The sequence below is a fragment of the Acipenser ruthenus genome, chromosome 38 (genome assembly GCF_902713425.1).
Source record: "Acipenser ruthenus chromosome 38, fAciRut3.2 maternal haplotype, whole genome shotgun sequence".
NCBI lineage: Eukaryota > Metazoa > Chordata > Actinopteri > Acipenseriformes > Acipenseridae > Acipenser > Acipenser ruthenus.
In genome coordinates, this window is record NC_081226.1 from 6,104,364 (window position 1) to 6,176,452 (window position 72,089).

Consider the following 72,089-nt stretch of genomic DNA (forward strand, 5'->3'; position numbering starts at 1 on the left):
GTTTTGCATCATCCTATAAAATTAACTCATTTTGCTTCAGAAAGTCGAATGAAACCTGCTGAATAATGTTATGTTGACATATTGAATTACACACCGCTTTGTTGTTTTCAATATACTCAAGTCTCAGTTCTAAAATTCTAGGTGATGCAAAACCTTTGACCATAGCTGTACATTCACTGAGCAAGTTTCACCGATACCTCTTTCCCTGACAGAACATTTTATGAGACAACCTCTCTTGTTGAACACTTTATTACTGGAGCTCTGGCATAACTGGCTGAGCCGCTGAATTACCAACTGAAGAATCGAGGGCGCAGCTTTAAAGATACAAACTTGAGTATTCACTGGCCCTTCCTATGTTAAACACACTACAGGCTAAATATGTTCTTAGGTATGGTGACACGTCATAACCGTCCATCCACAAACTACAAACTGAATTACATAAGCCTGCAGAACACAAGGACGCAATGCAGTTTCTGACAAGCCTTACTGGACATCAAAGCATAGAAAAAACACTCTACGTTGGCAACCAAAATCTAAACTCAAGGAACCATCTGTTTATTTTATTTTATATGCTATATTCCTAGGAAAACGCATGCATTAAATGATGTATTTTATAAACACAGCAGTTGAGTTTTTCATATTTTTAAGACACAAAATAACTTAAATTACCTTGACAAAGCAGACATGAAAACATGTTTTTCTTTTCTTTTGAGTATAGTTTGACACACGTGGACATATAAAGGTGAGTTTTATGAAAATCGAAAGCCTTACATATAGATGGAATACACACCTTTACTATAGACGAGCTCTTAGGTATATTTTAGGAAATGTAAACGTTACAGCAGCCATTGTACAAGTCAGCTATTAGAAAGAGATAGCAAGGCTGCCTTGGTGTCCAGATTAGTAATGATAAACACAGAGTGGTTAAGTGCTTGCACACACATGAAGCCTAACACGACAGTCGCCGCATGACATATTAATAAATTAATATCCATCACCGTGTAGCCATTACATTAGCATTAATTATATGCAAACTTTCTTCTTGAAGTGGCATTTTGGATCCCTGGAACTAAAATATTTCTTTTCAAGAAAAAAAAAAACGACTTCAGAGAAACAAGATTTCAAATCAGGTTTTAATGCTAATGTGAAAAAACACAACATCGCTGCCCGATTGAAGGATGTCATCTCGCACGGCCGAGGCCAAGAGCATTGCAAGTAACAACAATGCCACCTTTGCAGTTACAATGTTCTTGCTAGCGCTCAGTCCACAGGCGTTTGTGTCCCTGTGAAAGTGCTTCGTTGGGCTGCTTTTATTCTCTGTGATGCTACCTTTCCTCAAGGCAAACTGCCCTCTTAATAAGCAGGTATACTTCATAAAGGCTCTAGATGAACTAAATGGAGTTTTATGAAGGTGGTCCTAGATCTACAGCTATGGCCGAAAGTTTAGCATCACCCTATAGAATTAACCCATTTTGATTCATAACGCCGAATGAAACCTGCTGAATAATGTTACGGTAACATATTGAATGACAGAGCGTGTTGTAGTTTTCCATATACTTATTGAAAAAAATGACAAATTGAAAAATGTGACATTTTGAAATCTAACAGTACTACTATTTTTCCGGTAGACTTTATTTGCGATATCATTTTGTTGTTTCTTTGATTACATGATGTTAAATAAAATATCGAAATGATGTTCATAAAGTTGTATTTTTTTATTTTGAATTGTGTCTCAACCCCCGAATTTGAGATGATGCAACACTTTGGGCTGTAGCTGTAGGCGTGTTGTGCCGCTCTGGAGCTGCATACAAAGGGTGGTTATACAATGTAACACTTGCAAGGGTGGTGGGTGAAGCCAAAACAAAAAAAAAACACAGAGCAATGAAAATTGGACAACCAACGGTGGATCATAAGAGTGATTAGCGGCTGTCGAACATTTTCTAGCAAACTCTCTTTGAGGTACTTGGGTCTCCCGTCACACTGTAAGTGCAAAAAGCAAATTACTAATCATATCATTAAAAATACACCAAGATCTTTAATTTTACTCTTCTGTAAATTTCCACAGTAGTGCTAAGTTTATGAAGCCATTGTAATACCCAATTCTGTATCCCTACTTCTCTATGCCCTGTCCGTCACACAGCAGAGCCTTGTCTGTACATGGCCGGGGCGGGATCAAAAGCTGTATTGCATTTGCAGACATGCCTGTCCTGTAGGATGCTTTCAACATACACACCAGGTTATATAGGCCAAACGTAAAACCAATCAAATTAGTTTTTTCTTTCTTAAAGGGCCAGTGGCCTAACCCTGTGAATTCTAATAAAACTGTCCCACTGGCATTTCCGCCCTACAATACACACTTCGGACTCCATTGTTTACCAGCACTGTAGATGATCCTGAAAGTGCCATGTACTGCACCTGCCAGCAGGGGGGGTGCTACATCACAATTCCATACAAACAAGCTCACAGGTCAATTAATTCAAAGGCATTCTTGTAAGAAGTGTTAGCGTGCTGCTGTGCTATTTCTTTGACTGAAATATTTTGGGGTTTTGAATTCCAATGGTGTTGCTGGAAAACACAATAAATAAAATAGGAGTTACATACCCCCTTTTCTGCCATGTATGGGCAGGATAAGGTTACTATAAGGTCAGTTGAATCAAACAGCTTTAAAGTAATTCTAAAGTCAAATATGAGCCTAGTTATTATGCTCATAAAGCTAAGGGGAACCCTCACATTGGTTTCTTTGACCCACTCCTATTGGATGAGTACCTCTTTGATAATGCACATTTTAAACATTTTGGAGAAAAGGTGATTTTATAAATGTCCCCTCCCTGCTGACATTAAGATGGCCTGAGCAGTAGGTCTGAGCTGTGGAGAGCCCATTCCCTTTGTAAAATGGGGGGGAGCAGTGGTAGCCAGAAAGGCATCCTCCCTTAGTGGAGCGCAGTTGGCTGCAGAACTCCAGGCGACTGTCCCTGTTGGTGTAAATGGGGGGTGAGGCTGGGGTCAGGACTGGTGGTAAGTATAGAGGCAGGTATGCTGTTTGGAGGAAAAAATGAAGGTACAAGCCCCTTTCACACTAACGCTCCTACCCGGGTCCCAACCTGGGTTCTGGCTACCCGGGTCACAATACCACGAACCCTGGGTCGGCAGCGACCCACCTCAGGATTTGGGTCGACACACTTTGACCCGGGTTGAGCGAGACAAAATGCATGATGGCTGTTCGTAAGCTGACGAAGGAACAGACAGCCAAGCCTGCGTGAAGGTTTCACTTCCGCAAGCAACATTTCTGTTTATTCTGTTGAGCAATATTTTTGTTGATTGAGACACCCCATGAGCCAGATTGCAGCAGGGATGAACATTTGGGACGATGAGTCAATCCAGAGAAGCTTGGATGGAAGCTGCTTCTTGGGCATTGCGTGCGTGCCTTTACTTGCTTCTGTCACCCAGGTCGACCCTGCTTCTTCAAAAACCAGTGTGAAATCACGTAGCCCACCCGCGTGACACCAGGTCACAACCTGGACATAGCATGCCAGTGTGAAAGAGGCTTTAATGTACTAGGGGAACAGCGAGTGCAGACATCAATTTAACATACAACTGTGTATAAAACATGAAAGTAAGCATGTTTTTCTTTAAAAAAAAAAAAATGTTAATAAGCAAATAACTTTAAATAGCACCAGCCAACACAGCAGAATTTTATACTTCGCCGTTCAATTCTGAGGTTCTGTAAGTCCCCTCTGCTTAGATCTTATCACTACAGATTGGGAGCTTACAGCTCTCATCTTCACAAGCAGCTATGTGACGTGAAGCTGTGGTCGTCTGTGTGCTGAAGCTGCTGATAACTGCTGCACAGAGTAACAGCACAGGGAGACAGTGTGATGAGAGTATTAGTGCTTGACAAGATGCAGAGAGCTGAGAATGGGATCTTTTAGTTCTCATGAAGGTACAGCGCTGGGTGATGTATATGGAGTGCTTTAATGCTCATTAAGATCCTGTAGAGCCTTATACAAATATTATAATAGCAATCATTAAACTATGAATGAAAAGTAAAAGGGAACTGTATTTTCAATGGTAAAAAGATACACCTCAATTTCCCAATGGGACATTTACCATGTATAATATTAACTATCAGACATACAGTAATGTTCCAAAAACCAATGCATTTACCAGTGGTATACTGTACCATTATAACATTGCTTTGGAAAACCAAGCTCTCTGATTGGCTGAAAGGCCTGTACAACTCTCCTAACAATGCAGAGCTGAGGAGGCAGGTCCGAAGGGGCGCTTAACCTATAAGAAGATCAAAGTGAATCTGTTAACAACTGTGAAAAGTGTAGAACCGCCATGTGGCTTTCTCACTGCTGGTATTGTAGGCTTTAATAGTATTAGTTATACTGCCTCAGTTCTATACGAATTCCTAATCCGTACATAACACAGAATACCTACTGAGTACAGGATCTGTAAATGCTGCCAAAACCACACTGTGTGTCAGAATAGGGCTCTAACCACAGCCAACTGTTCAGAAGTCATCGACTTGAAACAGAAACAGTGGCATGTAGCTATCGATAGTTTATTCATTTCATGTGGATTCTCATTACACTGTGCACTTGTAGTGGAGCATTTGCTATATAGGGGAGTTAAGTTTCAGTCTTTAAATGTATTATTTGCATATGTGGCCCATTGCTGACAAGACTGAAGAAAGAAACGGCTGCAGCTGAGAGCACTTGCCAGAGGAAGCAGGAAAAACCTTCTTTACGTACGTTTATTTTATATTTGTAAAAAAAAAAAAAAAGTCAGAAAAATGAGGGAAACTTTCTTTTCAACATGCATTTTTGTTTTTTCACAATGATTAATTAGGCTTTAATAAAAATACATCTAGATTTGAAATGTTACATAATAAAAATAAGGGTGATGTTAATCTAGTTTAAGAAGATATTTATAAAAATATGAAAATGCGATTTTTTTTGTTAAACAGATTAATATCAGCCCCTGTGGTATCACACCTGCCCTGCTTTCCTTCACTTTCTCTGTCTCTCACTCCTGATATATTGAGATGTTGTGGTACTTTGCTTTGCAAAGCTTTTGATGTCAAAATTCTTGCATGCTTGCAACCCTAACCTCGTTCACATCTAGGTTATTTTAGACGAGACCCACCACGGTGATGAGTTTAGAGATTGTTTGTGGAATAAATACTTCATTTGCACATTATTTTTGTATCATTTTGCAAAATGAACCCTTGACATCCTTCACTCATTTCTGGATGTTTGCATTGTTTAGACTTTGCAATATTCTTAAAGGACTCGGATGTACCGGTAAGGTCTTAAAGGAATTGGCTGTGAGGAAACTAAACAAACAAAATATGAAAAGTTAGAAGAAAGGAAAAAAAAGATAAAGCTGCAGAATTTTTAAAAAGTATTGATTTGCAGCGGAACATGTTCAGTAAAGCAAAAACTGAAAGTGATGCTTCAGTAAAGGCAAGTTATGTTGTATTGGAGTTTATTGCGGAATCGTCAAAGCCTTTTTCGGAGGGTGCTTTTGTAAAAGACAGCGGGCCCAATATTGATCAAAGGGCAAGGCACTAAAATTAAGGCACAGGTTGTTACAGACCACCCAGGTGACCCGCATTTCCCGGGTCAGAACCGCAGACCCAGACCTGTGACAGTCATTCACACTTCTGTGAAAGATCACTGTTTGGGCAAGGCAAAAAAATGAAGTTTGTCATTATCAACACGTGATAGTATATACATTTTATTCATTAATGGGTTCTTAATTTGCCCAAGGGGTGATAAGTGGTTGCAAACAGGCACAATCAGACTTGTGTAATGTGATTCATGGGAGCCTGCAGAGTCTGGTGAATCTGTAGTAGCTGCGGCCTCCAGACTCGGGGGTTTCAATGTCAGCATTTTTACCTGATTTCTTTTTTCATCTTTCCTTTCCATTTATTACAATGGAAATACCGTCTCAAGAAATGGACTGTCAGTCAGTAATCTGGAACGCGGGAATACCTGTCCATGCCTGAATTCCGAGATCACTTTTTCCTTCAAAAGGCTTCACTGGACTTGCCTGACCTCTGCACCATGTTACTGGATCCTCAGCTGATGCACTATCCTTGCACTATTGCACTACAGTTAGGTCATTGTAGATACAAATGGTCTTCATCCTAAATTGTTTCTTCTTATCTCATAGTGCATTCTAGTTGTATTTGCACTTACTGTAAGCTACACTGAATTTAAATATTGTATTAGCACTGTAACCTTGCATTGCCAAATAAACTAATACTAATAATAATAATAATAATAATAATAATAATAATAATAATAATAATAATAATAATAATACCTCTGGTACTTTATGTATTTTCTATTTACTGCTTTGTAATCAGTGACTTTTTTAATTTTTTTTATTTCTCTATACAGGCAAAAATATAAACGCATTAGAGCCCTTCCAAGCACCACGTGATGTGGATGTGACAGACGCCTCTGTGAGAGATGCCATTTTAGAGGAGGAAGGCTGATAATTCTACCAATAGTAAACTGAATAGATTCTGCAGTGAAAAGGCTTTTACTGCTTGAGCCACTAGGGGACATGCTGCTCCTCATTAAAAAGTTTGTTTCGTTCCATGCGGGCTTCTGAATAGCAGGCTGTGGTTAGAGCCCTATTCTGACACACAGTGTGGTTTGGGCAGCATTTACAGATCCTGCACTCAGTAGGTATTCTGTGTTATGTACGGATTAGGAATTCGTATAGAAGTGGGGCAGTATAACTAATACTATTAAAGCCTACAATACCAGCAGTGAGAAAACCAGAGGGCCCCGCTACACTTTTCACAGTTGTTAACAGACTCACTTTGAAATTCTTATAGGTTAAACGCCCCTTCGGACCCGCCTCCTCAGCTCTGCATTGTTAGGAGAATTGTACAGGCCTTTCAGCCAATCAGAGAGCTTGGCTTGCCAAAGCAATGTTATAATGGCACAGTATACCACTGGTAAATGCATTGTTTTTTTTGGAACATTACAGTATGTATGATAGTTAATATTATACATAGTACATGTCCCATTGGGAAATTGAGGTGTATCTTTTTACCATTGAAAATACAGTTCCCCATTGCTTTTCATTCATTGTTTAATGATTCCTATTATAATATTTGTATAAGGCTCTACAGGATTTTAATGAGCATTAAAGCACTCCATATACATCACCCAGCGCTGTACCTTCATGAGAACTAAAAGATCCCATTCTCAGCTCTCTGCATCTTGTCAAGCACTAATACTCTCATTACACTGTCTCCCTGTGCTGTTACCCTGTGCAGCAGTTATCAGCAGCTTCAGCACACAGACGACCACAGCTTCACGTCACACAGCTGCTTGTGAAGATGAGAGCTGTAAGCTCCCAATCTGTAGTGACAAGATCTAAGGAGAGGGGACTAGCAGAACCTCAGAATTACCTGCCTCTATACTTCACACCTGTTCTTACCCAAGATTTACCCCCATTTCTGCCAAATAGGAGCAGTCACCATGGCGTAGACCAGATCAGATAAGTAATTTTTTCACAATTATTGCAATGTTAGCCTTGTTGCCAAAGAAGTAACAGAAACTACTGCCTATATAACCTGGTGTGTATCTTACATGTTGAAAGCATCCTACAGGACAGGCATGTCTGCAAATGCAATACAGCTTTTGATCCCGCCCCGGCCCTGTACAGACAAGGCTCTGCTGTGTGACGGACAGGGCATAGAGAAGTAGGGATACAGAATTGGGTATTACAACGGCTTCATAAACTTAGCACTGCTCTGGAAATCCTAGCTTTCAATCACACAAAAACAGAAGACAGAAGAAATCCAGGCCTTTAGGCAGAGTGAAGCCTGGCTGGGGTCCGAACCCAGAGCTCAGAGATAACTACTAAGTTCCTTGCTCTCTGCACACAGCTTTCTCCAGCTTTTCATAAACACAAATTTACAAAAATATGTTTTTTTTTTCTTTTTCTATCTTTCAGAGCTCTCCCCCTTTCCTCCATATCGTGTGTTTCATCAATGCTGGGCGGTCTGGGAGGAAACAGTGATGTATTAGTGATATATATGGATAGAACTGAAAAGAGCCCTCTGATTTGTCAACACACCTGTTTGAAATCTTCCTGTTTTCTGTCTCAAAAAGGACATGCTGAGTGTGATTGGTGGGGTGGGGGGGCTGTGTTTCTGCTGGTGTTATGGGGCGTTGAGCACCCTCTCAGTTGCTGTGTTGGCTCAAGGGGGTGAGCACAGGTCTTGACTTCGCTCAGAGGAGGGTTCATCTGTCCTGATAACAATGGAGAGCTGCATGCCCATCTTCTGTCTCACTGTCCTGCTTCTGCACTCACCAGCCAGTAAGTTCCACGCTGTTATTTCTTTATAGTTTTTTAATGAAGTCGGTTATTTATTCTGAGACAGGGAGTCCGGTTCAGTGGTCCAGGGACTGAGTGACTTGGTGGGTAGAACTGCCCATTAGGATGCAGTGTAATCTTGTGTGCTTGTATATCAGTGATCTCAGTGCTGCTGGTTTTATTCACCCAGGTGCAGATGTTGGGTTTATTTCTAGCAGAGAGCTGTGGCAGGGTTCTTAATCATCAATGTAATATTGGAAATGTACAGGAAATATTTAAATGATTTAACAAAAAGTTATTTAAACATTATACTGTCTTCGAAAAACACAGCCTTGGAGCTGATGGGTCTATCAGATCTATATGTCATTTTTTAACATGATACTTTATTTATCAAATAACCACGTCCATGGGTAAATGTATAAAGTAATCAGAAAATGTATAAAGTTACCGGCTGATGGACCCGTTTATAAAATGACAGAGGAAATGTTGGTTAATAGAGTGTAAATATATAAAGATAAAACGTCAGGTAGGCGAGGTTGTGTAAAGAGATATTTCTGCTCGTATTAAAGTTTTGATTTCTCTCAAATCAGCAATACGAGGGAAGATGAAATAATCTTTACTTCATTGATTCTATTTTCTTTTTTTAAGTCACATTATAGTATTTTTAAAATGTCTCCAAATATCAATATGAATATTTCCCAATACACTTTTATTTTTCCAGCCATAGTTTTGTTTTTAGCATTTAAAATATGGTAAGAATCTAATGTTACTGCTGATAACTTTCTGCATCGTTGTTTGTTTCTACACACAGCAGCTCCTTTCTACCTGAACAATATGCTTAGTATAAGGTACTGTTTAATCGAAACTAATAATAATAATAATAATAATAATAATAATAATAATAATAATAATAATAATAATAATAATAATAGCAGATACATCTATAATAATCTCTGTTGACTTCACAAATACATAACTTCACATAATTAATAATAATAATAATAATAATAATAATAATAATAATAATAATAATAATAATAATAATAATAATAGCAGATAAATCTATATATATAATCTACATAATACATAACTTCACACAATTAAAATGAAAATAAATTAATTAATTAAAAAAAAGAAAAGAAAAGCCCTAGTTGAAAATCGCTTGCACGTCCAGGTGTCTTTGTTAAACGAGCTCGGAGAATGCATTCTATTTTAATCGTAACTGCACGATTTTGTATTTATAATATGTGAAGTCAACCTTATTCAATCATTTATAGATGAAATCTGTTTTGCATCTGTAAAACGTGCATTTATATTATGAGAGCCGGAGATTATTATACAGGTATATTCATCTGCTATTATTATTATTATTATTATTATTATTATTATTATTATTATTATTATTATTATTAGTTGTGATTAAGCAGTACTTATACTAAACAGTTCCCTGATTATTATACAGGTATATTTATTTGCTATTATTATTATTATTATTATTATTATTATTATTATTATTATTATTATTATTATTATTATTATTATTATTATTTAACATTTGTACATATAATATATACAGATATAAAAACAGCAAACAGAATCTTTGCTTTTGCTTCAGGTACATTTCTTATACTGGTATATCTACATTAAAACATTGTGTGAAATGCTACCCAGGTACAGCTGAATTTAGGCTTTACGACTGACTTGAAGAAATTGTGATTGGCTAATCTGACTCGGTGATAGAAATACAATTTAGCAAGAGTTTCAACTGACTTTTACAACTTAAAAAAATAATAACAGCAATACACATATGAATGTATTATGAATTATTATAATTATTTTTTTAATTGTGTCAGCATAGTTACTGGCAAAGTCAAACCAGACATAACCTTATAGGTCTACTGTAAGTTTTAATGTTTTTATTTTTTTTCTTAATTCATTCTATTATTATTATTATTATTATTATTATTATTATTATTATTATTATTATTTCATGTTATGCTACATTGTGTTTCCTTGCTGACCCTGGGTGTGTCAGGGTATTACAGTGCAAATGCATTTAGGGGCAATAGGAAAAGTAAAATAGCGCAGTTTATTTTGAATGTTTATTTTCATAAGAAAAGCAAAACAGTGAAAAAAGCTTTTTTTGCTGCCCTTCATTCAAACAATGTCTGAAGAAGAAAATAAATCCTACAGTTGGAATATTCCAGTATTGAAATAAAATAAAGAACTATACTATATCTATGAACACTAACAATTTATATTTCAGCTAAATATCTTTATATGAAATGTGTTTCATACAACAAGCAGTCAGTCAGCAATGGAGCATTTGTAAAACATATTACAGAGATCCATCCACAGCTATTAAACACTCAATAGTGCTGAATTAAGAAATACAATAAATAAATAAATAAATAAATGAGGATCCTTTCTATTAGAACTCTTTGTTTGGACTGAAGACATTGATAAAGACTTCTAGTCGAAACGTTTCTTATTGAATTCTAGTTTCTTTCAGTATTGCTTTGTTACAGAATGCGTCGCATCATATAGTGCAGGGGCTCTCAAACCCGCTCCTCGGGACCTCAGTGTCTTCTGGTCTTCCTTCCGAGCTCTCAGTTACTTAACTAAACCCTTAATTGAACTAATAATTCACTTAATGAGGCCTTTTTAATTGAATTAAGCGTTTGTAGTTAAGTAATTGAGAGCTCAGTTGGAATGAAAACCAGAAGACACATGGGGTCCAGAGGACCGGGTTTGAGAAGCCCTGCAAGAGTGTCTAGAGAAACCTGTCTAACCCGGCATCGCATAGGACCAGAAAAGTGTGCTGCCCAATATAGTGTGCTGCTTGATAGAGGGAGCTGCTGTGAAATGTAGTAATGTACCTGAAAAAGGTATAAATGACAAACTAAGTTAACAATTTGAAACTCTGTAGGAGTTCTGTTGACGTAGGACTATACCCTGAAATTCTAAATTTACAAAATTACTTTTATATCATGCAGTAGTTGGTAAACCAGGTAAACTTCTTTTTCTGGGACCCTAAAAAATGATGCCGATACAGAATGCTGGTGTGTAGAGGGGCAGCATTAGACAGGGTTTACTGTGTATTTGGTTATTGACTCCTAAATAATTAAAATGCAATAAAAAATTTAAAAAAAATAATCAATGTATTTTGTTCCCCTTGTATAGTGTTCTGGTTGTGTTCCGTTCCACTTGTATAGTGTTCTGGTTGTGTTCCGTTCCACTTGTATAGTGTTCTGGTTGTGTTTCGTTCCACTTGTATAGTGTTCTGGTTGTGTTTCGTTCCACTTGTATAGTGTCTGGTTGTGTTCCGTTCCACTTGATAGTGTTCTGGTTGTGTTCCGTTCCACTTGTATAGTGTTCTGGTTGTGTTCCGTTCCACTTGTATAGTGTTCTGGTTGTGTTCCGTTCCACTTGTATAGTGTTCTGGTTGTGTTCCGTTCCACTTGTATAGTGTTCTGGTTGTGTTCCGTTCCCCTTGTATAGTGTTCTGGTTGTGTTTCGTTCCACTTGTATAGTGTTCTGGTTGTGTTCCGTTCCACTTGTATAGTGTCTGGTTGTGTTCCGTTCCACTTGTGTAGTGTTCTGGTTGTGTTCCGTTCCACTTGTATAGTGTTCTGGTTGTGTTCCGTTCCACTTGTATAGTGTTCTGGTTGTGTTCCGTTCCCCTTGTATAGTGTTCTGGTTGTGTTCCGTTCCACTTGTATAGTGTTCTGGTTGTGTTCCGTTCCACTTGTATAGTGTTCTGGTTGTGTTCCGTTCCACTTGTACAGTGCTCTGGTTGTGTTCCGTTCCACTTGTATAGTGTTCTGGTTGTGTTCCGTTCCCCTTGTATAGTGTTCTGGTTGTGTTTCGTTCCACTTGTATAGTGTTCTGGTTGTGTTCCGTTCCACTTGTATAGTGTCTGGTTGTGTTCCGTTCCACTTGTGTAGTGTTCTGGTTGTGTTCCGTTCCACTTGTATAGTGTTCTGGTTGTGTTCCGTTCCACTTGTATAGTGTTCTGGTTGTGTTCCGTTCCCCTTGTATAGTGTTCTGGTTGTGTTCCGTTCCACTTGTATAGTGTTCTGGTTGTGTTCCGTTCCACTTGTATAGTGTTCTGGTTGTGTTCCGTTCCACTTGTACAGTGCTCTGGTTGTGTTCCGTTCCACTTGTATAGTGTTCTGGTTGTGTTCCGTTCCACTTGTATAGTGTTCTGGTTGTGTTTCGTTCCACTTGTATAGTGTCTGGTTGTGTTCCGTTCCACTTGTATAGTGTTCTGGTTGTGTTCCGTTCCACTTGTATAGTGTTCTGGTTGTGTTCCGTTCCCCTTGTATAGTGTTCTGGTTGTGTTCCGTTCCACTTGTATAGTGTTCTGGTTGTGTTCCGTTCCACTTGTATAGTGTTCTGGTTGTGTTCCGTTCCACTTGTATAGTGTTCTGGTTGTGTTCCGTTCCACTTGTACAGTGCTCTGGTTGGATTCCGTTCCACTTGTATAATGTTCTGGTTGTGTTCCGTTCCCCTTGTATAGTGTTGTGGTTGGGTTCTGTTCCACTTGTGTAGTGTTCTGGTTAGGTTCCATTCCACTTGTATAGTGTTCTGGTTGGGTTCTGTTCCACTTGTATAGTGTTCTGGTTGTGTTCCGTTCCACTTGTATAGTGTTGTGGTTGGGTTCCGTTCCACTTGTGTAGTGTTCTGGTTAGGTTCCGTTCCACTTGTATAGTGTTCTGGTTGTGTTCCGTGTTGTTTGGTGCTGTTCCTAATAACTGCACACTTGGGTGGGCTGTGAGGCACGAAGAGTGGCTTATTGCTGTTATAACATGACTCTCGTGTTTATTCTATAAAAAGAAAACTAAAAGAAACTCTTGATTTGAAACTTGAAATCTAAATGTGTTCCATGTATCCTTAACATTGTCGGGAAGAACTTGATACTCCTGCATTGTGAATATATGTGTGGAGAAGATCATTCATGTGTTTATTATAGTGTCATTTGAATGTATTAAGAAATGAATAAATAAAGCTGCTGACTTGCATGTTGTACACAGATGGGTATGGAAAGTTGATGTCTGGTATTTCTGTTTCCATTACTCAGTAATTGCGCTCTGCACTTTACATTGTGTAGCATTCAAAAGCAATGCCGTGGGATGTTACTCATTCTACACAATACTGCTCACTGCATTTTGTAATGCACACTGCTGTGTAATTCTAATTACATGATGCTTAATAAATAGTTTTGAAAAAATCCCATACATTTGATAAAAATTAGAAATACGTTGATGTAATAACATCGCTGTTTTGGGCATTGTAGAGCTTCTTGAACCATTGCTGCCTTTTATTCTGTCATTCACTTTGCTTCTTTGGACCAAGAGTAACACCTCTGTGCCATTAAGCACTACAGTGTCCTCAGAAACAGCCCTTATTGCTGTATTATTGATGCTAAACTCCTGGGCGGAACATTAACTAGGTATCTACAAAGAGCCTCCCAAATATTTTGAACAAGCTTCTAAATATACAAATATAACTACTAGAACAAACAGAACCATAATTATGAGTTCCAAATATGAAGCATCAAATACATGTCAGTTACATTTCCTACAATAGTAAGCTTGTATTTGAACAATTATATATGATCTATGCATGCTTATCAGGGTTGTGCTACGTTTCTGGAAAAATTTAATATTTCTCAGGTACTTTACCTGCTGTAGTGATATCTCAGAGACTTGGTGGAAACCCTTCTTAGCACACGCCTTATGCAGCGTGTGAACATCATGAAAACATTTCTATACATGAAATATATATAGAGGAGTTACTGCTGATGTTTACTTGGGAAGCTCTGTGATATGGGGAATAATCCAACTCCATGCAGTGTAAACAGTGTGTGATTATAAACTCGTGTTCTCTTGTGGCAGGGCCTGTGCAGACTCCCTTCTCTGATTCCCTTTTCTCTTTTTAAAGGCAGTGATGATCTGAGGCTGGTGAATGGAAGCAGTCCCTGTGCTGGGAGAGTGGAGATTCTTCATGAGGGACAGTGGGGGACAGTTTGTAGTTTTGGCTGGGATATAGAGGATGCAGGAGTTGTGTGTAAACAGCTGGGCTGTGGATCTGCTGTATCAACACAAAATGCTCACTTCGGAGCCGGTTCTGGAACCATCTGGCTGGCGCTTGTTTCCTGCAGCGGCTCTGAATCTGCCCTGCGGGACTGTGGGTCATTGGGGTGGGGTAAGACCTCTAGCTGCACACACGCCTTGGACGCTGGAGTGATCTGTTCAGGTAAGAGACACACATTCCATCACAGAAACACTTACTCAATATACAGGGGTCAGACAAACAGGACCACCTGCCCTCTGTAGCACTCCTCCAATGTGCAGCTCATCACACTGATTTATGTGTCATGCAAATGAGATCCCAGACACATATTCAATAATACACATAAAAGCATCTTCATGGGCAAGACATTAAATATGACAGACTAGAGACATGCTCGGTTGGCAGGTGCTTCTGTAATTAAAACAATCAACACAGATTACTGTTATTTCTGCCATTGTCTTCATCTCGGACACTGCGTATTTAAGATTAATTTCTTTCCAATTTTTTTTATTTTTTTTTGGAAAAAATTGTGATCCAGTTTACAAATGTGTTGCACTTTGTGTGGATGTATTACAGGTTTTGAGATACATTTGTAATCTATCAATTTAGAAATCATTGGATTGTAGCTATACTTAAAGGGTAAGTATCTTCAGGTTAAGTTTCTAGTCTTCCTTTGATTGACAGCCCCCTTCCCTTTGTATGATGCTTGCAATCATTCCGAGTCGTTCTCATTGCAATCAGGAAACTCAAATACTACGATTATACAGTATAAATATGTGTGTAAACACCAGACTCTTTTCACTTTTCATCAGAATGATTATTTTCATCAGTAATTCTGTGACACTGTGAAGTGTCCCCTGTTTCACAATATTAATGTAAACTATGAATGTATGTGTTGCGTGTTTGTGGTGATGGGCTGGCAGGGATTGGGTTACCTTTTCCTATCCTTGCATGGAAATTGTCTCCCTAGTCAGGGCTGGATTAATGCGTAGGCAAAGTAGAACTTTACTCCCTGACACTGGCACTGTTTCAACACAGTCATTTCTTTTCTTGTCAGTGTAGGCAGGGCAGTCTCACTTGTGTTGCGTGCAAAATCACCACCTCGCTTGATTTTGATGACGTTATAGATGATTTTGTGTCTTAAAAAGCAGAAAAGAAGCCACTTTAAAGTGTATTTGGTGCTGCGGTGCCGATGCGGGGACCAGAATAGTCCTGAACTGGAGTTATAAAACACATCTAGCAAGCCAGGCCATGTAAACAAAGCAACCACTTCCACAGTAAAGCACGCATCAGCAGTGCAGTGTTCGTATGCTGTTGTGTTTTTACATTAGTATTCACTTGTTTTAGTAATTGTGTTCCCAAGTCTCTATGTTTGTGGGTGTGGTCTGTTTCCTGTCAGAATCTGCGTTTGCCTGGGAGAGGCGGGGGCTCAGGATATCAAATTTGCTTTCAGTATGTTTAATCGAAACCAAACTTTGTTGTGGACCTGTGTTTCAGTTTTGGAACTTGTACATGTTAAAAAATAGAAGTGTCACATTTTTAATGGGACGACAACGTGGATTAAAGCTGTCTACGGTCCCTGGTTCACATTCGACCTGGTGTCTCTTTTTGTTCAATACATTGGGAAACGTGGTTATCAAGCTCCTCTACAGGATTAGAAGTAAGCTTCAGGGTTTATTTTTAAATGTATTTAGCACACTTCACTGGGACTGTTTCTGTCAGGTTCACTCAGTCGTTCAGTTTAGAACATTGCGTGAAAGTTTCTTCAAAATGAATTCATCATAATGCAGCATAATTCACAGATTCGGATCAAAACCATGAATGCTATCCTAAACCCTTGTGAGAAGAAAAGTTTGCTCTGCAAATTAAAAAAAATTGTAAAATAATACTTGGTAAACCAGCCGTGCGTTCAATAGCAGAGTGCTCTCACGTGGCTCCCTGTAACCTATGTTAGCAGTTATTGGACGGTCTGTTAGGAGCGAGCCGTTTCACAATAGCAGCCAATACATTGCGGTGCATTAAAACAGTTGCTTTAAGCGAGTTTTGCCATTTTTGTGTGTGTGTATATATATATATATATATTTAAATGTAATTACAACTACTGTATTTTTATAATGTAATGATTTCCATTACACGAGAGTAGATGTTAAAACTTCATGCTGATTTGAACTCGGCTCTCGCCAAAATAAGCACCAACTAAGACGTAGCTTTACAGTAAACTAATGTGATCCATCTGTGTCTCCATCAATTTACGTTTCCTTCCATATGATGATGTAGATATCCTTCTGTCTGGTGTTGATGGCTGAAGTGTAATGCTGGCTCCAGGGATCAGCTTATTGCCTCCCTAGCGCATCAGCACACACAACGGCTGCGATGCTGGCTCTGGGGATCAACCACAGTGCGGCCTCCCCAGCACATCAGCATGACAACCGTCTGGATTGAGCTAAGTAGGGTACATCTCTGAGGTCTTCAAGTGGGCACCTTCCATCCTCTGTGTTTCGTTGACTAGCCCACGACACCTCAAGAGGGCTAGACAGTGATTCTGGCATCCCAGCATCACCCCCCTCTGTCCCCCCACTCAACTCAGCCCAGCTTACTTACCCGTACATCAGCGTTTCTTTCTTTCTATTGTGCTTGAGATCCCCAGCCAGAATCTTTCCGTCTCAACCACAGCCAGTTGCTGCTCCTCTCTGCTGCTTCAGATAAGTTCTTCACTGTGCGACGCAACTCTTGGCCACTGAATCCGACGTCTCTGAGAAACCGGGTTGTAGAGTGTGCCACAAATCCTCGACAACCCACCTCCACTGTGTAAACCCAGACTCTCCATCCTCGCTGTTCCGCTTCAGTGGCTAGTTGAGCATACCGCAGTTTCTTCCTCTCATACGCCTCATCTACAGCATCCTCCCATGGCACTGTTAACTCTACCAGGTGAACAAGGCGTGCTGATCTAGACCACAAGACAATATCTGGTCGAAGGTTAGTGGTGGCAACCTCAGGTGGAAAAATTAGTCGTTGACCAACATCTGCCAGCATTTTCCAATCTCTAGCAGCTTCCAGTTGTCCTGGGCGAGGATTGGTTTTAACACCTTTTCTTGGTGGTTGCTCTCCTGGGCGGAGGAATGTTGTCTTTTGTGTGTAATGTTTTGATGGAACAGGTGGCAACTTATTGGTCATGTTACACTTGTCTTCCAATGCTAAGGCTAAACATCGCAGCACCTGGTCATGGCGCTAAGTAAACCGTCCTTGGCTAAGAGCCACCTTACATCCTGTCAGAATGTGCCTTAATGTTGCAGGTGATGAACACAAAGGACATGAGGGATCCTCTCCTACCCAGAGGTTTAGGTTCTGTGGTGATGGGAGAACATCATATGTTGACCTGATGAGGAAACTAATCCTGCTCTTAGGTCTTGCCAGCCAATCTTGCATTGTTCCACACTCTCCCATCTCATCCATTCTCCCTGCTTGGCCTGGGAAATGGCCTTCATGCACCTCATCCTCTCCTCCTGCTTTTGTCCTCGTTGACTACCAGCTTCCTCCGTTGAGCTGGGGCTGCCTTGTGCCATGTAGGAGGAGCTGAACTGAAACCAAGACCCCCTCTTCCATGCTGAACTTTCCCCATGGTATCACCAATTCGAAGGTTTTTTTTTTTGCCGCCCACTTTCTTCCAGTTTTCAGCACAGGTGCCTCCCTTACGCATTTGTCGCGTGACTCTACTAATGTCATTTCCAGTCTGACCTTGGCGCACTTAAACTCCTCGGTTAGAGCAGAGACTGGTAGCTGCAGTATTCCTTTACCATAAAGTCCCACTCTGCTGAGGCAGCGTGGAACTCCCAACCATTTCCTGATGTATGAACTGATTAAAGCTTCCAGCTTCTCTACTGTTGTCAAAGAAACCTCGTACACAGTCAGTGGCCACAGCAACCTCGGCAGTAGACCAAACTGAAAGCACCAGAGTTTTAGTTTGCCTGGTAAAGCGCTGCTGTCTATGCTAACCCTTCCACTGCTTTTTGTCTAAGACTTTTCACTGGCTTCTCAGACACTGTTGGTATTGCCTCACCATTAATGTAGAACATTTTATCTACTACTTTACCTTTAATTATAGAGATGCTCCTTGATTTAGTGGGCTTGAATTGCATTCATGCCCATTCAATGTTATTGGTTAATTTGCCCAATAATCGATTAGTGCAGGCTACTGTTGTAGTCATGGTTGTCATGTCATCCATGTATGCTCGAATTGGTGGTAGTCGCATTCCAGAAGCCAAGCGCTCTCCTCCTACTACCCATTTTGATGCCCTAATGATTACTTCCATTGCCATGGTAAAAGCCATACTCAACTACTGAAATAGTGAAACTAACTACTACAAATTAAGAAATTAAGTGAATAATAAACACATAAATACATTAGGAAACAAGTACTAAAAACCTGATACTTCTGCAATTATGCTTGTCTATTTAACAAGTTTTACATGATGGAATCACAAACAGGCTTCACATTTATTGCATGCAAAATTATCTTCACCATAGATTTAAATCTGCAAACCATTTACAGGTTGTTGCTTTGGCACCAGAGTCTAAATATCTGCAGTTTTATGATTCCAGGTCAAGGAGTGCGGCTCAGTGGTGGCAGCGATCTCTGCTCTGGGAGAGTTGAAGTACTGCGTGGGAGCGCCTGGAACACGGTCTGTGATGCTGGCTTTGACCGGCAGGATGCAGAGGTTGTCTGTCGGCGACTGCAGTGTGGAATTCCTCTAGAGGTGCTGGGAGCTGCTCGTTTCGGTAAGGGGCAGGGTCCGGTCTGGTCAGAGGAGATCCAGTGCAGTGGAAATGAGTCCGGGCTCCATGGCTGCCCCACCTCATCCAGGGAGCAGCCAAGCTGCACACATGCAAACGATGTGGGCCTTGTCTGTGTTGGTGAGTACAAGGAGGGCAAATAGATGAACAGCCTGTTAACAATGCAAACAAATAACACTACCCTCACTTCTATGTTTCTCTGTTAGGTCTTTCCAGCAAACTTAAAAAATGTTCTAATAGATATTTGATTTAAGAGTGCTGGGCATGGGGAGCAGGGAGGGTTCCGGGGTGGACCCAGGGGAGCTATGGGTCGAAGCGGGCCCTCCTGGATCCAGGACCCCAGCGACCCTGTGTTTGAATCCATGGGGGCACTTACCTGCAACTACAGCTAAAATCATTGTAAATAAATGCCTGGGCGGCGTTGCAGCGTCACATCTTGAGTACCTCTCCATCTGTCACGTGACAACTTGACACCCACATCCTCTTTCACAGTTATGAAAACCCATTATCTTGTAAAGGGCATCTCTACAGTGAATAAAGCTAAAAATACTGTAGTCCAGAAGACAAACGTTTCACTTAAGGAAATGAAAAACACATCTTGTATAAATTGTTTGTATACTGAGCTAATTCTGTATTTTTATTCAGTTGAGAAACCAGTCTTGTGAATTACTGATTTTTAAATAAAGATACACTGAACATGTGACTCAAGGATCGGATTAGTAAAACAGATTTCCAATGATCAGGAATCAAGAACTAATGTATTACCTGATAGTGCTTTACAACTAGCAAGACCCAGCAGGTGTGAATATTCTCAAACTTTGTGAAGCAATGAAAGGGTTTCAGGACACTCTGTGGTGCTTTGGTGTTTATCACCACGCTGTCTCTTGTGCAGCACTGCAGCACTCTGCAATATCTTTTTCACATAGTCATGTTTGCTTTTACATACAACAGAGGAATCAGAAACGGTAGATACTGTTGTTTTTGTTCCAGTAACACTATATGACTGAAATAAAGTTAGTGGTAACACCATTAAAAAACACTCTTAGAGCTTAGCCTCAGAATTAAATCTTGGGGTCTGTAGTTAAAGGGTACAGCTATAGGTATATATGCACTGCAAAGGTTACTTAACTAAACCTTTAATTGATCTAATAATTTACCTAATGAGGCCTTTTTAATTGTGTTCAGTTCTTAAACACCTGGAGATTTCAAGTTAACTTAAATTCTGCAACTTTTTAGGAGCTGAGAACAATTAAAAAGGTCTAATTAAGCAAATTATAAGTTGAGTTAAGCGTTTGTAGTTAAGTAATTGAGAGCTCAGTTGGAATGAAAACCAGAAGACACATGGGGTCCAGAGGACCGGGTTTGAGAAGCCCTGCAAGAGTGTCTAGAGAAACCTGTCTAACCCGGCATCGCATAGGACCAGAAAAGCGTGCTGCCCAATACAGTGTGCTGCTTGATAGAGGGAGCTGCTGTGAAATGTAGTAATGTACCTGAAAAAGGTACAAATGACAAACTAATTTAACACTTTGAAAATCTGTAGGAGTTCTGTTGACGTAGGACTATACCCTGAAATTTTAACTTTACAAAATTACTTTTATATCATGCAGTAGTTGCTAAACCAGGTAAATCTCTTTTTCTGGGACCCTAAAAAATGATGCCGATACAGAATGCTGGTGTGTAGAGGGACAGCATTAGACAGGGTTTACTGTGTATTTGGTTATTGCCTCCTAAATAATTAAAATGCAATAAAAAGTTTTTAAAAAATCAATGTATTTTTTTCCACTTGTATAGTCCTCTGGTTGTATTCCATGTGCTTTGGTATGATAGCATACCCATTTTATAATCTGATCTTCATATATACTGTGTGCTGTTCCTAATAACTGCACACTTGGGTGGACTGAGAGGCACGAGGAGTGTTCCGTTCCACTTGTATAGTGTTCTGGTTGTGTTCCGTTCCACTTGTATAGTGTTCTGGTTGTGTTCCGTTCCACTTGTATAGTGTTCTGGTTGTGTTCCGTTCCACTTGTATAGTGTTCTGGTTGTGTTCCGTTCCACTTGTATAGTGTTCTGGTTGTGTTCCTTTCCACTTGTGTAGTGTTCTGGTTGTGTTCCGTTCCACTTGTATAGTGTCTGGTTGTGTTCCGTTCCACTTGTATAGTGTTCTGGTTGTGTTCCTTTCCACTTGTGTAGTGTTCTGGTTGTGTTCCGTTCCACTTGTATAGTGTTCTGGTTGTGTTCCATTCCACTTGTATAGTGTTCTGGTTGGGTTCTGTTCCACTTGTATAGTGTTCTGGTTGTGTTCCGTTCCACTTGTATAGTGTTCTGGTTGTGTTCCGTTCCACTTGTATAGTGTTCTGGTTGTGTTGCGTGTTGTTCGGTGCTGTTCCTAATAACTGCACACTTGGGTGGGCTGTGAGGCACGAGGAGTGGCTTATTGCTGTTATAACATGACTCTCGTGTTTATTCTATAAAAAGAAAACTAAAAGAAACTCTCGATTTGAAACTTGAAATCTAAATGTATTCCATGTATCCTTAACATTGTCGGGAAGAACTTGATACTCCTGCATTGTGAATATATGTGTGGAGAAGATCATTTATGTATTTATTATAGTGTTGTTTGAATGTATTAAGAAATGAATAAATAAAGCTGCTGACTTGCATGTTGTACACAGATGGGTATGGAAAGTTGATGTCTGGTATTTCTGTTTCCATTACTCAGTAATTGCGCTCTGCACTTTACATTGTGTAGCATTCAAAAGCAATGCCGTAGGATGTTACTCATTCTACACAATACTGCTCACTGCATTTTGTAATGCACACTGCTGTGTAATTCTAATGACATGATGTTCCTGTTAGTGTTTGAATAATAAATAGTTTTGAAAATATCTCATACGGTTGATAAAAATTAGAAATATGTTGATGTAAAAACATCACTGTTCTGGGGATTGTAGAGCTTCTTGTACCATTGCTGCCTTTTATTCTGTCATTCACTTTGCTTCTTTGGACCAAGAGTAACACCTCCATGTCATTAAGCACTACAGTGTCCTCAGAAACAGCCCTTATTGCTGTATTATTGATGCTAAACGCCTGGGCGGAACATTAACTAGGTGTCTACAGTGGTGTCTGCCAGGACAGTCAGTGTCACAAATAAATCAGTTAGGAGATACAGTAGATGTTGTTTTGCTGGTACTGAGCTGTATATCATCAGTTCCAGGCCTTTTACGTTTTCTTTAAAACTTATATTTATAAGCCACTGCCAGTTATTATGAGGCACAGCAATTACAAATAATACTGACCCCTGCTGGTGAGTCTAGGTAATGGAATATGAACAACAACAAAAAAACAATTGGCTAGGGAATTGCTGATTTTGTACATTCTTAGAATATTAAGAGCTTCTGAAATATATAGAACTATACAGTCCCACTGATATTTCTCAGGAAACATTACTTAGTCAAGTTCTACAAAGAGCCTCAGATAGTCAAATAAAATACAATACAAATAAAACTACTAGAACGAACAGAACCATAATTTTGAGTTCCAAATATGAAGCATCATGTCAATTACATTTCCTATAATAGTAAGCTTGTATTTCTCATATTGAATAATTATATATGATGTATGCATGCTTATCAGGGTTGTGCTACACTTCTAGAAAAGTTTAATATTTGTCAGGTACTTTACCTGCTGTAGTGTTATCTCAGAGACTTGGTGGAAACCCTTCTTAGCACACGCCTTATGCAGCGTGTGAACATCATGAAAACATTTCTATACATGAAATATATATAGAGGAGTTTTACTGCTGATGTTACTTGGGAAGCTCTGTGATATGGAGAATAATACAACTCCATGCAGTGTAAACAGTGTGTGATTATAAACTCGTGTTCTCTTGTGGCAGGGCCTGTGCAGACTCCCTTCTCTGATTCCCTTTTCTCTTTTTAAAGGCGGTGGTGATCTGAAGCTGGTGAATGGAGGCAGTCCCTGTGCTGGGAGAGTGGAGATTCTTCATGAGGGACAGTGGGGGACAGTTTGTAGTGGTGGCTGGAATATAGAGGATGCTGGAGTTGTGTGTAAACAGCTGGGCTGTGGATCTGCTGTATCAGCACCACACAATGCTCACTTCGGAGCCGGTTCTGGAACCATCTGGCTGGCGCTTGTTTCCTGCAACGGCTCTGAATCTGCCCTGCGGGACTGTGGGTCATTGGGGTGGGGTGTGACCTTTTTCTGCACTCACGCCTTGGACGCTGGAGTGATCTGTTCAGGTAAGAGACACACATTCCATCACAGAAATACTTACTCAATATACAGGGTTCAGACAAACAGGACCACCTGCCCTCTGTAGCACTCCTCCAATGTGCAGCTCATCACACTGATTTATGTGTCATGCAAATGAAAACCCAGACACATATTCAATAAGTCTCACTTGTGTTGCTTGCAAAATCACCACCTCGCTTGATTTTGATGACGTTATAGATGATTTTGTGTCTTAAAAAGCAGAAAAGAAGCCACTTTAAAGTGTATTTGGTGCTGCGGTGCCGATGCGGGGACCAGAATAGTCCTGAACTGGAGTTATAAAACACATCTAGCAAGCCAGGCCATGTAAACAAAGCAACCACTTCTACAGTAAAGCACGTATCAGCAGTGCAGTGTTTCCTATGCTGTTGTGTTTTTTACATTAGTATTCACTTGTTTTAGTAATTGTGTTCCCAAGTCTCTATGTTTGTGGGTGTGGTCTGTTTCCTGTCAGAATCCGCGTTTGCCTGGGAGAGGCGGGGACTCAGGATATCAAATTTGCTTTCAGTATGTTTAATCGAAACCAAAATTTGTCGTGGACCTGTTTCAGTTTTGGAACTTGTACATTTTAAAAATAGAAGTATCACATTTCCGGATTAAAGCTGTCTACGGTCCCTGGTTCACATTTGACCTGGTGTCTCTTTTTGTTCAATACTCGCTCGTTCAGTTCAGAACATTGCGTGAAAGTTTCTTCAAAATGAATTCATCATAATACAGCATAATTCACAGATTCTGATCAAAACCATGAATGCTATCCTAAACCCTTGTGAGAAAAGAAAAGTTTACTGTACAAGTATAAAAATTGATAAAACGATATATGGTAAACCTGATCTTAACAAATGGCACGTGTATGGGAGTAAGTGTAAACGTGTGTACATGTCTGCTGTTTGATGTTATTCATGTTAGAGGGTAGGGCCTACAAGTGTATGTTTGCCTAGAGTCCAGTGATGGGTTAATCTGGCCCTGTCCCTAGCTCCCTCCATTCCAGCCATGTAAGACTGCAGGACCCTGATTGGTTGACCAACCAATTATTCAATATGGTCACTGATTGAAGGCAGGTGAATATAAAATGATAGTGTCCTCCTCATGCAGGTGAAGAAGTACACATGAGGCGAGTTGCTGGTCCCTAAATACAAAGTGCTGCAGTCTGTCTGTCTGCCTGCCTGCCTTAAAGAAATCTTTTATTTAAGTTTAATTTTGTTTATTTATTATCATTACAAAATAGTGGGGAAAGTGAAGCCTCGTGAAGCACTGAACTCTTTAAACCAGTGGTTTGGTGAAAAGCTCGCCGATCTGAATCTCATGAAGCCATTATGCTGTTTGCACATGTTAAACACAAAATAGTCCCGAGGCTGATGGGTCTATCAGATCTCTCTGTCATTTTTAACATGATACTTTATTTATCAAATAACCACGTCCATGGGTAAATGTATGAAGTAATCAGAAAATGTATAAAGTTACCGGCTGCTGGACCCGTTTATAAAATGACAGAGGAAATGTTGGTTAATAGAGTGTAAATATATAAAGATAAAACGTCAGGTAGGCGAGGTTGTGTAAAGAGATATTTCTGCTGGTATTAAGGTTTGATTTCTCTCAAATCAGCAATACGAGGGAAGATGAAATAATCTTTACTTCATTGATTCGATTTTCTTTTTTTAAGTCACATTATAGTATTTTTAAATGTCTCCAAATATAAATGTAAATCTCCCAATACACTTATTTTTCCAGCCATAGTTTTGTTTTCAACATTTAAAATATGGTAAGAATCTAATGTTACTGCTGATAACTTTCTGCATCGTTGTTTGTTTCTACACACAGCAGCTCCTTTCTACCTGAACAATAGGCTTAGTATAAGTTACTGTTTAATCAAAACTAATAATAATAATAATAATAATAATAATAATAATAATAATAATAATAATAATAATAATAATAATAATAATAATAATAGCACACATTGTACCGTTACAAAATTATACCTAGGCCTATTTAATAATCTCTGTCTCTCATAATGTAAATACAATTTCACACATCCACAACAGATTGTATCTATAAATGACTGAATAAGGTTGACTTCGCAAATACATAATTTCACAAAATTAAAAATATCGTGCACGAGCAATAGCCAGGTGTCTTTGTTAATCGAGCTCGAAGAATAAAGTAGCCTGTGTCTTAAATTCGAGTACAGTATAGTGATGCGTGCATTAAAATCACCAACAAAAGACAAGACTACCTGAGTACACAAGCAGCAATGTGACTGATTGCCGAGAAAAGACGAACAAAGATGTCACTGCCCGAATACACAAATAGCAACGTGACTTACTGCCGAGAAAAGACGAACCAAAACGTCACTGCCCGATCTCGAATCACCCATGACGTACAGGAACCATTTTCTAAGAAGAGTCATTAGCTTCCTCTGGAATTCGAAGAGAAGCATTTACAATTTCAGGGTTTTGTTATTAGGCTCAGTTTTAACAAACAGTACCAGCTTGGACAGATTGGAAATGCTGACCAGACCCCTGTATTTTCCGACATGCTAAGCAATACCACAGTTCACAAATTGGGAGAAAAACAGGTGTGAGTAATCACGAGTGGAAATGAGAAGCACCACAGCACTGTAATTGTGTGTGATAGCAGACGGTCGCAAACTGACTCCATATGCGTAATTGAGGTTGTGTCTTTATAAATGCATATTTATTTGATGTTTTATTTTTTCCTCAAATTGAGGGTGGGAAATGTGGGCTGCGTCTTAAATTCAAAGGCGTCTTAAATTTGTAAGAATACGTTATCTATATTACAAAAACATACACACAATCTAGTCTGGCAAGTCTTCATTCCAGTTCTCACCTTCCCTCACCTCTACAACTGAGTACCAATCAATGGCAATTAGTTTCCGCAGCGAGTGTTTTAAAAGCCGACTGGAAGCGGATTTTCCTCTCATCCAGGACGCTGCCGTTTTACTGCCGTGTTGCTGTACCGAGGTGTGAGAGGGGAGGGATTTGGACTGACCGTCAGGTGCATGCGGGAGCCTGTAGGGGGTTCGTATTCTCCGTGTATTCACACGCTGTCAGCCAATGTGTTATGACGGGACTCAGCTGTGAGGAAATCGGCTGACGTTCTGTCATTGGCTGGGGGGTGGGACTACACGGGGTGAATGAATTAATAAAAAGGCGCTGTTTTGTATCCTCTCTGGCTCATGCAGGAAACATAGTGGAGCGTGACTTCACGGCCGAATCCTGAACAGTCAGAGGCTCTTGAGCAGCGACTCGGAGAGACAGAGTGGCACTTCAGCGCCAGGCGTACAGATTCGGGGTGCAAGCAAAGCACACGGGTTCATTTATTGGAAGACTATTTTAGGTAGCGAGTTTAATGGGACTGAGCCATCCCACTGTATATGAGAGGGTGCAGAGCAGTGCCTGTTCCTCGGGGCTCCCACCGCTAGAGGGAGCAATGAACCGCGGAAAAAAACCTGCACACTTTATTTTGTAGTTTTTCCTTAAAGTATTTTGTTTTCCTTTTTCCTTTCGCTTTTTTCCTTCTTGTTCTTTTGGATTACACACCTGTGTGTTGTATGAAGATGGAGCACAATACCATTGTTGGTAGAGTGTCCCGAACTGTAACAAAACACCTGCCAACTGAGCGCAAACTAATAAATCTGGGCGCCTGTGCCGGCATTTCCTATTTGAAATTTGTGTCTGTCTTGTGTCTTCCCACACCCTACTACACGTGGTGTCAGAGTGGGATGAACTGGCATTGCCAAGACACAGCAGTGCCCATTTTAAAAAAAAAATCAGAATGGATGCACTACAGTTTGCCGAGATGATGGCCCTTCTGTGCGGCGTTGCAGGGAGGGACTGAGGCTGCTTCCAGATGGCAGCAGCCTACTAAAATGATGGCGGTGGATCGCCCGGAGGCATACCTTCGCCTGTTTGAAGCTCTGGCGGAGGCCAATCAGTGGCCCCAGGACCAGTGGGCGAGCTACCTTCTGCCGCAGTTAACCGGGGAGGCGCAAGCTGCTGACCAAACTCTGTCAGCGGAGGAGATGAGGAACTATATAACCCCAAAAACGGCTATTCTCAATAGAGTCGGAGCCACCCCTGAAAGGTACCGACGGAGACTCCGGGAGGGGAAGTTAGGGGAGAGGGAACATCCCCGTACACTGGCCCACCGTCTCCGCGATTATGCCGTGGGATGGCTGGACCCTGCCACCAACTCCAAGGATCGGGTTGTGGAGTTGGTGGTGCTGGAGCAGTTCCTGGAGGCTTTGGGACCGGTCCTGGGACTGTGGGTACAGAGACAGTGACCCGGAACCCTGAATGAGGCAGTCACCATGGCTGTGAGATACCAGGCAGCTGAGCCCGCTCCTAGCACTGCACCCTACAAATCCGCTGCCTCGGCACCAGCACTCCACAATGCCCCTGAGAGGGTGAAGGGACTCGGGGGGGCGGGGGGGCAGCCATTTAGATGGGCTGTGGCTGCGGGAGCTCCCAGTCCGGGAATTGGGACGGGGTGGGCGGCCCCACGGCCGATCGCAGTGTCGGGCCAGGGTCTCGGGCGGCCACAACATCGTCGGAGCCCTTTGATTGCTCCTGTCTTTCAACCTCCGGCAGAGGCTTCAGGGAGAGAAAGCAGCCAACCGAGGTGTTGGACGTGCCACGACCTGGGTCACCTGGCTCGCGACTGCCCCGCCATGGAGCGTGACCTCACTGGGTCAGGTAAGCATGTCCAATTATCTCAGTCACTCCAGCAAACGAGTTTTGTTCTTCCTGTGACAGTGGAAGGGACACAAACTCGGGCTCTCTTGGATTCAGAGTGTGGTCAGTCTCTGATACAAGAAGGGTTGATCTCACCGGGGCATGAGCGATTGTTGGGACGGGTTAACATTAAATGTATACATGGGGATATTCACACTTACCCTAAGGTATGGATAACACTGAAATTTGGCACTAAAACAACACGCATACAGGTAGGCTTGGTTTCTCAGTTTGCCACAACCTGTCATTTTGGGGCGGGACTGCCCGCAGTTCAATGATTGGGTAGCGGCTGCGGTTGCCCCGCCTTCCCCATTGACAGAGAAGGAGGAAGTAATTGGAGATATCTTTCCCTTCCGCGACCCGGCTTGGTTTTGTCACAGATTTTAAACCCCGTAAAACAAAAAGGGAACGCCGGGCCACCAAGAATGAGGGTTGGCAATGGAGGGAGTCCGGTCATGTTTGGGTGGGGGCGGTTGGCGAAGATTCTGGGGGGGAGGCGCAGGAGCCAGCACATGAGCCTGGTCCTTCCGCCTCTGCTTGGGATCGACCCGACCCCGAGTTGGAAGCCATGGGAGCTGATTTTTTAGCTCGCTCCCGTGACTTTCGACTCGAGCAAGGACGTGACGATGCACTAGGTTGGCTATTTGATCAAGCGGTGGTGGTTAATGGTCGGGTGGTTGAACCTGGTTGTGTCGCCGCGTACCCACACTTTGAAATTTACCGTGACCTGCTGTATCGGGTTGATAAATTGCACCAGACCGGGGAGGTGCGTGGCCAGTTGCTTGTCCCTAAGCCTTTTAGGGAAGATTTATTGCACTTGGCTCACGCTGTTCCCCTGTCTGGTCACTTGGGTAGGGACAAAACTAAAGCGAGACTTGAGGCACGGTTCAATTGGCTGGGTTTGGATGGCGATGTGAGGCGGGTTTGTGAGCAGTGCCCAGAGTGCCAACGTGCCAGCCCCAGAGCCGTGCCACGAGCTCCCCTTGTGCCATTGCCACTTGCCACTAAGCTCCTTTCGAGCGTATTGGGGTAGATATAGTTGGACCGCTGGAGCGAAGTGCGTCGGGATACACGCACCTGCTGGTTATTCTGGATTACGCTCATTTCAGCCGGGAGATAAAGTGCTTTTATTATTACCCAGCTCTGAGTCTAAACTCCTGGCAAAGTGGCAAGGACCCTTTGAGGTTACACGCCGGGTTGGTACGGTGGATTACGAGGTTGCCTTGGGTGCAACGGGAGACGTTGTTAGCAACACCCACAGATGACGTCACTGATTTGTGACCTGATCTTTCTGTCTTGGCGAGGATGGGGTCGGTTCAGGTTGGTAATAACCTGACACCAAGACAGAAACGTGAGGTTCACAATCTGGTGGCTGCTTTTCCTGACGTGTTCTCTCCAGTCCCGGGGCAGACTCGAGTAGCCTATCATCATATTGAAATTGAGCCGGGGACACAAGTTTGTCAAAGGCCATACTGCAAACCTGAACGTAAAAGCGTCTTGGCACAGCTCACTTTATGACGACACTGGATTTAATGAAGGGGATGGCAGATAATCCTAACCCCAGAATCACGGGAGAGAACAGCGTTTTCGACTCCCTTCGGGTTATACCAGTTTACTACCATGCCCTTTGGGTTGCATGGAGCGCCGGCCACTTTCCAGTGGATGATGGATTGCATTTTGCGGCCCCATCAGCAGTACGCCGCTGCTTACATAGATGACGTGGTTATCCACAGTGAGGATTGGCCGAGTCATCTGTGTAAGGTAGCGGCAGTGCTGCAATCCTTGCGGGAGGCCGGGCTCACTGCTAACCCAAAGAAGTGTGCAATTGGGAAGAGTGAGTCGGAGTATTTGGGGTATCGGGTAGGTGGCGGCCAGATCAGACTGCTTGTTGCAAAGGTGAAAGCCTTGGCTGACTGGCCGACTCCTACCACAAAAACCCAGGTGCGCTCTTTCTTGGGACTGGCGGGATATTATCGTAAGTTCATCCCAAACTTTGCTACTCTCACCGCTCCCTTGACAGACCTAACCCGGAAGGCTGCCCCAAATACGGTCCAGTGGACGGAGCTGTGTCAGAGGGCCTTTCTCGCCTTGAAGAGGAGGCAGTGTAGCAAACCAGTGCTGTGCAGTCCGGACTTTAGCCGGAGGTTTACCCTACAGATGGATGCATCTGAGACAGGTCTTGGTGCAGTGTTGTCTCAGGAGGTGCAGGGAAGCGAGCACCCGGTCCTGTATATCAGCAGGAAGCTCATTCCCCGCGAGAAGAACTACAGTACCATCGAGAAGGAGTGTCTCGCAGTAAAATGGGCAGTCGAGTCACTCCGGTACTACCTCCTGGGGCGACACTTCACCCTCATCACAGATCATGTCCCCTTGGCATGGCTCCACCAAATGAAAGATAACAACGCCCGTATCACATGGTGGTACCTGGCACTGCAGCTCTATGCCTTCAGGGTTGTCCACCGAGCAGGAAAACTGCACCAAAATGCAGATTTTTTCTCTCGGGAAGGCATAGAGGTGTAGGATTTTCGAATGGACCGGTGGTGCCATTCTGAGGGGGAGGATATGTGAGAGGGGAGGGATTTGGACTGACCGTCAGGTGCATGCGGGAGCCTGTAGGGGGTTTGTATTCTCTGTGTATTCCCACGCTGTCAGGCAATGTGTTATGACGGGACTCAGCTGTGAGGAAATCGGCTGACGTTCTGTCATTGGCTGGGGGGTGGGACTACACGGGGTGAATGAATTAATAAAAAGGCGCTGTTTTATATCCTCTGGCTCATGCAGGAAACATAGTGGAGCGTGACTTCACGGCCGAATCCTGAACAGTCAGAGGCACTGGAGCAGCGACTCGGAGAGACGGAGTGGCACTTCAGCGCCAGGCGTACAGACTCGGGGTGCAAGCAAAGCACACAGGTTCATTTATTGGAAAACTATTTTAGGTAGCGAGTTTAATGGGACTGAGCCATCCCACTGTATATGAGAGGGTGTAGAGCAGTGCCTGTTCCTCGGGGCTCCCACCGCTAGAGGGAGCAATGAACCGCGGAAAAAAAACCTGCACACTTTATTTTGTAGTTTTTCCTTAAAGTATTTTGTTTTCCTTTTTCCTTTCGCTTTTTTCCTTCTTGTTCTTTTGGATTACACACCTGTGTGTTGTATGAAGATGGAGCACAATACCATTGTTGGTAGAGTGTCCCGAACTGTAACAAAACACCTGCCAACTGAGCGCAAACTAATAAATCTGGGCGCTACTACACGAGGCTATAAACTTAAATTGTCTTTCAGCTGTCCCTGAATAATATCCTGTAACACAAAACTGAAACTGTGCTTTCTGAAAAAAAAGTATACAAATTCTGCATAAGCAAATGTATTTGAAAATATTCAGAACCCCCCTTCAATACTTAGATCCACAAACAAGGATGTTGTTACACACGTGTGTTGACTGATTGATTAGTCAATAAAATATACAAATAAATAAAACATTTCACTGTATTACCTCTTCACCAGAAAACAGGGATTGTGACCCTTTTGTCTTCTCCAGATCCACATAACATTGTGGTATGTGAACCCAGTATAAAATGCATGTTTCAGGAAAACAATGTAGGATTTTCACATTGTTTCATTCTTCTTATGAACTGGAATATGATACTAGACAATGAATGATAACATATAAGGGCAATGGCAATTTATTTATTTACCAAGTTTCAACCTCTTTAAATAGATGTACAAATAACCCTCACTACTTTTTGTAATAGACTACTTTTTTAACAGCTTGCCTGCAGGATCTTGGCAGAGGTTAGTGCTGCAATGTGTCCGCTAGGTGGCACCAAAACACTGTTCAAAGTTTTTACATTCCAAAGGTCAGACTAATACATTCTGTTTAGCTGCATTAATTGTTGTATTGATCAGTGAAAAAAGAGCAATAATTAGGCTTCCTTTGCATGCGATTTTGTTATCCTCCTCACTCAACAGCTTCCTCATTAGAAAGTATCAGAACTCCCTCACATCTTTTTTCTGATATGGCAGGGCAGCTTGCTGATCTTGTCGAAACCACAATACAAAATCACTCTATTGTTACTATGAGCTAATCATATATTGCTGCTCTTTCAACAAAGCTCAGTGTCCTTTGGATAGGACAGGAAGCGTGTTGTTTGAATAAACAAAGACAGAAACTGACGTTTTAAATTACCAACCCCACACTGCTACTTGTCACTAATGACGGTTTTGCTCATTTCACATCTATAGACTACTGCACTGTGGCAGCATAAACTGTTCACTGCTCTGTATATACAGTATATAAAACAAGCATGACTACAAACAAAACAGGAATAGGCAAGTCTTCATTTTGTTGCTTAATAATGGATCATCTAAAAGCCTTTCAGTCAGTATGTGATTGTAACACAATACAAAAATGAACCAGAGATAAGTGCATCAGACTTGTCAGCTTCCCAGACTGTTATAATGAAGGAAATAAAGATGTTTAGGTGGCAGCCTTACTGACAGGATCCTTTATTGCTTTCTTGAACTCTCTGATTCAAAATACATCTTCTTGCTATCTTGCTTCATCAATGGCATATTATTTACTTTTATTTTAATTACCATGTGTGACCCAGTGGTTTGCAGTGCTCAGGTGTGCAGGTGATGCAGGTGCTGTGACCCAGTGGTTTGCAGTGCTCAGGTGTACAGGTGACGCAGGTGCTGTGATCGAGTGGTTTGCAGTGCTCAGGTGTACAGGTGACGCAGGTGCTGTGATCGAGTGGTTTGCAGTGCTCAGGTGTACAGGTGACGCAGGTGCTGTGATCGAGTGGTTTGCAGTGCTCAGGTGTACAGGTGGCGCAGGTGCTCCAGCAACAACAGACACAAAGTTTACGGTTCAAAACAGTTCTTTATTTTCTCTTGTTCTGCTTGAGACCGTTAAATAATAATGCTGGCTCTACACAACGATGTGTATAAACCACAGGGTTCAGTCCCGAAATAATAATACAAAGAACAACACACAACACAGACACTTCTCCTGACAGTGAGTGCTCTGAGTGCAGGTGCGGTGCAAGGTCAGTGACAGACGTTAGCTGTCTAACAGTGACAAACAAACAAAACACTTAACACTCATGATTCGCTTCTCACAGTCCGTTTCCTTTCTCACTCATTCTCATAACCACATCAGAGGAACAGATTACATCGTCACATCCTCAATTATACCCTTAGTCATGCCCCCAGCGATAACTAGTCACGTCTCCTCCAATCCATGACTGACACATCGCCTACCACTTTAGGGCAATGACTTTGGGCATCGTGAATCCGCCCCCTTCCTAGATGGCTGGCTTCCGACTGACCCTGGAATGAACTGCCAGACCAACCAGTACAAGGCACTCTGTTCCTGTTAGACAGCGCCCTCAGAGATCGGGAGGGAGATTGTTGTCTAGGATTCATTCGCTCTTTGTCACGTTTGTATGAGGTTTAGTGAAAGAATTAACTGAATAATAATATTTAGATGTTTTCCAAGGTGCACTTTGTAATTATCTGTTAACTGTTTTGCCCCCAGAGTCTAATGTCTGCAGTTTTGTGATTTCAGGACATAGAGCAGTGCGGTTAAGTGGTGGCAGCAACCTCTGCTTTGGGAGAGTTGAAGTAGTGCATGGGCAGAGCTGGGGAACGGTCTGTGATGCTGACTTTGACTGGCAGGATGCAGAGGTTGTCTGTCGGGAGCTGCAGTGTGGAATTCCTCAAAAGGTGCTGGGAGCTGCTCATTTCAAGGAGGGGAATGGTACACTTTGGTCGGAGGAGATCCAGTGCTTTGGCAACGAATCCCGGCTCTATGACTGTCGCACTACAGACACGAAGAAGCAGAGCTGCACACACAGGAACGACGTGGGCCTCGTCTGTTTCGGTGAGTCTATAACTTTGTTTATTAACCCGGGCCATAAACATTATAGGCAGATAGCAAGCAAGTCCTTTAGATAAATGTTTCAATGAGAATTCTGTATCAAAGTTTTTGCAATGTGGGCTCTGTGATTTTGCTTTAGGAGACTCAAGTGTAAAGAAAGTAAGCATACCATGAAGCATTTTTAGATACAATAGAGCTCATTTTTTTAATAGAAATTGACCAGTTTTATACCGCTAGCTGAATGCTGCTTCATTTTTGGCAGGCCTGTTGTTGATCATATACCCGAGGGTGTGAGGGATTGGGTTGTTCTAGATGAGTGTCACTCTTCAGAAGTCTGTAATTAAATGAATACTGATGCATAACTATTAGAAAGCTAAAGAAATGCATGCCCACCAATCATGCCCTTGCAGCCAGTATTACAAGAACATAGCAACCCTTTTGTGATTGATAGCTAGAGTAAAGCAAACCCCATGTCCTGGTTCTCTGCTTGTGCTGTGCCCTGCTCACACTCTGCTGCCCTGTGTGCAGGGTACACTGAGTACAGGCTGGTGGGTGGCCCGGACTCCTGTTCTGGTCGAGTGGAGCTGCAGTACGTCACAGTCAGTGGGGGACGGTCTGCGATCGCTATTGGGATCTACAGGACGCCACAGTTCTCTGCAAGCAGTTGAATTGTGGGTACGCTGTATCAGTCCCAGGGCAGGCCTGGTTTGGTGAAGGCAGCGGTGATGTACGGGCTGATATATTCGACTGTGATGGCAGTGAGACACACATATCAAATTGCTCCATCTCTGCATGGGGACGAGGTGCCTGCACTCATAGCAATGATGCAGGAGTGAAATGTTCAGGTGAGTAGTAACCACTCTAATGGGTGGAAGATTGAATAGGTAACTTAACATCCTATCTGCTAAATATATCTCGGTATTCTAGGTATTCAGATCGTCTACTGCCATCTGGTGGGATTGTAAATTAAATCAATTTACTGTTACAGTATTTTTTTATACCCATTAGTATTGATTAGCTGTTCCCATATTTGGGGTGTATTAGATGTGTGCAGTTTATGATATTTTATACATTATGTATGCATACAAATAAAGCAAACTGTCTCACATTTAAGCTTATATAGTTAGAAATGCCATTTACACTTTTAATGAAGTTCTCAATTATCCATGTTGGTTCTGAGTTCTAAAGCACTCAATACCATTATGAGTTTATTCATTTCTCTATAAAGCTAAATCTCTGAATAGCTTTGAGCTTGCTCCAGGTGGAAGAACAGACAGTGCCCAAACAAAAGAATTACTCTGAAACCATGTTTATGTTTTAACTGATTCAACATACAAGATAACAAACTGTAGACTGATGTAGAAGCTGTAGATGCAGTAAATAATGGTGCTGTTCCTTCAGCTCTGACGTGTTTCATTCCCCCCCTGCTCACTCTTATTATCTTCAGGTCCATTGCTACCAGCACAAGCAGGTCGAGTCGGGCCTCTACCAAGTAAATGCAACACCAGTAATGAAGGGACCACGCTGTGCTCAGGTTAGTGCAATTCAAACTCTTGTGTTAATAAGTTATGTCAATGTGACTATTCTGACATTACTGCCATGGGTACAGTCTGTGACAAGGATTCTTATCTGAAAATCGGCATGCATTATCATAGGGTTATTATTTATATTATTATTACAAACTGATTCTGTGCCTAAACTGCAGTGATTGTGTTATTGATGTGTGCTTGTGATTCTGTCCCCCTAGATCACACGGCCCTCAGGCTGGTTGGGGGAGGAGGTGCCTGCGCTGGGAGGGTGGAGGTTTATCACAACGGCTCCTGGGGGACGGTCTGCGATGACTCCTGGGACCTGGCAGATGCTGAGGTGGTGTGTAAGCAGCTCCAGTGTGGGACGGCACTCAACGCCTCAGTGTCAGCCTCCTTCGGCCAGGGGACCGGACCCATCTGGCTGGACGAGCTGCGCTGTCAGGGGAACGAATCGACTCTGTGGGAGTGTGCCTCAGGAGGGTGGGGGCAACACAACTGCAGACACAAGGAGGACGCGGGAGTCGTGTGTTCAGGTACAGGATTGCAATAACTCACTATACCTAACCAGTGGAAACTGAGCCATCTCTATATTAGCCATTAATATAATAATTGTGGAAACCAAAGCAATATGAATTACTACATACAACTTATTTAAACTGAGAGGAGGAGCTCAGTAAGCAGTGCAGATTACTGGTGATCCTGTAATACATGAAGATTTCAAACCATTTATACCACCTCTCCAATTTCTAGCTGATTGTATTAAAACTTTTTATATAAAAAACTTTTTAATATTGTCTCGCAGCAGTATTATAATCAGGATAGTTCTGAATGTCATTCATTGCAGTGCAGTTTACTTTCACGGTTGTATGTTGTTTTGACAGAGTTCAAGGATCTTAGACTGGCTGAAGGCTGCTCTGGACCAATAGAGGTTCTCTACAATGGCACCTGGCGTAGTGTCTGCAGCAACAGAATGACACAGATTACAGCTTCAGTGATATGTCAGCAGCTGAACTGTGGAGAAAGTGCTGCCATTAGAGATGCACAATCCAGGCTGAGTTCTGTTTACAAATGGCTTGATGAAGTGAACTGCCGAAGACACGACTCTACACTGTGGCAGTGTCCATCCTTACCCTGGGGTCAGACAAATTGCAAAAACTATGAGGTGGCTGCGATTGAGTGCACAGGTAAAGATCTCCCTCTGTTGTTCCTCTGCTGGTCACCTGATGGCTCAGCAGTTAAAGACCACAGGTTTGAATCCTCCTCCTGAGATAACAAGGACATGCTGCCCCTAGCAAGTTACACAACATGGTAGCTGTGTTATTGGAGGATTCTGTTCTTTCTAAGAGAGGTCCATTTGATGTTCCCTCTGCTTGGTGGATGTTAACAACACTTCTGGAAGCAGAGCAGCAGATAGCGTCCCCAGATCCCTGAACAAACCCCTGCACATCAAAGAGGAGAGGCCAGAGCAGGGATGTGTTAAAGTACAGAAAAGCAGGGCCACTTTAGAATAGAGAGCAGATGAAACTTAAGAGATCCCAATAGAAATATGTCCAGGCCTTATGGACACCCCTACAGCAATATCTTCAGAATACTTTGCATTCATCATTTCTTGTTTCAGCTCAAAACAAACAAGACACAAAGCAGGAGCATGCTTGAGCAGAGTGTGAATGCAATGTACTTTTTTTTCCCCAAACACTGAATTCACTTAATTGTTTGTTTTTAACAGTGAAAGAGAAGCCGTCTGTCACCAGCATACCCAAGTCATGCTCTGAAGACCTCACTCAAGAGCACTGCTCAGGTTATTTTTTATTTAACAGCGTCTAAAAATAATGCATAAAATTGCAAAAGCATGACTTATAGTGACATGCATTGACATTTTAGACAACATTGTCAACGTTTGGCCTTTAAATTTCTACTGTAAACTAATTTTAATGAGCGGTTCTTATAGTTTCCAATACTAAAGAGTCTTTTTAAATTAATAATTCAACACTGAATTGTGATTGCCTCTGATCTCTGAGACTGGTTACCTAGATTTTTTTTCCAGGAAGGGATATCAAGCCTCTCTCTTCTACTCACACAGCAGCCTCTGGGCTGAACTGATTCAGTAAGCCCTGCTGTTTTATTCCAGAGCCAGCAGAGCTGAGGCTAGCTGGAAGCTCAAGTCCCTGCTCCGGACGGGTGGAGGTGCGGTTCGAGGGGTCCTGGGGGACAGTCTGCGGTGACTCCTGGGACCTGAAGGACGCCCAGGTGGTCTGCAGACAACTAGGCTGTGGGGCAGCAGAGAGCACAGGGGGGGGTGAGGCTACGTTTGGACAAGGGAACGGCACTATCTGGCTGGATGAGGTGAACTGCAGGGGCAGCGAGATGCACCTGTGGGACTGCCGGCACTCTCCACTGAGACACAATGACTGCGACCACAAAGAGGACGCATGGGTTACCTGTGCAGGTGAGAGGGGGGGTTATCTGAGCAGGGGAGATGGGGAATTAGCTGTACTGGGGAGATGCTCTGTTGTGTTAGGCAGTGAGTACTTGCTTACATTGCAAATATTAACAGTCATTTCATTTTGTTGTAAAGGTGTTCCAACTACTATCAGCTCTCCATTGAAAACAGGTAAAAGCAGCTTCTTTTAAACTTCACAGACACTACTCTCTTATAAACATAAACACAAAAGCACAGCTCTAGGGGGAAATGTTTCTTATTGTGTAGCGTTCTGAATTTGGGAGTCGTGTGGATAAACGATGGGAGGCCTCAGTTAGGGCTTTCCTATGTAAGCAATGTGAATACAGCTTTATTTACAGTACAGTACCCAACTGGTTACAGAAGTGTCTGTCTGTCTTCTTCTCCAACAGGAACCTCTCCATCCGGGCTGCAGCCACAGAGAGACATGACCATCCCAGTGATAGCCTGCATCGTACTGGGAGCTCTGCTGGTGTTGGTCCTGTTAGCCGGGCTGCTGCAGCACAACAGGATGCTGAGGAGAGGTAGGGAACAAATCCCTTTAAAGAGACGCAAGCTCAGGAAGGTGACACACTTAGGTCCTAATGCGCTGTTCTAGGATTGTATTCAGTAATGCCCTACACCGGCATTTTAAATCTGCAGTGCTTTCCAGACAACACAAATGCACTACCCAGATCCTTTATAGCAGCGATCATTGTTCTGTGCATCTCAGATGACAATTTATAAATCATTCTCTTTTATTAATGATCTGGTTAGAGAAAAAGCTTGTCTTGACCCACATGTGCGATACCAGCCTGCTGCAGTAGGGGTAGCAGAGGACACAATCTTGACAAGTTCTGTCATTAACGAGCTGTTAAAATGGCAGTTTTAAATAAAGAAAAGAAATGGTGTTCTTGCACTGTGGATCACTGAAGGCTGTGCTGTTCAGTACAGTGTGTGCAGAGCTGTGTCACTGTGAATGAGAGCCTGTTTCCTCCCATAGGGATTGCTGAGGAGGAGCTTGACCCCTTCCATGAAGCCGTTTACGAGGAGATTGAGTACAAACTGGCCAGACAGGGATCCTATGATGCGCCCAGGAGAGGTGAGTAAGAGGGGAGGGGGAGTGGAGAAAGAGAGAGCCAACACACACATCACACTGCCACACAATCCACAAACATGACTCAAAGCAGCAGACTTGTAAACCTCTCATCACAGGAAACACTACAAAGAGTGCGAGACAGACAGGAACAGAGCAGCACACAGTATTTAATATGTAGTTACTTAGGGTGTAGATCACAAAACCACTGTTTTAATTTCCTATCCTGAATTCAGTAATCCAAACATTGAACAACAGCTACAATAGTAGTCAGTGTGCAACAAGTAGCAGGTAGTGAATTTGCAGAGTGAAAGCAGGCAGCACTAACCCCGTCTCCTGTTCCAGGAACTTTCCTTTCTGATGAGCTGCCCTCTGACTACGATGATGTGGAGGACAGTGAGGGGAACCCCATCCCAGGTAAGGGGGGGCTGTGTTACAAAGCTATGAAGAAACAATTCTCTCACCTGTATCGCCGATTCTGTTCTCTGTCTGGTTTAGGTGAAGCAGTGCTCTCTCTGGTCTGTAACACTAATGCTGTTCTCTGTCTCTTTTAGGTGAATCAATGCCCTCTCTGGAAGGAGAGACCCCAGGGCACTATGACGATGCCGTCCCTATGAACAGTAACCCAGAAGATTTATCAGGTGAGGTCTTGCAGACAAGCCCTGTAGAGTAGCCCTGCACCAAACCCAGTCTTGGAGAAAGTAAATGTATTCAATCAGGTTCCTAATTTAGCTCACGTTTGTCAAACCCTCAGTCACTGCATATTGTTTGTGCAGGTAAGTCCCAGGACTGTGCAACATCCCCCGCCATGCCTGTTGAGCAGTAGAGTGGGTTTGATTCTAGGGTGCCAAGTAGTTTTTCTGCATTTGATGGATCAGTCTTAATGTTATGTAAACAGTTTTATTTAGCACTCTGAACTCTGTAACTGTTAGTGGACAATAGGAGGGAGTTAATATTTGTTTATTTAGCAGACGCCTTTATCCAAGGCGACTTACAGAGACTAGGGTGTGTGAACTATGCATCAGCTGCAGAGTCACTTACAATTACGTCTTACCCGAAAGACGGAGCACAAGGAGGTTAAGTGACTTGCTCAGGGTCACACAATGAGTCAGTGGCTGAGATGGGATTTGAACCGGGGTCCTTCCGTTTACAAGCCCTTTTCTTTAACCACTGGACCACACAGCCTCCTAATATACTGTGGGTGAAAGCAGGTCAAACTCCAGAGCTAACCTTGATTCCTGTTCCTAGGGAGTTTTGATTCTGATGAACTTCCCTCTGGCTACTATGATGTGGAGAACAGTGAGGGGAACCCCATCCAAGGTAAGGGGGACTAGTCTACAGTGGGGAGGGATTGGGAGGGCCCCTTAGATATTCTGCCCCGCTTCAGCAAAGCACACCCTACTGCCCCAGTAACAGCACGCTGTGGAGGAGCCTCTAACTGGCCCACTCCCACCTCTTTCAGCAGGTGTCACTACCAGGTAGTGGAGTTTGAGAAGTTCTGAATCTCTCAGAAGCCACCCATGGCACTCTAATCACACCCATTGCTTAAACCAATCCCTGGCCCCAGATCTGTGTGAACCCTCCCACTGCGTAAACCCAACCAATCCCTGATTGTGTGTGTCTCTCTTTGGCAGGTTTTCCCCTCACTCGCCCTGGAGAGGAGAGTGCCCGGGCCGCACTGCCCCCTGAAGAAGGACCCGCTGCACCTGACAGGACTGACTACGATGATGTTGGGGAGGAGTCTCCAGGAGAGGGTGGGGCGCTGTGAGGCTGGCAGTGGTCTCTGGAGGAGAATAGAGGGGCAGCTGGAGCCCCCTAGAGTTCTAGAGCTGTAAGAGCGCCATTAACTGTAAACCTGCCAGACAGTTTCACTGCAGTTCCAGCCTTCCTCTGGGATTTCACTGTGAAACTCCATTGGCTGAATATTTAGCAGGCTTCTCATAAAAGTGCTTCATGTAAAATATGAATGTTGTTGCCCTTTATGCTGCAAAATTGCATCTTGTTACAAACAAGCTGGTTAAATCAAATCAGTAAACATGTCTCGAATGCTAATTGAACTTTTAAAGAAATTAAGAAAAATAAATTGTTGATTTCTCAAAGATCAGTATTATGTTAAAAAATCCACTGTTTCTGCTACTAAAGTAACTGAAACAGTTCAGAAATGTAACTAATAGCCAGTGGGTGGGTGTTTTCAATGTTTTGGGGAACACATTGTTATAACAATGATTTATGTATCCCCCACCTCCATCACCCATCACAATTATGAAGGTATAAGCCTACACAGATTTACAACAATTTTTTCACAAGTTATAAGGTTGTAATGTGTATAGGAAAATAGGTTGTCAGTCTGCTATAAGAAATTCTAAATGCTAGAGAAAGACATAAAAATAAATCTGGCAAATTATTAAAACCAGAAAACGTATTTTAATTCAATATTGCCAAAATGTTGCTGTTATATTTTACTGTGAAGTTCCCCATTAGTTGATTCTGACTCTGTTAAGGTGTAGCTGGGGAGAAATCAGATACCAGTGTCTGGGAATAGTGCATTCTAATTATTAAAAATAAATAAATATTGTCTGAATAAAAAGTAATCTGTATATTTTGTACCTTTTTTTCTAGCAATGTCTCTCCTTGTCTGGCTTTCTTTTAAATCCAGTCGATAGTCTTTAAATACAGATTGTGTTTTAATAGGGGTCTGTGTTCCCTCTTTCAGCCTGTAATTGTGGTGGTGTGCAGTGTTAAAAGGGATCTGGTTTCAAAATGGATTGTTTTGAAAGTCTATAGTAAAGTTTGGACTTAGAAAATGTTCTGTAACCCAACTCTTGACATTTACCCTGTTTGTAATTCATCTGGAGCTTGTTATACAGAAAAAATATACATTTAAATGTGTTTATTTTATTATTTTAATATGTCTGTTCTGTTTTAATGTACCCTTTCTAAGTGTATAGCATTTCTTGCAGAGTGTTCAATGGCTTGAAGGCTATTAGTCTGTTTTTAAACAATAAAATCTCATTTAACATCTGGCCGATGCTATGTGTTCTTATTGTAAAATGTTTTAATGTAATACACTGAATTGATTAAAAAAAAAAACTGTTTTAATGATGTTAAAATGAGCAGAAATGAGAAATGTGGATCAACAGATGTATTTTTAAAAATGATATAATTTTGTCTTAAAAAAAAAATAATGAAGAGACAAAACGTTTCGGAAATATTTATTATCTCAAGAAAACATACCAGAAACAGAAGCAGTTTCTTGGCAGAGAATGTACTTGTTTCTACAACATATGAGGCTTGATCCATAAAATCTAGCAAGAGTCTAAGAAACTTTTAAATGTTTGGGCACATTTTTCAAACAGCTTGAAATTGAAATTGGGAACTAAATTGTAAGTTCTGGACATATTGATAAGATTGCTGCTGGCTTTTATAGTTCAGGACCTCTGTTAAATAAAGTAAAAGAAAGTAAAGAAAGTATAACGTAAAACAAGATATAAGATCCCATTGAAACGCATTGTACTTTCCTGCCTTCTTCAGTATCGTTTGAAATTAATTTCATTGTAATGAATATATAGTACTTCTCCACACCCCCAAGGGGTTTCACCAAAGCTGGTGTTGCTAAAACTGGAAACCCCCCCCAAAAGAAACATGTACAAGTAATACGCTTTATACTTGTGTGTTACTCAGACAAATGGTCATCTTCATTACTGGTACTCAACTATACTTGTTAGAAAGCACACCCATGATGATTTCTAATGAAAATCCCACGTTCCATTCAAATAGATAGATGTGATTAATATGTTAAGTAAACTAGGGCAGGGTTTCCCAATCCTGGTCCTGGGGGTCCCCCTGTGTCTCCTGGTTTTCATTCCAACTGAGTTCTCAATTACTTAATCAAACCCTTAATTGAACTAATCATGTGCTTAATTAGACCTTTTTAATTGTTCTGAGCTCTTAAAAAATTGCAGATTTCAAGTTCCTGTATTAACTTGAAATCTCCAACTGTTTAAAAACTGAAAACAATTTTAAAAAAAAGTCTAATTTAAATTTAATTAAACTGATTGCCAGAATAAAAAGTTACCTGGTTAAACATGGGATTCAGTTTCTTATAATTTTGTCTCTGGGTTTGTGTTATAAATAGTGGATGAATAACCGTAGTGGTAACATTCATGGCTTACTATACAGCTGCCCTTGTGCTGTTATTATCTTACAAAAGCACTGCATTGTCATTAGAGATCATTTGTTAAGGGGCGTCATGGACCATTTGCAATTCAAACATGGGGAAAGCATAGTGAAGTGCAAAATGAATGCACATGCGTTTTTGGTGCAGTCTGCTTTCTGTTCCAACAGCATTTTGAAATTGATACTTAGGCCCTGTCCACACTATGCCTTTAAACCGTATTAGCTGCATTTAAGCCGGCTTAAAAGTGCTAAATACGGTTTGCGTCCACACTACGCAGCATTTAATACCGTACTCGAGAACCGGACTAATTAGATCGCATCAGGTAGTGCGGTTTATCAGAAGTGTGGACGCTGTAATACCAAACTACATTTTTTTGTGTATCCTCCAATATCCCAAAATGCTTTGTGGTTTGTTTGGTGAAATACTCTGAGCAGGCGCCTGAAGGACTTGCTATCAGTGTGCACTCCGCACTAGGTATTCATTTTTATGCTTCAAAAAATCTTTCAGGACATCTCTGTTAAACTAGTGGGGAAAATCTTATTTTTCTTGAATCGTACTTGTACTTGCTAGAACCAAAGTCATTGTATTTATCTCGCTCTTAACTGTATTATTACTTGTACTGTGATCCTTGAAATGTATTTTTGTTTACGACTGTAAGTCGCCCTGGATAAGGGCGTCTGCTAAGAAATAAATAAATATAAATAAATAAATAAATAAAAATAAAAATAACAAAAACACAGCGTTAAATTAGGCGACTGCAAAAATGAAATGCGAGTTAAAAGTAGGATCGGGGATGAACAAATTACGTAATTTGTCAGCTCTGTTTGAAATAAAATTAAGAGGACCAGAATTAGGCTCAGACAAGATATGAAGGTAAAAACAATGATGGTTTTGTAATTTACAGCTTTTTCTGAGTTTAATTATAAAACAGAATCAGCTCAATTTATTTAAAGGGATTTACCTGATTAAAAATAAAACCTGAAAACTTCAAGCCCTACGTGTGTGTGTGTGTTCAGATTTACTTTTTCCCACAATACTTGTTATATTTCATTTATGCAATATGGACCTCTGTTGATAAGGGGCATAACACATTATTTTAAAATAAAATACAGTGCATGGTGGGATACTGTCGTATTAATTTCCACGGTTTGTTGCGCTGCTGGGAATAGTAACTAAACTAGTTCAATGGGCAGCAGTGTGGAGTAGTGGTTAGGGCTCTGGACTCTTGACCGGAGGGTTGTGGGTTCAGTCCCCAGTGGGGGACACTGCTGTTGTAGCCTTGAGCAAGGTAATTTACCTAGATTGCTCCAGTAAAAACCCAACTGTATAAATGGGTAATTGTATGTAAAAATAATGTGATATCTGTATAATGTGAAATAATGTATAATGTGGTATCTTGTAACAATTGTAAGTCGCCCTGGATAAGGGCGTCTGCTAAGAAATAAATAATAATAATAATAATAATGGTGTGTGGACGCATTAAGCCTGACTAAACATAAAACGGTACTTCAGTGTGGACGCTTTGAGCTGTAAGTAGAGCGGTTTCGAGTACGGTTCTCGAGATCGGTTATGTAGTGTGGACAGGGCCTTAGAGGAATGATCGCTGGGCACCTCCCCAAAAAAGCCCCAGCAGTCGCATCTTTTAAATCCCAGGAAGGAGTCATTTGTGAACTGTTCCCTTTGCAGGACCTACGATGCGTTCTCTACGTTTTATCTGGGATCGGATGGACTCATTCACTGTCACAAGGTAGACAAGGTGGGTGCTGCTGTCTCTCTAGATGTATATATAGAGTTGAAGACAGAGACAATTGAATAAAGATCATTTCTAGATTATCCATTACACCTCTGGCCAAACGCTTTGCATCACCTAGAATTTAGTCTTCATAATATATATATATATATATATATATATATATATATATATATATATATATATATATATATATATATATATATATATAATAAAACATATTTTATGTAATCAAAGATAAACAAAAAGTCTACCGGAAAAACAGTAATACTGTATTTCATGTTAGATTTAAAAATGTAACATATTTCAATTTTTTGGTCATTTTTTTCATTAAGTATATGGAAAACTGCAACACGCTCTGTCATTCAACATGTTACCGTCACATTATTCAGCAGGTTTCATTCGACATTGTGAAGCAAAATTGATTAATTCTATAGGGTGATGCTAAACTTTCGGCCATATCTATAGATCTAGGACCACCTTCATAAAACTCCATTTAGTTCATCGAGAGCCTTTATGAAGTGTTATCGCAGCACCTGCTTATTAAGAGCACAGTTTGCCTCGAGGAGAGGTAGCATCGCAGAGAATAAAAGCAGCCCAACGAAGCACTTTCACAGCGACACAAACGCCTGTGGACTGAGCGCTAGCAAGAACATTGTAATTGCAAAGCTCTCAAAGCTGGCATTGTTGTTACTTGCAATGCTCTTGGTCTCGGTCGTGCGAGATGACATCCTTCAATCGGGCAGTGATGTTGTGTTTTTTCACATTAGCATTCAAACCCGATTTGAAATCTTGTTTCTCTGAAGTTGTTTTTTTTTTTTTTTTTTTTCTCTTGAAAAGGAATATTTTAGTTCCAGGGATCCAAAATGCCACTTCAAGAAGAAAGTTTGCATATAATTAATGCTAGTGCTAATGTAAGTGGGATGGGCTTCCCACGGTCGGTCAGATGCCCTATAACAAATTGCCGGGCATCGACGGGCTGACCGTGGAGTTCTTCAAAAAGTTTTGGGACTTGCTGGGGCCCGCCTTTGCGCAGGTCCTGGCGGAAGCCTACGAGACTGGGGAGATGCCCCTTTCGATGAGGCAGGCGGTCATCACGCTCCTGCCCAAGAAAGGGGATCTCTGCTGCCTGAAGAACTGGCGCCCGGTCTCACTGCTATGCACGGACTATAAAATCGTGGCCAAGGCCGCCTCCCTGAGGCTCAAGTCCGTGCTGGCAGACGTGATCCACCCCGACCAGTCCTACACGGTCCTGAACCGGACGATCTTGGATAACATCTTTCTGGTTCGGGACCTCCTGCACTACTGCAGGAGGACCGGTCGGTCGGTCGCCTTTCTGTCGCTGGATCAGGAGAAGGCGTTCGACCGGGCGGATCACGAGTATCTCTTCGGAACCCTGCGAGCGTTCGGGTTCAGGCCGTGTTTCGTCCCTGACCGCGCCCCTCACGTTTGGGAGAGGAGTGCGTCAGGGCTGCCCTCTGTCCGGACAACTGTACGCGCTGTGCATCGAGCCCTTCCTCTGCCTCCTTCGCAGGAGGCTCACGGGGTTGGCGCTCGGCGCGCCGGACACGAGGGTGGTCCTGTCGGCATACGCCGACGACGTGCTCCTGGTGGCCTCCGACCCGGTTGACCTGGAGAGGATGCGGAGCTACCAGAGCATCTACTCTGCCGCTTCCTCTGGGACAAGTGCTCCGGGTTACTAGTAGGTCCCTGGCGGGTGGACTCCCTCCCTGTCGCGCTCCAGCAGTTGAAGTGGAGCGCGGACAGTTTCAAATATCTGGGAGTCCACCTGAGCCCCGCGGAGACCTCGGTCGCAGCCAACTGGGTGGAGTTGGAGGACAAAGTGGCTGCTAGGCTGAGGTCGTGGTCGGGTCTGCTGAAACTGCTTTCCTTCAGGGGACGGGCTTTAGTGATTAACCAGCTGGTGGCGTCGATGCTCTGGCATCGACTCACTGTCCTGAGCCCGCCCCCTGAGTTTCTGTCCAGGGTCCAGAGGAAGCTGACGGACTTCTTCTGGGCCGGAAAACACTGGGTCTCTGCGGCGGTTCTGAGCCTCCCTCTGGCCGAGGGAGGGCAGGTGTGCATCAAGAGCCAGGTGCACACCTTCCGCCTCCAGACGCTGCAGAGATTCCTGTACGCAGACCTGGCCCCGCAGTGGTGCACGCTGGCGTCCCTCCTGTTGCGCCAGCTGCACGACATGGGCTACGACCGGCAGCTGTTCTGGATCGACCCCCGGGGAATCCGTCTCCCCGAGCTGCCGGTCTTTTACCAGGACCTGCTCAGGACCCGGAGCATGTTTTCTATCGGCCGAGACGCCGTTCCGACCGAGGGCGAAGGACTCCTGCTGCACAACCCCCACCTGGGCGCGCAGGCGTTGGAGTCCCCCTCGGTGCGGCGCGCGCTGATCTCGGCCAAGGTGACCGGAGTCTGGGATCTCCTGGATCGCGAGCGGTCAGAGTGGCTGACCCCCGAGTCGCTCGTCGCCAGAGCGGCTCGGGCGACCATCGGTGCAAAGCAGCGTTGCACCCAGACTCTGTCAGGTATCTCGAGGGAGTTCTCAGGACCGGGGAGCCATCTTCCATCCCCCCCCCCCCAGCTCTCCGGTCCTGCTGATCGAACCCAAGGCCCAAGTCCCCCTTCGGCCTCCCCTCGAGAACAACCTGAGCAGGATCTCGCAGTTCTCCTCGACCCCCCTCCGATCGTCGTCGAGGAGGACCCTGTACGCGATGACGCTCCACACCCTCCACTTCCCAGCCCTCGTCTCCCGCCGAGACACCGCTTGGCGGGAGACCCTCCGACCACCAGAGGGAGAGAGTCCCCAGTGGGAGGCCCTGTACTCCCCGCTGGTCTCCAGGGGAGCTGGGGACTTGGGGTGGAGGGTCCTGCACGGAGCGCTCGCGTCAGGAGAGATCCTGCGTCACTTTACCGACTCGGACGCCGCATGCCCTTTCTGCAGTCAGTCCGAGTCGGTAAGCCACATTTATTTTTTGTGCGCCAGGCTGCAGCCATTCTTTTTACTGCTAAAGAACCTCATGCTGCAGTTCTGGCTGCACTTCTCCCCAACCCTCCTCATATTCGGGCACCCTGTCCGTGGCTCCACCAGGAAAAGAGACCTCCTCTTTAATCTGCTCCTGGCTCTTGCTAGACTCGCCATCTACAAGACCAGGAAGCGTAAGATGATCGGGGAGGGTCTCTTTGACTGTGGGGCCATGTTCAGGGCCCTCGTCCGATCCCGGGTTAAGTTGGAGCACACCCACACGGAGTCCGCTGGCGACATGACCACCTTTGTCGACCAGTGGGCTCTAGGGGGCGTGCTCTGTTCCACCTCCCCTTTTGTTCTAAATATTTAATTTACAGTTCTTTTTTTCTGGTCTTTTCATTTCATTAGGCCTAGTTTTTGTTGGCACCCCTATTTTAGGGGTGCTAAATTGAATTTTTTCTCCGGCCGCCTTTGGGCTTCCGGTGCACCGGCTGCCACTGGGCAGTCGGTGTAGTCCGGCCTACTAGGCCCTTAAATAGGACTACTACTACTACTAATAATAATAATAATAATAATAATAATAATAATAATATCACACATTTCTTATGTAATGTTCATCACTATACTGTAGCGTTTCGGGTTCTTTTTGCAACAAAAATGAGACTGCAACCATGAGTAGGTAAAGACTCAAGCCATTTATTTTTACAATAATTCAATAATCACAAAATAAAATCATAAAGTGAGGGAAAGGGGACTGGGAGTCGAAAATGAAAATAAATGATGTAGTTTTTCTCTCTATCCCCCCCGAACACAATTTCTCTCACACTCTTGTCTTTCCCAATCCTCCCCATCTTTTCCCTGCACCCCATTATCTGCACTCACTTCCCCGCTCAGCCGTCTTTCACGCCAAACCTGCACCTCGATTGCCCTCCACACACATCCACACACAACATGCAACCCCTGCACGCACACACCACCATGCAACCCGTGCAGATACACACAACATGCAACCCCTGCACGCACACACCACCATGCAACCCCTGCAGATACACACAACATGCAACCCCTGCATGCACACACCACCATGCAACCCCTGCACGCACACACAACATGCAACCCCTGCACGCACACACCACCATGCAACCCCTGCATGCACACACCACCGTGCAACCCCTGCAGGCATACACCCACCGTGCAACCCCTGCAGGCATACACCCACCTTGCAACCCCTGCATGCACACAGCACCATGCAACCCCTGCACGCACACACCACCATGCAACCCCAGCAGGCACACACCAACATGCAACCCCTGCATGCACACACCACCATGCAACCCCTGCAGGCATACACCCACCGTGCAACCCCTGCAGGCATACACCCACCGTGCAACCCCTGCATGCACACAGCACCATGCAACCCCTGCAGGCACACACAACATGCAACCCCTGCACGCACACACCACCATGCAACCCATGCACGCACACACCACCATGCAACCCCTGCATGCACACACCACTGTGCAACCCCTGCAGGCATACACCCACCGTGCAATCCCTTGTAGGCATACACCCACCGTGCAACCCCTACATGCACACAGCACCATGCAACACCTGCACACACACAACATGCAACACCTGCACGCACACACCACCATGCAACCCCTGCATGCACACAGCACCATGCAACCCCTGCATGCAATTAAAATAAATCACGCAAATGATTGTAGCCCTCTAAAACTATATAGTCAATTAACCGCCTTGCTAAATAAATAAATATTAAAAGTAGGCTGCGAGAGTAATGGCATTGGCAGCAAATGCAGCTTCCGCGATGGAAACAGAAAGAAAGCGTCATAGCAATCAGCCTTTTGGTGCGTTCCCCTTTAAGAGAGGCGGGCTGTGTGCGTGTGTCAGTCAGCTGGGTGTAGCAGTGACTTTTTTATACACTCCAGTCGAGAAAGCTTTCTTTTGTGCAATGTGTTTATATGATGGAGCGCACGCTTGCAGACCATGGCAGCGTGCTGTTGTAGCATTTAAATGCATTTGAATTAAACAAAGCAAGCTTCATAAACGCAAAGCTTACCGGACGTTTGTTTAAAATAGCCGAAGCAATATTAAACCGAGCTGCTTATCGGCTGTTGGCAATATCAAGAAAGAGCGCAAGAGATAGAGATATTAAGAAAGCAGAACCAGGGAGGCAGGGACTTCTAGAGTTAAGAAAGAAGCCATCAGTTGCAGATTACTGTACATTTACCGTTTTTGTTTTTAAAAAATAATAATAATAAAAAGCTTTGCGTGGAGATGGTTTATAGCAAAACGCATAGTAACACTGTGTATTTGTAGCCTAATTAATCTCGTTTATGTTTGTTTACTTTTAAAGCAAAACATGTCCACATGTTTAAAGCAGTTGGCGTGTTGTTTTTGTTCACTATCCTATTTATGGATGTGTAAATGCTTTTTCTATAGATGATCGCAAAGCCGACTTTTTCACATACCGCCTATACCCCAGTCCACAGGGGGTCGGATATGCGACGTTGCACTGTTCTGAATATATAATGATTCCCCTAGCTATTTGTGGTCTTATGCTGCCATCTAGTGGAATAATAAGGGTATGTATTTTTTTTAAAAACACAGCTTCCAGATGATACATAACCTTATTACTCCACTAGATGGCAGCAAGTTTTACAAATGTGTGCGATTAATTGTTAGCTCTATTATAAATTATTTTATTTAACAGGTCTTGCAAGAGTCTCGTAAAGATCATGAAAGCATAATTGACAGTGCAGCTTAAGATAGCGTAGAGGACACTGCTGAATCAGAACCATTTCCTCCAGCAGGGTGTAGTGTAGGGGTAGAAAGATGTCAGATAGCAGTCCAAACACCGAAATAGAGATTGCCTTACAAAAGCGTTGGTAAGAGTACAATTTAACACGGTAGTAATACAGAAAAGGGACTTTCATAAAAAACAAGATACCATCATATTTCACAATCAGGGCGCTTACTGAGTTACAGACATAAGTATTGGCACTCCCTGTCTGAACTCTAATAATGTACCTGCAATCTTTACTATTACTTGCTAGGATGCACGAGTGTTCAATAAACTTCAAAACATATGACTGTTAAATAAGTATAGTTTAATTAACAGTATGTATTAAACTAAATAAATTAGTGAATAACATTGTTTCAATTGAAGGATGCCAATACTTTCTTCTGCGACTGGAGATAGATAGAAAGTCTAGTAATCTCTCTGTATACAAGGATACAAAAGGTAAGGCTACACGTCAAACTGACGTGGTTTGGATCGTATTGATTAGGATTTTCGGCGTTAAATAATGTTTCTTCTAAAGTCTCTTTAAAAATGTCATCCTCCTCACTCTCCGAGGTTTCAACATCCTTTTGTTTGCAAACACTTGCTAGCTCCCTGCGTAGCCATGCTGATTCTGTTCAGCTGGGTCCACACCTGAGTCGCTTATGTGGACGTCCCTGCAACTTGAACCAGCTGCTGTAGACATAGCGATCACGTGGCAATTCGAGAACTCTGATTGGTTCTTATAATGCTGACTGAACGGCTTGCTTACCTGTCATGAAGCTCCAATTTTAAAAATGCACATGTCATATAGCAACGGAAGGAGTTCCATAGCAACCACTGAAGCATGTTTCCTGTTTACCAAAACGCTGATTTAAAACTTAAAATTAGACTGCTTTCCAGCAACTTTTGAGTAAAACGGAACATTGGAGTTTGTTTTGGGATATGTAAAATAGTACAATAGCCATGTCCTCCACCTGGGATTGAACCCACGACCCTCCGGTCAAGAGTCCAGCGCCCTAACCACTACTCCACACTGCTAGTTTAAAACAGTGAGTCAGGGATACCTTTAAAACAGTAACTTAATGTCAAGCATATTTGCAGGGAAATAGCTATAATTACACAATACAAATGCAACTGTTATCTGTAGTATTTTAAAATAATTTTATGCAAATGTATATCCCATTTATAACTTTAATTACTGTCCCCTGAAAGGAGCTAACATCTAACATGCCAGCTTTAATATACATGCAATTTCCACAGACGTGCCAATTAATTAATAGTCAAAACCAACAATAATGACTAATAATTGTGAAAATCGAAAATAAATACATACACAACTACTGAAATAGTGAAACTAACTACTACTAATTAAGAAATTAAGTGAACAATAGACACAAATAAATTCGGACACAAGTACCAAAAACCTGACACTTCTGCAATTATAATTGTCTAATTAACAAGGTTTAGGAATACACTTGTGCATGATGGAATCTCAAACAGGCTTCACATTTACTGCATGCAAAATGATCTTCACCATAGATTTAAATCTGCAAACCATTTGCAGGTTGTTGCTTTGGCACCAGAGTCTAAATATCTGCAGTTTTATGATTCCAGGTCAAGGAGTGCGGCTCAGTGGTGGCAGCGATCTCTGCTCTGGGAGAGTTGAAGTACTGCGTGGGAGCGCCTGGAACACGGTCTGTGATGCTGGCTTTGACCGGCAGGATGCAGAGGTTGTCTGTCGGCAGCTGCAGTGTGGAATTCCTCAAGAGGTGCTGGGAGCTGCTCGTTTCGGTAAGGGGCAGGGTCCGGTCTGGTCAGAGGAGATCCAGTGCAGTGGAAATGAGCCCGGGCTCCATGTCTGCCCCACCTCATCCAGGGAGCAGCCAAGCTGCACACATGCAAACGATGTGGGCCTTGTCTGTGTTGGTGAGTACAAGGAGGGTGAATATAGATGAACAGCCTGTTAACAATGCAAACAAATAGCACTACCCTCACTTCTATGTTCAACTTGACACCCACATACTCTTTCACAGTTATGAAAACCCATTATCATGTAAAGGGCATCTCTACAGTGAATAAAGCTAAAAATATATCAGTCCAGAAGACAAACATTTCACCTAAGGAAATCAAAAACACATCTGTATAAATTGTTTGTATACTGAGCTAATTCTGTATTTTTATTCAGTTGAGAAACCAGTATTGTAAATTACTGATTTTTAAATAAAAATACACTGAACATGTGACTCAAGGATCAGATTAGTAAAACAGATTTCCAATGATCAGGAATCAAGAACTAATGTATTACCTGATAGTGCTTTACAACTAGCAACAGGTATGTATGCACTGGAAAGGTAATAGGGAGCGACTCCACTAACTTCACTGTCTATATGCTTGCTCCGCAGGGTACAGGCTGGTGAATGGCTCTGATTCCTGTTCTGGCCGAGTGGAGCTGCATCATGAAGGAGTCTGGGGGACGGTCTGCGATCTCTATTGGGATCTGCAAGATGCCACAGTTCTCTGTCAGGAGCTGAATTGTGGTTATGCTGTAGCTGGACAGGCCCATTTTGGAGAAGGCAGCGACACAATATGGGCTGACAAATTCAGCTGTGAAGGCACGGAGGCACACTTATCAAATTGCCCCATCTCTACATGGAGACACAAGCCGTGCACTCATGTGAACGATGTGGGAATTGTTTGTTCTGGTGAGTAGCGTCCTTTTGCTTAATATACAGGACAGTTTTGTTTTTGTTTTTTTTTTACAATAAGTTCATTTAACATATTTAAAAGTTGGTGGATTTTAGTTAAAAAAAGGAGAGAAGCTTAAAAACTTAAATTACAAATCACTGCCAGTCCTTCATTTGAAATCGAAACATTATAGAATAATGAGACAGTTGGTTGAATATAAAATTGTCATGACCTACCTATTAAACCCATTGTTATTTATCTGTGATTAGTTGTCTTACCTTTCTTTCATCCATTTGATATGAAATCTGTTTTCTTACATGCACTTCCTTAAAACTTTGCTACAACCTCTTCTAAGTGTAAAATAAAACCTCAGTTTCAGTGAATGCTGAGAATCTCTAGAAAGCAGAGAGAGCATCATTGAGTTTTTTTTCAAATGAATGATTTGAAATGCCATATAATGTTGAACAATAGGTTCAACATTATATTAAACATGTATGTTTTTAATGGACATTTTTACCCATAACCTAGTGTGGTGTGCTTTGAATTATTTTTTGGCATTTAATATAGCAAACCATATGCCATTTCACCTCAGTTCTGATGTGGTTCATTAACCCTGCCCACTAGATTATTATCTTCCTCTCCTTTGCTCCCAGCACAGGCAGGTCGAGTCCGGTTGGCAGCCGGACCGAGTCGCTGTGAAGGCCGGGTGGAAGTTTACTACAACAGGACCTGGGGGAGAGTTCTCCACGACTCCTGGGGCACCACAGAGGCTTCCGTGGTGTGCAGAGAGCTGGACTGTGGCTCTGCAATGGAAGTCTCTAACTCCTCTCGATACGGGACAGGGGACAGTGATGTGTGTCTGACAGGCATTCGCTGCACCGGGGACGAGTCCCATCTGATAAACTGCAGCCTTCCACAGCAAGTCAGCTGCAGTACCAGTAACGGTGCGGCTGTGCTGTGCTCCAGTGAGTGCATTTCAAAAACATGATCTCATAAATAAAATATCCCCATATGTATTGGGGTGTCCATGCTGTAATACAAAGACACTTCTCATGTATGTTTCAGCTTTTATATTAAGCCCTTTTATAGCTAGACTACTTAAAACCTCTCACAAGAACTTCTTTGGAAACAAGACTGAATGCTGAAAGGGGTTGATCTTAATGCTTCTGATTCATTATTGATCACTGATTCTGTCCCTCTACATCACGTGGTATTCAGTCAGTATGATGACACACTATTATTGAATTGATTATAGGTCACTGACTCTGATTCTTTCCCCCTAGATCACACGGCCCTCAGGCTGGTTGGGGGAGGAGGTGCCTGCGCTGGGAGGGTGGAGGTTTATCACAACGGCTCCTGGGGGACGGTCTGCGATGACTCCTGGGACCTGGCAGATGCTGAGGTGGTGTGTAAGCAGCTCCAGTGTGGGACGGCACTCAACGCCTCAGTGTCAGCCTCCTTCGGCCAGGGAACCGGACCCATCTGGCTGGACGAGCTGCGCTGTCAGGGGAACGAATCGACTCTGTGGGAGTGTGCCTCAGGAGGGTGGGGGCAACACAACTGCAGACACAAGGAGGACGCGGGAGTCGTGTGTTCAGGTACAGGACTGCAATAACTCACTATACCTAACCATTGGAAACTGAGCCATTAGCCATTAATATGTTAATAGTGGAAACCAAGGCAATATCAATTACTACATACAACTTATTTAAACTGAGAGGAGGAGCTCAGTAAGCAGGGCAGATTACTGGTGATCCTGTAATACATGAAGATTTCAAACCATTTATACCACCTCTCCAATTTCTAGCTGATTGTATTAAAACGTTTTATATAAAAAGCTTTTTAATATTGTCTCGCAGCAGTATTGTAATCAGGATAGTTCTGAGTGTCATTCATTGCAGTGCAGTTTACTTTCACGGTAGTATGTTTTTTTTTGACAGAGTTCAAGGATCTTAGACTGGCTGAAGGCTGCTCTGGACCAATAGAGGTTCTCTACAATGGCACCTGGCGTAGTGTCTGCAGCAACAGGATGACACAGATTACAGCTTCAGTGATATGTCAGCAGCTGAACTGTGAAGAAAGTGCTGCCATTAGAGATGCACAATCCAGGCTGAGTTCTGATTACAAATGGCTTGATGAAGTGAACTGCCGAAGACACGACTCTACACTGTGGCAGTGTCCATCCTTACCCTGGGGTCAGACAAATTGCTTTAACTATGAGGTGGCTGCGATTGAGTGCACAGGTAAAGATCTCCCTCTGTTGTTCCTCTGCTGGGCACCTGATGGCTCAGCAGTTAAAGACCACAGGTTTGAATCCTCCTCCTGCGATAACAAGGACACGCTGCCCCTAGCAAGTTACACAACATGGTAGCTGTGTTACTGGAGGTACTGTCCTTTCTAAGCAGGGATGTGTTAAAGTACAGAAAAGCAGGGCCTCTTTAGAATAGAGAGGAGATGAAACTTAAGAGATCCCAATAGAAATATGCCCAGGCCTTATGGACACCCCTACAGCAATATCTTCAGAATACTTTGCATTCATCATTTCTTGTTTCAGCTCAAAACAAACAAGACACAAAGCAGCAGCATGCTTGAGCAGAGTGTGAATGCAATGTACTTTTTTTTCCCAAACACTGAATTCACTTAATTGTTTGTTTTTAACAGTGAAAGAGAAGCCGCCTGTCACCAGCATACCCAAGTCATGCTCTGAAGACCTCACTCAAGAGCACTGCACAGGTTATTTTTTATTTAACAGCGTCTAAAAATAATGCATACAATTGCAAAAGCATGACCTTACAGTGACATGTATTGACATTTTAGACAACATTGTCAACGTTTGGTCTTTAAATTTCTGTTGTAAACTAATTTTAATGAGCGGTTCTTAAGTTTCCAATACTAAAGAGTCTTTTTTAATTAACACTGAATTGTGATTGCCTCTGATCTCTGAGACTGGTTACCTAGATTTTTTTCCAGAAAGGGAAATAAAGCCTCTCACTACTACTCACACAGCAGCCTCTGGGCTGAACTGATTCAGTAAGCCCTGCTGTTTTATTCCAGAGCCAGCAGAGCTGAGGCTAGCTGGAAGCTCAAGTCCCTGCTCCGGACGGGTGGAGGTGCGGTTCGAGGGGTCCTGGGGGACAGTCTGCGATGACTCCTGGGACCTGAAGGACGCCCAGGATGTCTGCAGACAACTAGGCTGTGGGGCAGCAGAGAGCACAGGGGGGGGTGAGGCTACGTTTGGACAAGGGAACGGCACCATATGGCTGGACGAGGTGAACTGCAGGGGCAGCGAGATGCACCTGTGGGACTGCCGGCACTCTCCACTGGGACACAATGACTGCGACCACAAAGAGGATGCATGGGTTACCTGTGCAGGTGAGAGAGGGGGTTATCTGAGCAGGGGAGATGGAGAATTAACTGTACTGGGGAGATGCTCTGTTGTGTTTGGCAGGTAGTACTTGCTTACATTGCAAATTTCATTTTGTTTTACAGGTGTTCCAACTACTATCAGCTCTCCATTGAAAACAGGTAAAAGCAGCACCTTTTAAACTTCACATACACTACTCTCTTATACACATAAACACAAAAGCACAGCTCTAGGGGGAAATGTTTCTTATTGTGTAGCTTTCTGAATTTGGGAGTCGTGTGGATAAACAAAGGGAGGCCTCAGTTAGGGCTTTCCTATGTAAGCAATGTGAATACAGCTTTTTTGCTTTATTTACAGTACAGTACCCAACTGTTTACAGAAGTGTCTGTCTGTCTTCCTGTCCAACAGAAGCCTCTCCATCCAGGCTGCAGCCACAGAGAGACATGACCATCCCATTGATAGCCTGCATCGTGCTGGGAGCTCTGCTCTTTGTGGTGTTGGTCCTGTTAGCCGGGCAGCTGCAGCACAACAGGATGCTGAGGAGAGGTAGGGAACAAATCCCTTTAAAGAGACGCGAGCTCAGGAAGGTGACACACTCCGGTCCTAGTGCGCTGTTCTAGGATTGTATTCAGTAATGCCCTACACCGGCATTTTAAATCTGCAGTGCTTTCCAGACAACACAAATGCACTACCCAGATCCTTTATAGCAGAGGTCATTGTTCTGTGCATCTCAGATGACAATTTATAAATCATTCTCTTTTATTAATGATCTGGTTAGAGAAAAAGCTTGTATTGACCCACATGTGTGATACCAGCCTGCTGCGGTAGAGGCAGCAGAGGACACCATTTTGGCAAGTTCTGTCATTAATTAAAGAGCTGTTAAAATGGCAGTTTTAAATAAAGAAAAGAAATGGTGTTCTTGCACTGTGGATCACTGAAGGCTGTGCTGTTCAGTACAGTGTGTGCAGAGCTGTGTCACTGTGAATGAGAGCCTGTTTCCTCCCATAGGGATTGCTGAGGAGGAGCTTGACCCTTCCCATGAAGCCGTTTACGAGGAGATTGAGTACAAACTGGCCAGACAGGGAACCTATGATGCGCCCAGGAGAGGTGAGTAAGAGGGGAGGGGGAGTGGAGAAAGAGAGAACCAACACACACATCACACTGCCACACAATCCACAAACATGACTCAAAGCAGCAGACTTGTAAACCTCTCATCACAGGAAACACTACAAAGAGTGGGAGACAGACAGGAACAGAGCAGCAAACAGTAGATAATATGTAGTTACTTAGGGTGTAGATCACAAAACCACTGTTTAATTTTCTAACCTGAATTCAGTAATCCAAACATTGAACAACAGCTACAATAGTAGACCGTGTGCAACAAGTAGCAGGTAGTGAATTTGCAGAGTGAAAGCAGGCAGCACTAACCCTGTCTCCTGTTCCAGGGAGTTTCCTTTCTGATGAGCTGCCCTCTGACTACGATGATGTGGAGGACAGTGAGGGGAACCCCATCCCAGGTAAGGGGGGGCTGTGTTACAAACCTATGAAGATACAATTCTCTCACCTGTATCACCGATTCTGTTCTCTGTCTGGTTTAGGTGAAGCAGTGCTCTCTCTGGTCTGTAACACTAATGCTGTTCTCTGTCTCTTTTAGGTGAATCGATGCCTTCTCTGGAAGGAGAGACCCCAGGGTACTATGACGATGCCGTCCCTATGAACAGTAACCCAGAAGATTTATCAGGTGAGTTCTTGCAGACAAGCCCTGTAGAGGAGCCCTGCACCAAACCCAGTCTTGGAGAAAGTAAATGTATTCAATCAGGTTCCTAATTTAGCTCACGTTTGTCAAAACCTCAGTAACTGCTTATTGTTTGTGTAGGTAAGTCCCAGGACTGTGCAACATCCCCCGCCATGCCCGTTGAGCAGTAGAGTGGGTTTGATTCTAGGGTGCCAAGTAGTTTTTCTACATTTGATGGGTCAGTCTTAATGTTATGTAAACAGTTTTATTTAGCACTGTGAACCCTGTGACTCTGTTAGTGGACAATAGGATGGAGTTAATATGCTGAGGGTGAAAGCAGGTCAAACCAGAGCTAATCATGATTCCTGTTCCTAGGGAGTTTCCATTCTGACGAACTTCCCTCTGGCTACTATGATGTGGGGGACAGTGAGGGGAACCCCATCCAAGGTAAGGGGGACTGGAGTCTACAGTGGGGAGGGATTGGGAGGGCCCCTCAGATATCCTGCCCGGCTTTGCTTAAACCAATCCCTGACCCCAGATCTATGTGAACCCTCCCACTGCGTAAACTCAACCAGTCCCTGATTGTGTGTGTCTCTCTTTGGCAGGTTTTCCCCTCACTCCCCATGGAGAGGAGAGTGCCCGGGCCGCACTGCCCCCTGAAGAAGGACCCGCTGCACCTTGACAGGACTGACTACGATGATGTTGGGGAGGAGTCTCCAGTTGAGGGTGGGGCGCTGTGAGGCTGGCAGTGTGTCTGGAGGAGAATAGAGGGGCAGCTGGAGCCCCCTAGAGTTCTAGAGCTGTAAGAGCGCCATTAACTGTAAACCTGCCAGACAGTTTCACTGCAGTTCCATCTTTCCTCTGGGATTTCACTGTGAAACTCCATTGGCTGAAAATTTAGCAGGCTTCTCATAAAAGTGCTTCATGTAAAAAATGAATGTTTCTCTTTATGCTGCAAAATTGTCTCGAATGCTAATTGAACGTTGAAAGAAACTAAGAAATTTTATTTTCCCAAGAAAAATAAATCATAAAATTATGATTGTTGCAAAGCAACCTCAAAGATCAGCATTTTATAGATATATTTAAAAAGAAATCACTCTTTCTGGCTACCAAAGTATCTGAAACAGTTCAGAATGTAACTAATAGCCTTTGGGTGGGTTTTGTGAAACACATTGTTATAACAATGGTTTTTGTGTGCACCCCCATCACAATTATGAAGGTATATACAGATTTCCAAATTTAAAGGAAATTCACTTGGCAGTCTGCTGTCTGTGTATTTTGTATCCGTTTTTTCTAGCAATGTCTCTTCTGGTCAGGTTTTCTTTTAAATCCAGTCCATAGTCTTTAAATACAGATTGTGTTTTAATAGGGGTCTGTGTTCCCTCTTTCAGCCTGTAATTGTGGTGGTGTGCAGTTTCAAAGGGGATCTGGTTTGAAAATGGATTGTTTTGAAATTCTGTTGTAAAGTTTGGATTTACAGAATTCCTGTAGCCCAACTCTGACAGTTAACCTGCTCGTAATTCATTTGGAGCTAGCTGTGCAGATAAGAAATTATTTCTATATTAAAATGTTAGTTTGTTTTTTATTATTTGAATATATCTATTCTGCTTTAATGTACCATTTCTAAACGTATAGCATTTCTTGCAGAGTGTGCAATGGCTTGAAGGCTGTATTCTATTTTTAAACAATAAAGTCTAATTTAACATCTGGCGGATGGCATGTGTTGAACACTTTATTACTGGAGCTCTGGCATAACTGGCTGAGCTGCTGAATTACCAAATGAAGAATCGAGGGTGCAGCTTTAAAGATACAAACTTGAGTATTCACTGGCCCTTCCTATGTTAAACACACTACAGGCTAAATATTTCCTTAGGTATGGTGACACGTCATAACCCTCGGTCTCTGGTCACGTGGGAAAGCAGTTTTGATCTCACTGGGAGACTAATCTTGTGAGATTGAGAAGAGGCAAGATTTCAATTAAAAAAAATGTCAGATCTGAAGATTTAGCAGCACTTCTAAATGCATACTATGATCTTTATTGCAATATAATTTATTAGTATACAGTTATTTGTAAACGAGCAGGAAACAGTGCAGACAAATGGGTTTTTTTTTTTTTTTTTAATATCCACAAGCTACTGTATCTCAAAGGGTTTTCTGTCCGGCTAGATGAATATTTGAATGCTTTTCAGTTATGATTACACAAAGATTTGAACAGAACAATGTAAAGTTGCTTTTTCTTTTTCCTGTGGTAAAGCAGGAGAAAAAACACTCTACGTTGACAACCAATATCTTATTTTATATGCTATATTCCTAGGAAAACGCATGCATTAAATGATGTATTTTATGAACACAGCAGGTGAGTGTTTAATGTGTTTAAGACACAAAATAATGAATTACCTTGACAAAGCAGACATGAAAACATGTATAGTTTGACACATGTGGACATATAAAGGTGAGCTTTATGAAAATCTAAAGCCTTACATATAGATGGAATACACACCTTTACTATAGACGAGCTCTTAGGTATATTTTAGGAAATGTAAACGTTACAGCAGCCATTGTACAAGTCAGATATTAGAAAGAGATAGCGAGGCTGCCTTGGTGTCCAGATTAGTAATGATAAACACAGAGTGGTTAAGTGCTTACACACACATGAAGCCTAAGACAGTCGCCGCATGACATATTAATAAATTAATAAATTGTCTTTTTTGCATCCATCACCATGTAGCCATTACATTAGCGTTAATTATATGCAAACTTTCTTCTTGAAGTGGATCCCGGGAACTAAAATATTCCTTTTCAAGAAAAAAAAACGACTTCAGAGAAACAAAGATTTCAAATCGGTTTTAAATGCTAATGTGAAAAAAAAAAAACACAACATCGCTGTCCGATTGAAGGATGTCATCTCGCACGGCCGAGACCAAGAGCATTGCAAGTAACAACAATGCCAGCTTTGAGAGCTTTGCAGTTACAATGTTCTTGCTAGCGCTCAGTCCACAGGCGTTGTGTCCCTGTGAAAGTGCTTCGTTGGGCTGCTTTTATTCTCTGCGATGCTACCTCTCCTCGAGGCAAACTGTGCTCTTAATAAGCAGGTGCTGCGATAACACTTCATAAAGGCTCTCGATGAACTAAATGGAGTTTTATGAAGGTGGTCCTAGATCTACAGCTATGGCCGAAAGTTTAGCATCACCCTATAGAATTAACCAATTTTGATTCATAATGTCGAATGAAACCTGCTGAATAATGTTACGGCAGCATACTGAATGACATAGCATGTTGTAGTTTTCCATGAAAAAAAATGACAAAACAATTGAAAAATGTGACATTTTTAAATCTAACATGAAATACAGTACTACTATTTTCCGGTAGACTTTATTTCCGATATCATTTTGTTTATCTTTGATTACATAAAATATGTTTATATAATATATATATATATATATATATATATATATATATATATATATATATATATATATATATATATATACACAGTACTGTGCAAAAGTTTTAGGCAGGTGTGAAAAAATGCTGTAAAGTAAGAATGCTTTCAAAAATAGACATGTTAATAGACATGTTATATTTATCAATTAACAAAATGCAAAGTGAGTGAACAGAAGAAAAATCTACATCAAATCAATATTTGGTGTGACCACCCTTTCAAAACAGCATCAATTCTTCTAGGTAAACTTGCACACAGTTTTTGAAGGAACTCGGCAGGTAGGTTGGCCCAAACATCTTGGAGAACTAACCACAGTTCTTCTGTGGATTTAGGCAGCCTCAGTTGCTTCTCTCTCTTCATGTAATCCCAGACAGACTCGATGATGTTGAGATCAGGGCTCTGTGGGGGCCATACCATCACTTCCTGGACTCCTTGTTCTTCTTTACGCTGAAGATAGTTCTTAATGACTTTCGCTCTATGTTTGGGGTCGTTGTCATGCTGCAGAATAAATTTGGGGCCAATCAGATGCCTCCTTGATGGTATTGCATGATGGATAAGTATCTGCCTGTACTTCTCAGCATTGAGGAGACCATTAATTCTGACCAAATCCCCAACTCCATTTGCAGAAATGCAGCCCCAAACTTGCAAGGAACCTCCACCATGCTTCACTGTTGCCTGCAGACACTCATTCGTGTACCGCTCTCCAGCCCTTCGGCGAACAAACTGCCTTCTGCTACAGCCAAATATTTCAAATTTTGACTCATCAGTCCAGAGCACCTGCTGCCATTTTTCTGCACCCCAGTTCCTGTGTTTTCGTGCATAGTTGAGTCGCTTGGCCTTGTTTCCACGTCGGAGGTATGGCTTTTTGGCCGCAAGTCTTCCATGAAGGCCACTTCTGACCAGACTTCTCCGGACAGTAGATGGGTGTACCAGGGTCCCACTGTTTTCTGCCAATTCTGAGCTGATGGCACTGCTGGACATCTTCCGATTGCGAAGGGAAGTAAGCATGATGTGTCTTTCATCTGCTGCAGTAAGTTTCCTTGGCCGACCACTGCGTCTATGGTCCTCAACGTTGCCCGTTTCTTTGTGCTTCTGCAAAAGAGCTTGGACAGCACATCTGAAAACCCCTGTCTGCCTTGAAATTTCTGCCTGGGAGAGACCTTGCTGATGCAGTATAACTACCTTGTGTCTTGTTGCTGTGCTCAGTCTTGCCATGGTGTATGACTTTTGACAGTAAACTGTCTTCAGCAACCTCACCTTGTTAGCTGAGTTTGGCTGTTCCTCACCCAGTTTTATTCCTCCTACACAGCTGTTTCTGTTTCAGTTAATGATTGTGTTTCAACCTACATATTGAATTGATGATCATTAGCACCTGTTTGGTATAATTGTTTAATCATACACCTGACTATATGCCTACAAAATCCCTGACTTTGTGCAAGTGTACCTAGAAGAATTGATGCTGTTTTGAAGGCAAAGGGTGGTCACACCAAATATGGATTCGATTTAGATTTTTCTTCTGTTCACTCACTTTGCATTTAGTTAATTGATAAATATAATCTTATAGCAGGGCGCTAGTCAGCCCTGCTGATTACAAGTGTATTTGTTTATTTTTAGAACAGGGTTCTTCCCTCCGCCCCTGTGCTGTAATCCCAACCTTCAGGGAGGGGGCAATTAACTGGGAAATGCCCCCGCTCCCCACAGATGCAGTAACAGTACCTCAGGCTTATGCTGTGGAGGAGTGCTTCCCAGCTGAACTCCTCCTGTGCCTGCTGTTGCTGCAGCAGCTGCTGCTGCTGTCTGCAGCTCTTCCTCCTTCCCATCATCTTTCCTCTCATCCTTCCTCTTCCGCCCATCTTCCTTCCTCCTCTTCACTCCACAAAACAAACAATTTGAAAAAACGGGAAAAAAAACGAAAAAATGCGTAACCTCTTCTACCTGCGTCCTGGAGGCGCTGCGATCCAACTTCTGACACCACGGGTGACAGGGTGACCGATGGTCTGACGTCAGACAGAAGCAGGAACAAAAACTGACTGACACCAATACTGCAGTTCAAAAGAAAGAATCGGCTGTGCCGTTTTTATTCAGCAAAAATAAATAAAATATTTAAACAAAAACACTGGCGCTCACAGAGCAAAATAAAAGAGTAAACAAAAACAAATCTCGAACACAAAATCAACAATAAATAATAAATAAAACATACAGGTCAGGCTGGGCAGTCGCTGTCACTGTTCCTGTATGTTATAATTTAATTTAGTTTCGTTTTCACACGATCGCTCCGCTCTCGCTCTCTCCGCTCCTACAACACCCACCCCGAGTGCCGAGAGCTGCAGGCTTTTATTAAGGTGAACCATCTCCCAATTAGCAACAAAATTAATCCCGTAATTAATTTGGAAGATGGTTCAACTTCTGTACGAGTTTTTTTAAACTGTGGATGGGACTACCCATCCACGCTAAACAAAATATAAAACAAAACACGGCTACGCTGACAAATAAATAAAATAACACGACGGTTCGCCATCGTATAATAATAAATAACAAAACAACAATAACAATAACAATAAAAATAATAATACAAAACAAATACAAAATAACACAGCACAGGGGCGGAGGGAAGAACCCCGTTCTAAAAATAAACAAATACACTTGTAATCAGCAGGGCTGACTAGCGCCCTGCTACAAATCTATTAACATGTCTATTTTTGAAAGCATTCTTACTTTACAGCATTTTTTCACAATACATATATATATTTATATATTGTAACGGGCACGGCTGGACTGACTCGCCGTTGCCACCTGTCGGCGAATAGGGCGCTGTGCCCGGAGCCAGTCCCCTACATTTGGTTAATGTGCAGCAGAGGATGCTGGGAGTACGAACTATGGTAGGGGAGAAACGGAATTACTGTTGTTGTGTTTATTTGTTTGTTATTTAAAAGTTCCAGTACTGTTCTATGCATTTCCCTGTAATTGTTATTACCCTTCCGGTGTTGTTTGTTCAGTATGTGAATGTCACCCTGAGAGGCAGAGTAGTGCTCTGGGGTGGGGAAGGGCTGTGTGTGCGTGTTTGGTTGGTTGGCGCTGACTTGCGGTTAGCTGCTTAATAAACTGCATTACCTAAAAGAGCTATTGTGTGCCTGTCTCCATTCATCCCTGTGCTCGCTACACTGGTGTCAGAAGCGGGATGGATGACACGCACTTAATCTGCAGCTGGAAGATGGACGAAGAGATCCAGAGGATGGAGCAACAGATCGCCCAGCTGACGGGACGGATGCAGAACACCCAGCGGCGACGCGGAGAAGCAAGACTCGCGCTTCAGAAGACCCACGGCGGTGAACTCTTGCTGCAGAAGAAAGAAGCTGGCAGCCAAGCGCGCCACCTCCAGGTGGGATGCCTCGGGAGCAGCAGCCTAGACGAGGCTAGCCAAGCGGGCTACTCCAGGAGAGGCTGCGAGCACGCCGGTGGCGGGGAAGAGGACGGCCGAGAATGGAACCAAAGTGGAGTGAACCCTTATCAGCCCGGGTGGCCCCAGCCCCCTGCCTCGGTGGAACCAGCGCAGCCTGCCAACAAGAGTGCTGTCAAGGCAGGCCGCTATGACGGGACTGCGCCCTGGGAAGCCTACCAAGCAAAGTTCCGCCTCGCAGCCTTGGCAAACAACTGGAGAATAGAAGAACAGGCGGGGCAGCTGGTGGCAGCACTCGATTTAGACCCAGAGGAGCACTGTGACTTCCATACCCTATCCACGGCTCTCCAGCGCCGCTTTGGACAAGTGGAGTCAGCCGTCAGCCTGCGCGATCGCCTCGCCACACGCAAGAGAGCCAGTGGCGAGAAACTCGGGATACTGGCCGCGGACACTAAATACTTGGCACGGAGGGGGTATCCTGGTTTACCTCCGGCTGTACAAGAAGACCTGGCGATGGAGGCGTTCATCCGTGGCCTGAACTCCACCGCGCTCAGACAACAGGTTCGGCTCGTTGCCCCAACCTCCCTAGAGCAGGCTTTAACCCATGCCCTAAGGATTGAGGCCGTGCTCGAGGAGGGCGAGCGAGTCCGGATCCCCAAAGTCTGCGCGGTCAGAGGAAAGGAAGATAGCGATGGAGACGAGGATACCGCCGCTGTCAGGCAGACCACGCCTGTAAGGCGCTGCTGGAACTGCGGAAGCCCGGGTCACCTGCATGCACAATGCCGCCGCCGCCGTCACCCAGTACCGTCTGAACAAGAGACGTCGTCGGCGGGAAACGAAAAAGGAGCGGCGTAAACGGGGGACCGCCGCTCCTTCACCTTCCTTCCCCCACCCATAGAGACAATGAGAACGACGCGGTGGCCAGGGCAACAGTCTGCATGCACCCTGCCTCCTAAATGGGGTGCAGTGCAAGGCCTTGGTCGACACGGGCTCCACCATCTCCATCCTGCGGCCCGGGGTCCTCCCCAGAGAAAGTGACGGATGGCTGGGAGGCTGGACGCCCACCAAGGTTCGCCTCCGCACTGTCACCGGCCAGGTCGCGTCCATGCTGGGACGACGGCGTCTGGAGATCCAGCTCGGAGACTGCACGATCCAACACGAATTCTGGCTGGCGGAGATACAGGATCGCTGCATTCTGGGCCTGGACCTCCTGAACAAAGTAGGAGCTACCATCGACTTGGCTGAGGGAACCTTGTGCCTTGGCCAGAGCCAACTGCGCCTGATTCCGGGTCGGGAGAAGGAAGGGGAGCAACGCCGGACCAGAACCACCGTGCGGCATAGCCAGACGAGGGAGGTTCGTCGGACGCGGGGGGGCAGGACCCGGCCTCTCCCAGAAGCAGAGGACAGGACATCGGCGACAGAGTTTGCAAGGGCTTCAACTGTCTCCGCTCCCTCCCCTGCAGAACTTTCACCGCCCCCTGCAACCACAACCGGTGGAACACAGGACAGCAGGATAACTGATGCGGTGAAAGCGCTGTGGCAGAGGAGTAAGGAGGGTCTATCTCAGGGCCAGCGGGACCAGTTATGGGAACTATTAAGGGGGTACTTGGACATTTTTGCTGCAAACATAGAGGACTGTGGGCAGACTGGATTAGTTCAGCACAGCATTAACACGGGAGACGCGGCTCCGATCCGGGAGCGGCCACGGTGGCTGCCCTTGGCAAAGCGGGAAGCGGTCGAGGGCATGATTCTGGAAATGGCCGCTGCCGGGGTAATTGAACCGTCGGCTAGCCCCTGGGCCGCGCCAGCCCAGCTGGTAAAAAAGAAAGACGGGTCACTGCGGTTCTGTGTGGATTATCGCAAACTGAATGCAGTGACTCACAAGGACTCGTACCCCCTCCCCAGAATCGATGAAGCTCTGGACTACATCGCGGGCTCCCGCTGGTTCAGCTCCCTCGACCTGCGCAGCGGATACTGGCAGGTTGAGCTGGCCCCTGAGGCACGACAGAAAACTGCATTCTCCATTGGCCAGGGTCTGTGGCAGTTTTCAGTGATGCCCTTTGGACTGTGCAATGCCCCAGCAACGTTCGAGCGCCTGATGGAGCGGGTGCTCGCCGGAGTTCCACGGACCCATTGTGTTGTGTACCTGGATGACTTACTGGTGCACGCCACAACCTTTTCGGCGGCACTGCAGAACTTGCGGACTGTGTTCGAGCGCATCCGTGGAGCTGGCTTGAAACTCCACCCTGGGAAGTGCAACCTGCTGAGAAGAGAAACACACTTCCTCGGGCACGTTGTCGGGGCAGACGGCATTGCCACAGACCCTGCTAAAGTGACTGCTGTAAAGGACTGGCCGGTCCCCAGGACTGTGACGGAGGTGCGTAGCTTTCTGGGCCTGGCGTCTTATTACCGCCGCTTTGTGAAGGACTTTGCTCAGATCGCCAGGCCCCTGCACCGCCTGACCGAGAAAGGGGGCCGGTTCAGCTGGGACACCGACTGCGCAGCTGCCTTTGGGGAATTGCGAGAGGCCCTTGTGAAGGCCCCAGTCTTGGCGTTCCCTGATCCCCAAAAACCGTTCATCCTGGACACGGACGCGAGCGATGTGGGGATCGGAGCAGTGCTAGCCCAGGAAGGCCCGGACGGGGAACAAGTGGTCGCGTACTACAGCCAAGCTCTTAGTAAAACAGAGCGGAACTATTGTGTGACTCGCCGGGAACTGTTGGCTGTAGTACGGGCCGTGCACCACTTCCGTCCCTATCTCTACAGGCGAAGATTCAAGCTGCGCACAGATCATGCCTCCCTGCGGTGGCTGCTCAACTTCCGCGAGCCCGAAGGACAGGTGGCTCGCTGGATAGAGACACTGCAAGGGTATGACTACTCCGTCCAGCACCGGGCTGGCCGCCTACACAATAATGCGGATGCCCTGTCCCGTCGCCCCTGCTTCTCTGAGGACTGTAAGCACTGCCATCGGATGGAGGAGCGAGAGGCACAGCGGTCCTTGGAGGAGCGAGTAAGTGCTGCCACTGTAGCTGTGGAGACCCCCCTTGAGTTGCCAGCGGGGGAGATCCAGCGTCAGCAGGGTCTGGACGCTGAGCTGGCACCGCTGATCCGCTGGTTATCGGCGGGTCAGCGCCCAGCCAGACGTGCGGTGTCAGCCCTCTCCCCGGAGGTAAAAGCGCTGTTGGCGCAATGGGAATGTTTGAGCCTCCGGGAAAGTGTGCTGTACCGTGCCTGGACAGACCCTGCGACAGGGCGCAAGCGGTTACAAGCGGTGGTTCCTCAAGCTCTCCGAGAGACCGTCCTGCGAGCCGTGCATGGCGGACCAGCCACTGGACACTTCGGCGTTGCCAAGACCCTGGGTCGGCTTCGGGAGCGGTTCTATTGGGGACGGTGCCGACGTGATGTGGAGACTTATGTGCGACGCTGTGACCAGTGCACTGCCCGGAAGGGCCCCTTGGACCGCTCTCATGCCCCGCTCCAGCAGTACCAGGTGGGGGCACCATTAGAGCGAGTCGGTGTGGACATCTTAGGGCCGTTTCCACGGACGGAGGGGGGCAACCGGTACGTCCTGGTGGCCATGGATTACTTTACTAAATGGCCTGAGGCGTACGCAGTCCCCGATCAGAGCGCGACTACCTGCGCGGAGGCACTGCTGGAAGGCATGTTCTGCCGGTTTGGGGTTCCCGAGGAGCTACACAGTGACCAGGGGCGTAACTTTGAAGCGCAGGTGTTTGGTGAGGTGTGCAGGTGGCTGGGTATTAAGAAAACCAGGACGACCCCACTACACTCACAGAGCGATGGATTGGTGGAGCGGTTTAACCGCACCCTTGCCAACCAGCTGACCATGTGGACCTCCCAGCACCAGCGTGACTGGGATCAATGCTTGCCCTTGGTCCTAATGGCCTACCAGACTGCAGTGCATGAATCTACAGGGTGCACGCCAGCGGCTCTTATGTTTGGGAGAGAGCTCCGCACCCCAGTGGACCTTGTGTTCGGCCGGCCACCTCAGCTCCACACTCCGGAACCTGCCGGCCCGGAATACCTCCAGCAGCTACAGGACCGATTGGACACTGCCCATGCTTACGCTCGGAAGCACCTCACCTCGGCTGGCCAGCGTCAGAAACGGGCATACGATACTCACTGCAAGGGCCGGGGATTTCAAGCTGGGGAGCAGGTCTGGGTTCACTGCCCCCGGCGAAGAAAGGGACTCTGCCCCAAGCTGGCCAGTAACTGGGAGGGCCCCTGTGTTGTTCTGGAGAGGCTCTCCGAGGTGACTTATCGAGTGCGGCTGCGGACCCGTAGCCGGGCGGTTGTGCTCCACCAAGACCGCTTGGTCCCCTACCGCCCCGGAACAAACTCGGTTGTCCCTGCAGCCAGCCCGGAGGCCAGCTCCCAGCACAGGGAAAGCGCTTCCCCCTTGCAACAACCGAATAGTTCACCAGCTGGTGGCCCAGGTAGGAGCATTCCGGCTCCAGCTGACTCCCAGCCCACTGCACCTGTGCTCCAGCGCGGCCAGCGTAGCCGTCGACCACCCCCGGGTGGTGACTCTCTGACTTTGTGAGACATTAAGTGTTGGGCCGACGGGACGTTCGGCCCTAAGATGGGGGCTGTGTAACGGGCACGGCTGGACTGACTCGCCGTTGCCACCTGTCGGCGAATAGGGCGCTGTGCCCGGAGCCAGTCCCCTACATTTGGTTAATGTGCAGCAGAGGATGCTGGGAGTACGAACTATGGTAGGGGAGAAACGGAATTATTGTTGTTGTGTTTATTTGTTTGTTATTGTAAAAGTTCCAGTACTGTTCTATGCATTTCCCTGTAATTGTTATTACCCTTCCGGTGTTGTTTGTTAAGTATGTGAATGTCACCCTGAGAGGCAGAGTAGTGCTCTGGGGTGGGGAAGGGCTGTGTGTGCGTGTTTGGTTGGTTGGCGCTGACTTGCTGTTAGCTGCTTAATAAACTGCATTACCTAAAAGAGCTATTGTGTGCGTGTCTCCATTCATCCCTGTGCTCGCTACAATATATATATATATATATATATATATTATTGAAGACTCAATTCTGAAATTCTAGGTGATGCAAAGCGTTTGGCCAGATGTGTAATAGGTAATCTAGAAATGATCTTTATTCAATCGTCTCTGTTATCAACTCTATATATGCATCTAGAGAGACAGCAGCACCCACCTTGTCTACCTTGTGACAGTGAATGAGTCCATCCGATCCCAGGTAAAACGTAGAAAACGCATCGTAGGTCCTGCAAAGGGAACAGTTCACAAATGACTCCTTCCTGGGATTTAAAAGATGCATTGATCCCACGCGACTGCTGGTGCTTTTTTGGGGAGGTGCCCAGCGATCATTCCTCTAAGTATCAGTTTCAAAATGCTGTTGGAACGGAAAGCAGACTGCACCAAAATCGCACGTGCATTCATTTTGCACTTCACTATGCTTTTCCCATGTTTGAATTGAAAATGGTCCATGGCGTCCCTTAACAAATGATCTGTAATGACAATGCAGTGCTTTTGTAAGATAATAACAGCACAAGGGCAGCTGTATAGTAAGCCATGAATGTTACCACTACGGTTATTCATCCACTATTTAAAACACAAACCCAGAGACAAAATTATAAGAAACTAAAGCCCATGTTCAACCAGGTAACTTTTTTTCTGGGGGGGGGGGGGGATTTCCAGTTTTAGCAACGTCAGCTTTGGTGAAACCCCTTGGGGGTGTGGAGAAGTACTATATATTCATTACAATGAAATTAATTTCAAACGATACTGAAGAAGGCAGGAAAGTACAATGCGTTTCAATGTGATCTTATATCGTGTTGTACTTTATACTTTCTTTGACTTTTTTAACAGAGGGCCTGAACTATAAAAGCCAGCAGCAATCTTATCAATGTCCAGAACTTACGATTTAGTTCCCAATTTCAATTTGCAGCTGTTTGAAAAATGTGCCCAAACTTTTAAAAGTTGCTTAGACTCTTGCTAGATTTTATGGATCAAGCCTCATATGTTGTAGAAAAAAGTACATTACCTGCCAAGAAACTTTCTGTTTCTGGTATGTTTTCTTGAGATAATAAATATTTCCTTGTCTGAAACATTTTGGCTGTATTCTTTTTTTAAAACGACAATGTGATATCATTTTAAAAACTACATCTGTTTATCCACATTTCTCATGTCTGCTAATTTTTCATCATTACAACAGTTTTTTTTAATCAATTACATGAAAACATTTTACAATAAAAACACATGGTGTCAGCCAGATGTTTAAATGTGATGTTTTATTGTTTAAAAACAGACTAATACAGCCTTCAAGCCATTGCAAACTCTGCAAGAAATACTATACACGTAGAAAGGGTACATTAAAGCAGAACAGACATATTAAAATAATAAAATAAACACATTTAAAGGTGTATTTATTCTGTATAACAACCTCCAGATGAATTACAAACTGGGTCACAGAACATTTTCAAAGTACAAACTTTACTATAGACTTTCAAAACAATCCATTTTGAAACCAGATCCCTTTTAACACTGCACACCACCACAATT

At 43.8% G+C, this 72,089-nt stretch overlaps 2 protein-coding genes across 2 annotated transcripts; both read left to right on the top strand.

Annotated features, from left to right (window-relative positions):
- The first annotated feature begins 1,178 nt into the window (after window positions 1-1,178).
- LOC131706913 (scavenger receptor cysteine-rich type 1 protein M130-like) lies at window positions 1,179-39,331 on the top strand. Its single transcript, XM_059008858.1, is given in 15 exon segments — window positions 1,179-1,215; window positions 14,299-14,613; window positions 19,036-19,341; window positions 23,163-23,480; window positions 33,841-34,146; window positions 34,672-34,739; window positions 34,742-34,988; window positions 35,591-35,677; window positions 35,891-36,205; window positions 36,554-36,856; window positions 37,399-37,470; window positions 37,801-38,118; window positions 38,248-38,283; window positions 38,523-38,654; window positions 39,113-39,331. Coding segments are annotated over 15 exon segments (2,967 nt in total). The 3' UTR covers window positions 39,220-39,331.
- Window positions 39,332-52,373: 13,042 nt separating this feature from the next.
- Window positions 52,374-58,893, top strand: LOC117964794 (antigen WC1.1-like). Its single transcript, XM_059008859.1, has 12 exons — window positions 52,374-52,844; window positions 53,321-53,620; window positions 54,257-54,568; window positions 54,887-55,201; window positions 55,544-55,846; window positions 56,265-56,336; window positions 56,658-56,975; window positions 57,376-57,513; window positions 57,976-58,074; window positions 58,413-58,484; window positions 58,622-58,708; window positions 58,844-58,893. Exons 1-12 carry the CDS (start codon window positions 52,400-52,402, stop codon window positions 58,891-58,893), a joined length of 2,511 nt encoding a protein of 836 aa, XP_058864842.1. The 5' UTR covers window positions 52,374-52,399.
- The last annotated feature ends 13,196 nt before the right edge of the window (window positions 58,894-72,089 follow it).

Excerpts from the sequence above, each read along its gene's own strand:
- LOC117964794 (XM_059008859.1), top strand. The coding sequence starts at position 52,400 with ATGATGGAATCTCAAACAGGCTTCACATTTACTGCATGCAAAATGATC. Across the intron at positions 55,202-55,543 it reads CGCGGGAGTCGTGTGTTCAG|AGTTCAAGGATCTTAGACTG; the intron begins GTACAGGACTGC and ends TTTTTTTGACAG. Across the intron at positions 56,976-57,375 it reads TGCATGGGTTACCTGTGCAG|AAGCCTCTCCATCCAGGCTG; the intron begins GTGAGAGAGGGG and ends CCTGTCCAACAG.